Raw genomic sequence first — 72089 nt, forward strand, 5'->3', positions numbered from 1 at the left:
ATTTTAGATAATTCACGTTCCTGTTGTAAAGGAGTAAAATCCCTCAGGCGTTGGCGTATTGCCACTGCTGCTGCATTCATTTTGATATTAGCTATATTAGCTCAAACCTGGGTAAAACTCCTTAGTAATTTCATCCCTAAGTTCAGAGCAGGTTCTGCTCTGTACTCAGTTTGTATTTGTCTTAATACATCTGGTACTACTGCTAATGACGGGATACCATGTGTTCTGGTATATATGGCAGTGAAAATTGTGCCCCAAGTGGTACAATCCTCTATCTAGTGAGCTCTCCCCATTAGCAAGCAGATTGTTAGCATTCTGTGTTTTTCTTGAGGGCTTGTGTGTATGGAAATATTGCCTCTAGCTGTGTTATTTGCTGAGCTATCCAGAATGGCATTTGTTCACATTTAATGGGCATTCTACCCATAATTGCATATATAGCGTTTGTGGTCTAATTCTAGTTTCAGAACTCTGAATTTGATTTGTTTGTGTAGCTCTTGTTGACTTAAGTGTAGGTGTTCCCATCACAAATTGTGTCATGTTCCTGTAGAGTTTTAATATTTCCTTGTGAAGTGTATGTAGGTCTGCTACCGGCATTGTGTCAATGTCTGGCTGCGGTGTGTAAGCCTCAAGAACAGGCCAATTTCCGAGCAGACCTTGTCTTGCTTTATTTTTGTATGAGGAAGGGCACCTTTATCCCAGTTTATGTGCTCCTAGTAGGTGACGGGAATTTCAATGTCCTCATATGGACTGTATTCCTCTGGTATTTTATCTTCAGTTTAAGAATGAAATGTATTTGATTGTGCATCTGCTTGTGGGAATTTACCCATGAATAGAATGCCTCTGTTGTATATGACTTGTGAGCCTCAATCATGAAAGTTACTGTCCTACCCCTAGCTGTGACTTCGTACTCTATAAGCTTTTGAGTAAGGGCATTGCTGACATTTTCTGAAATGTTAATTTCCTCTTCTTCCTTTATAAAACACGCCATGCTGGCACAGCGCCTTCTCTCATTGTTAAAAAAGAATCTCAAGGAAGAGTTTCATGGAAACTGAGATATCGTTTTATGCATACTAGGAACTGTTTGTCCTTCAAGCTCGATAAACCTACAATCAATACACAGGATGTTTTTTCCTACTCCGCTGTGGTCGATAATTCCCTTCCCACTCCAGACGTCTCTTGGAAAATATGAGTGGGGGTCTCTCAGAATAGCACGACTGAACTACTCAGATTTGACTGTTAAATATGTACCAAACCAACGTTGGGCGCCATGTTGTGTAGTTCCTATAAACCTATATAGTTTATACAACATATAATGTAGGATTGGAGTCACAATGATTCTGGACACTCCTACCGAATTTGTCAGCCTGTATACCAGCTAGCTCACAGTGCCACTAGAAACCCCTCTTAGCAAGGAGAAAACAGTTCTTGGCAACTATCAAACATGACAACCCTGATCCCTCAGAATCGTGGAAAAAGTGCCACTTTTTGCTCAGTCACTCATGCTCACTTTGTCTCAGAGAGATACGCAGAATAAACCGGGGCGTCTTTCAATAGGCATTTATTGAACCAGCGTCATTCTAGTGTTAAATAGGTGTGCTGAAACAACCATTAGACAGTAACAGATATAAATGATAATAAGCACTAACAAAGTAAAGGGATGGTAGATTTCTACCATTGTGCTAAATAATGAATACAGGCAAGTATATAAAATACATGACAGTAAAGTGCATACTCCTACGATGCGTCCCTAACTAGATGTACCTAAGTGTACCTAGCATGTATGTGGGTGTAAAGCCAGGAATCCCATTAGGATAAAATCAACTCCATTACCTGAAGTGAGAGACTATAGAATCCCCGAGTTGAACACACCAAAAGGGATGTTAGACCACTGCGAGCCGGAGTGTCTGCGTGCAGGAGCTTCAGCGGCTTGCGTCAGTGTGTCGACATTGGAAGTCCTTCTCTCCTCTGACTTACTTAGCAAGAGATGGTGTATGTATACCCAAGTGTATACCCCCTGGGGATATACCTCGCTGTGTCATGTCAGACTGGGTTGATGGAAGGAGTGTCCCTTGTACATAGTTTTTATGCATGAGATGGTAGGCCTGCTGTCCTACTGTGATTACAAGAATCCTTATGCATAAAGAATGAGGCTTAGGCTTTTCGGAGAAAACCCCATGTCGTCTTTGGACATTACCTTAACTAGGTAAAAGGTCAGTACTAAGAATTGTTATACAGTGTAATGGTAGGTGAGAATATAGGTGAAGGGTTAGGTGACTACCTGAACCTATATTAGAGTACCTATATGGAACATAACACTGAACCTGCATGTTAAATATGCAGGCTCGCTTGCCAAGCTTTTAAACACTGTGCATTGCCGCGTGTTTCCCACTAAAGATGCTGGGTGCCGGTAGTCTAGACTGCACACCCAGTAAAATGGCGGGCGTTAATGGAACCACCAACAAAAAAGTTTACTTCAACGGAAATGTTGAGGAGAGGAATCTTCTGTATTATTCAGTATTGCGGGCATATTTATTAGAAAAAACAGTTAAAAAGGATTGGTGAATGCAATCCAAATAGGATGAAAAAGTATGGTCATAATGGGAGGGTTTGCAAAAAATAGGTCTGCACATCCCTCATTAAAATATGTATGTATATATATATATATATATATATATATATATATATATATATATATTACCTACTGGCGGTCGCCAGTAGGTATATATAGTTAGGATTTTTTCTCTATGGGATTTCTGAAAATTCTATGTCTAATAACTTTGGCGTTTGTGGATGGAATTGGCTGAAATTTTCAGGAAAATGGAACATATTGTTTCTGAGCAGCCCCTGGAAATTTGGGGGGGATTCGTCAAGGGGGGGCTGAGAAAAAAGGGGGGTCCCAAAACACGGTTTTCCCATGTTAATTTCCATAGGGCGGTTGGCCTCACTTTTAGCCCGAACGGCTGAATGGATTTGCACGAAACTTGGCAAAATTGTAGGGACTGTTAGCCCGATGTGCCTTTGCTAGGTCTCAATATATGTGCTCCTGTGGATTTTGAGAAATTAACGGTCAAAAAAATATATATATCTGTAAGCGCGCCCCGGTTAGCGCCCCGGTTCGCGTACCTGACGCGTAACGGAACTTCGCGAAGCGAAGCTGATTGGCTCTCCGGTGTCTGTCAACATTCTAAACAGTCCGGAGCGGCCGCCATCTTGTCTCTCGGTAGGATCGAGAGACAGGAGGAGGCCAAAACAAAGGGGGGAATGACCATAAGGGGGCATAGTAGATCCTCCCTGACCCCCTAGGTTTGATGTGGAGGCTTTAAAAGGGCCCCGCGGGGCAAAAAAAAATAATTTTTTTTTTGTTTTTTTTGCGTGGGGAGCGCCCGGTACGCGCACCGGGAAGCGGTGCGGGGAGCGTAATATGAGGAAAAAAGAATGATAGACTATGATAGACTTTTGAAATATTGTATGTTTATTGATTGTTCTTTTTGTTGTTTTTTTATTTTTTTATTTAAGTAGCAGTATTTATGATTATTAAATATAAATGTATTTTTTTGATTGTGCACAGTATACTATAAGTCTGACTTTACATTATAATCAATTTGGTACTAGTTTATGAATTACATATAAAAATGATTAAAGACTCAAACAATTTTTAAATATTAAATATAATTTTATTTTTCTGATTCTTTTTCAAAATTTAATAGAACGTCTAACATTTGACTGTCCGATATGTCTTCTTTTTGACTGAACATAACTTCCCACATTTGACCGTCCTCATATTGAAGTAAGAAATCCACAGATTCTACACATTGTAGAAGTTCATGGTCTCGTGATTCATCCATGAATTCCAAGTCAATGGGTTCAATGATTTCCTCATTGTTCATGTCTAGGACAATTTCAAAGGAAACGTTCTGTTCTCCTTCCATTTTTGTGCTGAAATTTGCATACAAAATAAATATATCAGTAGAGATAGGGCACTGTTGGGTTTAAGTTCAGACAGGTACTTTTGAGGCGTGAAGTAGTACTATTAAAAAGTGCCTGTGAAAAAGCCTAAGTAAATTCATAATTATACCACAGAAACCTAAATCAATCCATAATTATAATATTATAAGTGTTTCGGTAGAATTGAGATACAAGATGGAGGGCAAAAAATGTTCAGAATGGGTAGAAGGGGGCACGGTTAGCGTTCGGTGCGCGTACCGGGTAGCGCTCCAGAAAGCGTAAATTGTGAAAATTAGTAAAAAAAAAATGTATATTTAAAATTTGTTTATGGTGATCATAGTTAGGGTAGCTCTGAGAAGAGCTTTTGGGTTTATGGTAGATTTAGGTACTTATAAGTAGGTACCAATGCACAGTCTTAAATTCAGAATGAAAATTCTGTTCCCCTCATCTGAGAAGTGAACTCCATCTCCTCTGTAGATATCTTGCATGTAGTAACGCAAGTTATTGTTGTACATGGAGCCCATTCCATGGTCTCTCATGTAAGCTGAAACAGACTTATTTACATTCTTCCTCGATTTCTCAATTTGTGGACAAAATTGGTTCGACCACCTCCATTTCTGTCTTTGGCATATATTTGAATATACCAAGGCAGTTTGAGGAAAAAGTGCCATAAATTGGTCAAAGGTGTCCTTTAAAAGCATTTCCAGACCTACCCCAGTCAAAGTGCCCAAGTAATTTCCTCCACAGTGCACAATTAACAGGTCAGGTTTTGGCAAATGCAAAAAGGTTTTCACCAATGGTATCAATTGGTGACATTTTAATCCTCTGTGGCCAATCCACTTAATTTCCACATTTTGTAAATTGAGGTTAGGTAAATTTCTGTTATCAGCATACCTTTGAGCCCAGTAGATGTAACTATGTCCAACAATCCAGACAGAAAACATGGTGAGAGAAGGTTCTGCAGCAGTCAGATGAAGTGTGGCAATGAAATGACAGTTGAAAAAATAAGAGTTTAAAATGAAAAAAACTGTGGAGTTTCTGTGTTAATGAAGCAGTAGCAGTGATTGGTGGATTTTGATTGCTGAAAACAGAAAGTTAGGGTGCATGGATGAGTTCTTTGAAAGATGTAATTTGAATGGTCAAGAAAAAATCATTTTATGAAAGATTGCACTGGATATGCAGGTGTACTGAGAGTTCAGAGTTCAATTGAAACATTGTTGTGTGAACTTGCAAACATCAGAGGTCTTTCAGGAGGTGGTTGCTATGGAAAAAAAGGCAGAAAGGGCAGAGGGGGGAAGGGTGTTGATTTGAAAAAAGTGAGGGAAGAGTTTTGATTGGGTGACATGAGAGATATGTGTGATGAATTACAGCATTTCTGTGGCATTGTTGCTTGCAGACTCTGGAGTGCATACCTTTTGCTCTGCTAAAGACGAATTGGTGTGTGTCTGAGACTGTTTTGAAACTCATAAAGTATTTGCTAAGGTGAGAAAAGATTCATTTAATTTAGATAGAGAATAGTATGCTTTAGGGAGAAAATTATGAAGAAAGTTGTGTATTTAAAATGTTGCTTTGTGTCAAGTGTTTTACAAATAGATTTTGTTTCTTTGAGTTACATAGCCATGTTAAAAGTGACGCAAAAATAGTGCAAGGGTCTTACAAAAATGCTTTCATGTGTCTTAGGGCATTTTAACTCACTTCCCCATGAATGTAGGAATATAATTGCTTTACAAGATGTGTTTAAAAACGTTTTTTGAAATCAATTAGGTTTCTTGATATGTACTGCTAGAGTTTCATAGGTTGCTTGGGGCATATTTACAAGGATTTTGAGTTCCTTTGATGTAATTTTTCCCATTTTATTTTAAGACATTTCCTTGTGGTGCAAGGTCCTTGTAAATACGCCCCCATGTGTGCTTGGCAAATTTAGATTTTGATTCTTTGAGTTACATAGCCATGTTAAAAGTAACGCAAAAATGATGCAAGGGCCTTAAAAAAACTATTTCATGTGTCTTAGGGCATTTTAAGTCACTTCCCGATGAATGTAGGTATATAATTACTTTACATGATGTGTTTAAAAACGTTTTTTGAAATCAATTAGATTTCTAGATATGTACTGCTAGAGTTTCATAGGTTGCTTGGAGCATATTTATAAGGCCTTTGAGTCTCCCTGATGTTATTTTTCCCATTTTAATTTAAGACCTTTCCCCGTGGTGCAAGGTCTTTGTAAATACTCCCCCATCTGTGCTTGGCAAATTTAGATTTTGATTCTTTGAGTTACATAGCCATGTTAAAAGTGACCCAAAAATGGTGCAAGGGCCTTAAAAAACGCTTTCATGTGTCTTAGGGCATTTTAAGTCATTTCCCCTTGAATGTAGGTATATAATTGATTTATATGATGTGTTTAAAAACGTTTTTTGAAATCAATTAGGTTTCTTGATATGTAGTGCTAGAGTTTCATAGGTTGCTTGGGGTATATTTAAAAGGCATTTGAGTCCCTTTGATGTTATTTTTCCCATTTTAATTAAAGACATTTCCCCGTGGTGGAAGGTCCTTGTAAATACACCCCCATGTGTGCTTGGCAAATTTAGATCTTGATTCTTTGAGTTACATAGCCATGTTCCATACAGTGCTCACCTTCTGCGTAGTCTTTGATATGCTAGACTCCATCTGCACAATGAGATACCTAAGCAAAGGAAACACAGGTGATGTGATTGTGAAATGAGGAAAAGAAATTCCACATTTTTCATTTACATCACCTGTGTTTCCTAACTTTACGAATCACATTGTGCAGATGAGGTTTAGGCCTGTTCACGGACACAGAAGAGGTCTGACCTTTGTTCAAGAGTGCAGTGGACATGACTCACTTCATTGGTAGCCTGCACATGTATTATCTCCTCTGTACTCTTCAACAAGCCTAAATTTCATCTGCAACCCTGAGTAGGCCTCACCTCAAACAAACCTCTGGATAGACCACACCTTATCGTCATCCTGAATCAATCATTTAAAATGTTAGGGACAGATTTATGATAGCCGTGTGTCTCTTTTGCGCCGCTGTGCGTCACTTTTGTGACGCAGCGGCGGTGCAAAAGATGCGCTATGTTGCGACATATTTACAACATGATGCATCTAGGCAGATGTGTCATGCTGTAAAATCCTGTGCCACATGAAACCAATGCAGCAGTGATGCAAAAGATGCACCATGTTGCAAGACAGGTTTCACTTCATCTCCAACAAGATACCGTCAGTTTAAAATGTAAACATTTAGGAGTGTGTAGGGGGCATGGAGAAGCTGAATCTTCTATAAATGTCAAAATTGTTGTATACAGTGCTCAACCTCTGTGTACTCTTTGATATGCTAGACTCCATCTGCACAATGAGATACCTAAGCAAAGGAAACACAGGTGATGTGATTGTGAAATGAGGAAAAGAAATTCCACATTTTTCATTTACATCACCTGTGTTTCCTAACTTTACGAATCACATTGTGCAGATGATGTTTAGGCCTGTTCACGTACACAGAAGAGGTCTGACCTTTGTTCAAGAGTGCAGTGGACATGACTCACTTCATTGGTAGGCCTGCACATGTACTATCTCCTCTGTACTCTTCAACAAGCCTAAATTTCATCTGCAACCCTGAGTAGGCCTCACCTGAAACAAACCTCTGGATAGGCCACACCTTATCGTCATCCTGAATCAATCATTTAAAATGTTAGGGACAGATTTATAATAGCCGTGTGCCTCTTTTGCGCTGCTGTGCGTCACTTTTGTGACGCAGCAGCGGCGCAAAAGATGCGCTATGTTGCGACATATTTACAACTTTATGCATCTAGGAAGATGTGTCGTGCTGTAAAATCCTGTGCCACATGAAACCAATGCAGCAGTGATGCAAAAGATGCACCATGTTGCAAGACAGGCCTCACTTCATCTCCAACAAGATACCGTCCGTTTAAACTGGAAACATTTAGGACTGTATGTTGCGACATATTTACAACATGATGCATCTAGGCAGATATGTCATGCTGTAAAATCCTGTGCCACATGAAACCAATGCAGCAGTGATGCAAAAGATGCACCATGTTGCAAGACAGGCCTCACTTCATCTCCAACAAGATACCGTCCGTTTAAACTGTAAACATTTAGGACTGTGTAAGGGGCATGGAGAAGCTGAATCTTCTGTAAATGTCAAAATTGTTGTATACAGTGCTCAACTTCTGTGTACTCTTTGATATGCTAGAATCCATCTGCACAATGAGATACCTAAGCAAAGGAAACACAGGTGATGTGATTGTGAAATGAGGAAAAGAAATTCCACATTTTTCATTTACATCACCTGTGTTTCCTAACTTTACGAATCACATTGTGCAGATGAGGTTTAGGCCTGTTCACGGACCCAGAAAAGGTCTGACCTTTGTTCAAGAGTGCAGTGGACATGACTCACTTCATTGGTAGGCCTGCACATGTATTAAAACCTCTGTACTCTTCAACAAGCCTAAATTTAATCTGCAACCCTGAGTAGGCCTCACCTCAAACAAACCTCTGGATAGGCCACACCTTATCGTCATCAAGAATCAATCATTTAAAATGTTAGGGACAGATTTATGATAGCCGTGTGCCTCTTTTGCGCCGCTGTGCGTCACTTTTGTGACGCAGCGGTGGCGCAAAAGATGTGCTATGTTGCGACATATTTACAACTTGATGCATCTAGGCAGATGTGTCATTGTGTAAAGTCGTGTGCCACATGAAACCTGCGTCAGGTTTCATATAGGCGTTTTGTTGCAGGGTGGGCATTCATTTGCATGAAAGCCCTGTAAAACTAACACAGTGAAATTTAGAAGATTTCACTGAGTCAGCTTTATGGCATTGCTGAATCAAATCCTTACGCCTGTTTGAAACAGGCATAACGAGTGATGCACCATGCAATGTGTGGCTTGCCCCTGTGCATCGCAGTAGACATGTCGCGCTTACGACGTGATTCCTGCAATGTGATGCTTTTGCGGCACAGATGCGTGACGCATCTGTGCTGTTTTTGCTCAATGGCGCTCCGCATTGTAAATGCGGCACATCATGGGTGGCAGAACAGCAGCGCACGTTAACTGGTGCATCCCTGGGGATGCGCCAGTTAACATAAATCTGCCACTTTACATTTAAGTATTGAGGAAAATGATATTTTGCCTGACCAAATATGACCAAATATGTCCTCTACATATACCCTATGTTACATGTCATGTGCATGTCACCCATGCATATTTCCCGTAGTGGCCTGAATCACTAGGCCTCTGCAAACATGTCCTGCAAGTCAAGTCATCAAGTCTCCCAAACGTTAAGCTAAAATGAAGGCCCATGTATTTGCATTTTGCATTGTGCTCTTTTAAATAAATATCGTACTGGTTGAGCCTGAAACCAGTCCCTGAATTAATGTTTTCATGACTCCTGACACACTGGAGCTGCAGTTACGTCCCTCTGACCTCGCATACTTCTAGCTCAGCCGCAAGAAGCCCAGTAAGGGTTGCCAAGACAGTATATTTTGCTTAACAGTTATCTGCCTGCCCGGTGAGGAAAAGTAAACAGAACCCGTCCGAGGGAGATAGGCCTAGCCATTCTGTCTCCATATAAGTAAATGACAGTGCTTGCACCCATAGAAAGCTCATGCAACGAATAAATATGCCCTCTCTGTCTTTTAGTGACGAACAACCCTTGCTTCAGATAATACATCCCCTGACTCTAGATATCAGTTGTACTAGATGTGCTGGTCGCCTTGACATAAGAGATCTCTCCACTAGGTTGTAAGTCAGCCTCCACCCAGTTACACGTCAATTGCACGTCATGCTCAAAGTTGCACAATTAGGGCACAGTTCGAGCTGGTCATGCAAACTCCTCCTCTGTGTACCACCCACCCATGACACCTACCTATCACCTACCTATGACTCATCAAAGTACACACCCTCATGCACACCCACATGTTCTTATCTCATTTTCTGTCTTGCGCCTGCTCCTATGTACAAGGAGTAAAAAGTATATAATATAATGTTTTGTTATTAAATGTTAGAAGACTCTTCCTGAACCTCTGTGGTGATGGAACATATTCTCCCTTTGACTCGAGTTATTGGAATAAAGCCCATTTTAACTCAGATACCACGGACTCTGCTTCTCACTTGATGCATGCTAATTGTTAATGCCTAGAAATTCAGCCAGGGTAATATTTTATTTACCACATAATTTGGTGCCCGAATAGGGACATATCCCTTTCCCCACTCGCCGGAGTTGTGGGTCTAGTCTTTGCCCCCTTCTACAGCCGTGACGGACTTCAAAGCGCACCAGCAGGTCTTCCTGCCACTCCCTCAGGCCCACGGAGGAGGACGGACTGCGACCTGGCATCCATGTGAGGCGGTGTGGAACGCGGGTCGTCTCAACCAGAGGCCCAGCCCGTGAGAGAGCAAGGTCCGAGGTCTCCAGAGGTCCACCTGTTCCAAGGCGCAAGCGTAGTCAAGTCAAGTTTCCGAGGCCTTCAAGTTTCAAGTTCTGCTTTCCCGGTGAGTACCACTATGGGAAATGTATCAAGTTTCAAGACGGGCCCACGGTAAAAGGTGGGCCCGGTAAAGACGTGTCTCATTCCTGAGACCGGTATGGTTGTACTGTATTTTCAGTGCACAAACTGTTTTTCAAGTACATGTTTAACTCTCTGTATCAGTTTAGGTTGTATCTGTATCTGTTTCAGTGTTTAAATTGTTTAGTGTGAATGATTGTTGATTGTTACAGTCTATTTTTGTGTATTGTGTTTCCATTGTATTGGTTTCTGTTTTCAAAAGTACGTCAGATAGGGACCAGAAGAGGTTTACTAGAATAGACAGTTAAAACCCGGCCTAGAGACACACCTGATCATTTTATGTATAATAAGCATGGGCTAAACGCCATTTGGAAAAAGAAGTCAAGACCCTCTCAGAAAGATGCCATTGAGTTATGGCGCAAAGAGTGACATAGGAGAACAAAGAATGAATTCAATAAAGCAGAGAGAACTAAACAAGCCAAGAAATGCCGTTTTTAACTGGTATTTATCCCGTTCTGTCAGAAAAACTAGCTCAAGTGACCACCTCAGAAAGACCCAGTAGGTAGAGAACGCCACCACCTGTACCCTTTAGAGTATGTAGAATTAAAGCCAACAGCATCTGAAGAGTTCATTTCCTTGTATCTAGACAAGTCCCTTCTGGACTGCGAAAGTGCCTTGTGAGTAACTAGTTGGTTTATTTGTGAATTGCGCTTTGTGCTTAAGACTTGTGAATAGTTTGTTACATCCATGTGTGTAACGCTTTGTGAATGGCTTGTAGTTGCTTGCGAATTGCGACTTGAGATTAAGACTTGTGAGTAGTTTGTTGAATTTTCTTAAGTATAGCTCCTTGTAAATATGCCTTGTGAATAGCGTGTCATTTTTGTGACTTGTTGAGTTTCTTGTAAATATGGCTTGTGAATAGCGCCATGTGGTTATGGCTTGTGCAGAGCATGTTATCATCAGGTCCCTAGCCGTTACGTTAGGCAGGAGAGAGCTGGATCTCTTTCAAGTGCTTAGAGAAAATGTTTTAAAGATGTGCGTATGTGTTATGTGATAACGTGGAGAGATGAGTTCATGACTTTCCCATGTACTGCAGTCATTGGGGAATGATTGTGCTTCGGCTGCCAAAGAGTTAATATCTTTTATTGAGAAGGCAGTATTTGTTTTAACAAGGTGTTGAGGAATTTTGGCGGTTTTTTTTGGGTGTTTGCGGGGGGGGCGTGTTTTTGAGCGGAAATTCGTACCCGTTCCTGTGGAGGGATGTGGTTGATTTTTGGTGAGGATTTAGGGAATAGCTTGGACTACTGTGATGCCAAATTTGAAAAGGATCTGAGCTGTGGAAGTGGTGGAAAAAGCATGTTTTGTGTGGAGGTGCGATTTGCCATGTTATCCAATGGGCGTATTCGGTTTGCAGATTGAATGGTAAAATATTGCATGGAGGGTAAAGAAGTGTATTTGTAAGGGTTTTGCCTTAAGGGTGTTTGGCTCAGAGGTCGGTATAGTTGTAAATAGACCAGTCGAATTGAGATAAAGGTTTGCACAAAGAGTGCTTAGATGTTTTCAGGGTTGACAAGAAAATATAAATCAGATCCTTCATAGAATGCGTTTTTATTAGTGTAATAGAACAGTGTGTTTTTTAAATAGGAATGTTTCTACAGAATATTTTTCCCAATGCAAGCTGCCCTTTAGAATAGCGTGTGAATGTTAGCCCACTCAATTAGGTAAGTGGCTATTTGTGAAATTAATGAACATGGCCCTTTTCGATAGCTATAATACACTACCATCATGCATGAGAACAAGTACAGGAGACTTAGTAGCAGCGTATGCCGTGACCACTGAAGTCATAGAGACACAGAAAATAGACACACTGTCAGCACAAGCAGCAGAGCTCATTGCTCTGACACAAGCCTGCATAAGAGCAAAGCACTTGAAAGTAAACATTTATACGGATTCACAATATGCCTTTGGCGTAGTCTTGACCTCTCATGGTGCCAAGATTCAGCATGAGCCAGCTTATTCAAGCCCTGTTAGAAGCCATACATTTACCTACAGCCGTTTCTATCCTGAAATATAAAGCTCATACCAAAGTTACAGACACCATTACCCAGGGTAATGACCTGGCAGACCGAACAGCTCAGACAGCACAGACACCAACATACACGACAAGGACAGAGGTACCATTACTGACATAAAGTATGACAGTCAGGGATCCCACTCAAGATGTACTCGACATACAGACACATGCCACCACAGATGAGATAAAGAAATGGACTTTACAAGGAGGGATCCAGACTAACCAAGGTTAGATGACTAAGGGAAAAAGCACATGGTTTCTTTCAGGTTCTATGGTACAAGTAATCATATGCCCAACACATAGTCCCGCACACTTAGGAGAGAAGGCAATGCTAGACTGTTTACAGTATATTTGGTTTATCAAGCACCTATGTGCAACAGAAAGTGCGAACATGTATGATCTGTTGTCAGTTCAATCCAGAAAAAGGCATTCCGGTGGAACAAGGCGGATTTCATCCTCCTGGCCACCCTTTTGAGGTTCTCCAGATGGATTATATCCAAATGGACAGATGTAGAGGATCAAGGAATCAACAAATATGTCTTAGTAGTTGTGCACTGTCTAGATGGACAGAAGCACATCCAGTTCCAGATTATACTGCTGTTACAACAGCCAGACAATTAGTGCGCAGTACTTCCCCAGCTATGAATCACCTCATGTGATCTACCTCATGTGATCTATTCAGATAACGATCAGCCATTCTCCTCTGAATTAATGAAACAAGTGTCACTTCTGTTAGGAAAGAAGTTCCATTGTGTCAGACACCCAGAAGCAGTAGGCCTTGTAGAAATAAGACATAATCAGACCCTCAAGACAAAACATTGCTAAGATCTGTACAGAAATAGGCGTGGATTGGATGGTTGCCTTGCCGGTCACCCTCTTTTACATGCGTATGGTAGCTCGTTCCAGAACAGGCCTATCTCCTTATGAACTGTATATGTGAGGTACGCCTATGCCTAGAAAGAAAATAACTGATGTTGACAGTAACATGCTGACAGATTACCTGGCTTCCTTGATTTCTGCACTACTCTCTTTTCATTCACAGGTTGCTGCCGCCTTCCCTGACAAACACCCAGGTCGAGGAACATGCCATAGCACCAGGAGAATTTGAACTCCTCAGGATCTTTGATCGTTCAAGTCCCCTTGAGCCACGTTGGAAGACGCCGAAGCTGGTGGAAGGACGTAAAGGCCGAACTCACCTTCATCACTACAAAAGACACTTTAGAAAAAAGGACACTGACCTTTGCTAGGAAATACCCCTCAGCAAGAGTATAGGTCTAGATTAGCAAGATAGCAAGTCAGACGTAGTTTAATTGTTTAAGCCCACCCGGTGGTGAATCGGTTAGACTCGATTCTGACATGCATAAGATCACATATGAGAATAGCAAGAAGAGAGATAAGAAGGAAAAATACTGCAAGAGATTACGCAGTAGATGTATAGTTACTTTAATCATCCTTTTTATTCTGTGCATTGTTATAATTGGTGTCAGTTTATTGCTACATGTTTTCTTTCCCATTCCCTCACATATACACTCTTCCAGTAACAGCACCGCAGAGCACACATTTAGTGACCTGCCTCCCCATGAATTGTCATATCGACTTGCACTACGTAACAATACCTTTATTCGAATGTTACACCATTCTCACCAGACCAGCAATGCGACTAATTGCTGGGTATGTGGCCAACTGCCCCCTTATCAAGAGACGAAGGGAGTATTGCCCTTCTACCCTTTACCGTTCTCACACAATGGTTCGTGTGGAGCATGGTTTGCTCTAATGACCTCAATAGATAGAAGGTACATAGCTTATTCAGGTGGCTGGATATATGGAAACCTGAATAAAGTAATGAATGAAGCATGCTTCCCAGACAAAGACGGATTCCCCCTAAGAAAGGGATCCGATTTAGAGAATGAAGAGTACGAACAGGGAAATGCATCTGTTAATTTTATAATGTTAAATGTTCAGCCCAAGCAAAACACAGGTCCACCGTTTATATCAGTCCTGCCAGCAAAAGGTGATTTATGTGTTAGTAAGAAAGGCTCAGTACATATGGGACACAGCAAGTGTAACACTGTAGTAGAGTTTGATGATAACGGACTTTCTTCTTTCAAAACATCACGCCATACCTATTTCATTTGTGGTCAGACAGCCTATGTACATCTGCCCTTAGACTGGGGTGGGACTTGTTATATAGCATTCTTATTGCCATCCGTTTTTCTAGTCCCATCAAATTATCATAGAGATTCACAACTAGAACATGTTAGACAAAAGAGAGAGACAGATTCTGCAGGTATCGATCAGACTGAAACAGCATGGGAGCAATATACAGATTTCAACAGAGGATTCTTTTTCTTCATAGGTCCCATCCAAAACAGTAAACTGATACGCAGGTTAACAAGGACTCTTGAAACAGTTGTAAATATAACTGCATCTGCCCTGGCGAACTTAACCCAGGAACAGTCTGCTATTAGACTTGTCGTTCTTCAAAACCGCCTCGTTCTAGACGTCATCTTGGCGGATAGGGGCGGAGCTTGTAGAGTCATCCGATCTAGTTGTTGCGTTTTCATCCCAGATAATGCACCATCTGTGTACGAAGCAATAACAAGACTCCACAAGATTGCTAATGCCATACATCAAGATCCAGGCACATGGACTTGGTCCAGTTGGTTCTGGGGTGTAATATCTGCATGGGGATGGAAAGTTATGTCCTTCCTAGGAATGGCCCTACTTATGGTATTTGGTTGCTGTCTCTGTTTGCAGTGTGGCCCGGCGATTTGCGGGCTGTGTGCTACTGCCTGTATTCCACATCCACGTAAACAAAGGATAAAAGATGAAGAAATGATGCTGTATGATCAACTATACGGTCTCATGAATATAGATGTATCCTGAAGGGTTATGTAGGTGACAAGGAGGGAATGAGGAAAATGATATTTTGCCTGACCAAATATGACCAAATATGTCCTCTACATATACCCTATGTTACATGTCATGTGCATGTCACCCATGCATATTTCCCGTAGTGGCCTGAATCACTAGGCCTCTGCAAACATGTCCTGCAAGTCAAGTCATCAAGTCTCCCAAACGTTAAGCTAAAATGAAGGCCCATGTATTTGCATTTTGCATTGTGCTCTTTTAAATAAATATCGTACTGGTTGAGCCTGAAACCAGTCCCTGAATTAATGTTTTCATGACTCCTGACACACTGGAGCTGCAGTTACGTCCCTCTGACCTCGCATACTTCTAGCTCAGCCGCAAGAAGCCCAGTAAGGGTTGCCAAGACAGTATATTTTGCTTAACAGTTATCTGCCTGCCCGGTGAGGAAAAGTAAACAGAACCCGTCCGAGGGAGATAGGCCTAGCCATTCTGTCTCCATATAATTAAATGACAGTGCTTGCACCCATAGAAATCTCATGCAACGAATAAATATGCCCTCTCTGTCTTTTAGTGACGAACAACCCTTGCTTCAGATAATACATCCCCTGACTCTAGATATCAGTTGTACTAGATGTGCTGGTCGCCTTGACATAAGAGATCTCTCCACTAGGTTGTAAGTCAGCCTCCACCCAGTTACACGTCAATTGCACGTCATGCTCAAAGTTGCACAATTAGGGCACAGTTCGAGCTGGTCATGCAAACTCCTCCTCTGTGTACCACCCACCCATGACACCTACCTATCACCTACCTATGACTCATCAAAGTACACACCCTCATGCACACCCACATGTTCTTATCTCATTTTCTATCTTGCGCCTGCTCCTATGTACAAGGAGTAAAAAGTATATAATATAATGTTTTGTTATTAAATGTTAGAAGACTCTTCCTGAACCTCTGTGGTGATGGAACATATTCTCCCTTTGACTCGAGTTATTGGAATAAAGCCCATTTTAACTCAGATACCACGGACTCTGCTTCTCACTTGATGCATGCTAATTGTTAATGCCTAGAAATTCAGCCAGGGTAATATTTTATTTACCACAGTATGAGCAGGGGACACAGAGTTGGTGAGGCTTATCCAAGGTTAAGAAGAAATGAGTCCTGTTCACTGAAAAATTGGACATAGGCCTCACCTCCGCAGCATCGCTGGACATGGTTAAATAATATCTGCAAAATGTTACTCTTGTTAAAAAATGTTACAATTATAGTCTCTGAGATTTGTCTCTTACTCTGCAACATCTCATTGTTGTTCTCTTTCTTTAAAGATAACGACAACATCAAGCATGAGTGATAATGAGCAATCTGTTGATCTCGATATTATCATTGAAATTGTGATTGAAACATCAGTGGAAGTAGATCCCTTGGATGATTTAAATCCTGAGGATAATGAAGAACATGATGAGGATGCCGATTTGTCAGAATTGTATGACATAGGGTGGGAAGCTGACCTGCTTGAGCCTATGGAACTATAAACATTTATTTGTAAACATTACTGGAAATGAAAAGTAAACATGTAAACCAGCAGGTCTTCCTGCCACTCCCTCAGGCCCACGGAGGAGGACGGACTGCGACCTGGCATCCATGTGAGGCTGTGTGGAACGCGGGTCGTCTCAACCAGAGGCCCAGCCCGTGAGAGAGCAAGGTCCGAGGTCTCCAGAGGTCCACCTGTTCCAAGGCGCAAGCGTAGTCAAGTCAAGTTTCCGAGGCCTTCAAGTTTCAAGTTCTGCTTTCCCGGTGAGTACCACTATGGGAAATGTATCAAGTTTCAAGACGGGCCCACGGTAAAAGGTGGGCCCGGTAAAGACGTGTCTCATTCCTGAGACCGGTATGGTTGTACTGTATTTTCAGTGCACAAACTGTTTTTCAAGTACATGTTTAACTCTCTGTATCAGTTTAGGTTGTATCTGTATCTGTTTCAGTGTTTAAATTGTTTAGTGTGAATGATTGTTGATTGTTACAGTCTATTTTTGTGTATTGTGTTTCCATTGTATTGGTTTCTGTTTTCAAAATTACGTCAGATAGGGACCAGAAGAGGTTTACTAGAATAGACAGTTAAAACCCGGCCTAGAGACACACCTGATCATTTTATGTATAATAAGCATGGGCTAAACGCCATTTGGAAAAAGAAGTCAAGACCCTCTCAGAAAGATGCCATTGAGTTATGGCGCAAAGAGTGACATAGGAGAACAAAGAATGAATTCAATAAAGCAGAGAGAACTAAACAAGCCAAGAAATGCCGTTTTTAACTGGTATTTATCCCGTTCTGTCAGAAAAACTAGCTCAAGTGACCACCTCAGAAAGACCCAGTAGGTAGAGAACGCCACCACCTGTACCCTTTAGAGTATGTAGAATTAAAGCCAACAGCATCTGAAGAGTTCATTTCCTTGTATCTAGACAAGTCCCTTCTGGACTGCGAAAGTGCCTTGTGAGTAACTAGTTGGTTTATTTGTGAATTGCGCTTTGTGCTTAAGACTTGTGAATAGTTTGTTACATCCATGTGTGTAACGCTTTGTGAATGGCTTGTAGTTGCTTGTGAATAGCGACTTGAGATTAAGACTTGTGAGTAGTTTGTTGAATTTTCTTAAGTATAGCTCCTTGTAAATATGCCTTGTGAATAGCGTGTCATTTTTGTGACTTGTTGAGTTTCTTGTAAATATGGCTTGTGAATAGCGCCATGTGGTTATGGCTTGTGCAGAGCATGTTATCATCAGGTCCCTAGCCGTTACGTTAGGCAGGAGAGAGCTGGATCTCTTTCAAGTGCTTAGAGAAAATGTTTTAAAGATGTGCGTATGTGTTATGTGATAACGTGGAGAGATGAGTTCATGACTTTCCCATGTACTGCAGTCATTGGGGAATGATTGTGCTTCGGCTGCCAAAGAGTTAATATCTTTTATTGAGAAGGCAGTATTTGTTTTAACAAGGTGTTGAGGAATTTTGGCGGTTTTTTTTTGGTGTTTGCGGGGGGGGCGTGTTTTTGAGCGGAAATTCGTACCCGTTCCTGTGGAGGGATGTGGTTGCTTTTTGGTGAGGATTTAGGGAATAGCTTGGACTACTGTGATGCCAAATTTGAAAAGGATCTGAGCTGTGGAAGTGGTGGAAAAAGCATGTTTTGTGTGGAGGTGCGATTTGCCATGTTATCCAATGGGCGTATTCGGTTTGCAGATTGAATGGTAAAATGTTGCATGGAGGGTAAAGAAGTGTATTTGTAAGGGTTTTGCCTTAAGGGTGTTTGGCTCAGAGGTCGGTATAGTTGTAAATAGACCAGTCGAATTGAGATAAAGGTTTGCACAAAGAGTGCTTAGATGTTTTCAGGGTTGACAAGAAAATATAAATCAGATCCTTCATAGAATGCGTTTTTATTAGTGTAATAGAACAGTGTGTTTTTTAAATAGGAATGTTTCTACAGAATATTTTTCCCAATGCAAGCTGCCCTTTAGATTAGCGTGTGAATGTTAGCCCACTCAATTAGGTAAGTGGCTATTTGTGAAATTAATGAACATGGCCCTTTTTGATAGCTATAATACACTACCATCATGCATGAGAACAAGTACAGGAGACTTAGTAGCAGCGTATGCCGTGACCACTGAAGTCATAGAGACACAGAAAATAGACACACTGTCAGCACAAGCAGCAGAGCTCATTGCTCTGACACAAGCCTGCATAAGAGCAAAGCACTTGAAAGTAAACATTTATACGGATTCACAATATGCCTTTGGCGTAGTCTTGACCTCTCATGGTGCCAAGATTCAGCATGAGCCAGCTTATTCAAGCCCTGTTAGAAGCCATACATTTACCTACAGCCGTTTCTATCCTGAAATATAAAGCTCATACCAAAGTTACAGACACCATTACCCAGGGTAATGACCTGGCAGACCGAACAGCTCAGACAGCACAGACACCAACATTAAGCATGAGCGCAAAATCCGCTCCGATCGCGGATTTTGCGGATTTTCGGCAAATCCGCGATCCGCGAACTCTCGCGGATTTGCCGAAAATCCGCAATCCGCGATCGGAGCGGATTTTGCGGTCAAAAGTTCAAGCGCGCGCGCCTAATTAACGATGGCGCCGGCAAGCTGCCAGCGCCCATCCTGCAATAGTTACTTAATTAGCTTCAACAGGAAGCTCTAACAGATAAGATACAGCAGGGGCTCGAGCGCCTGCTTTATTTTAGCAGTTGGAGCTTCCTGTTGAAGCTAATTAAGTAACTTTTGCAGGATGGCGCTGGCAGCTTGCCGGCGCCATCGTAAATTACTTCAACAGTGGTGTCTTCTTGAATAAATATGAAGGGCAGGGTTCATTCGGGCACGACGGTCCTGGCACAATTAAATAATTAATCTGCTGCTCTGATCGGTCTCTGACCTTTTATACACACAAGAGGCATGCTCGCATGGACGCCCCGTCCGTTTGGCCCCGCCCACACACTCGAGGTGTGCACCGTCTTCCCGCCATTTACCCACTATGATGGACATTTCACTCAAGGGACCCCTGCGCACTTCGGCGCGATTGCATAGTGACACACACTTGGTCGCTGGAACTAGTTGAAGCGCAAATGCAGTGACTCATTCAGCAGCCCAAAAAAAAACGTGAGCGTTGGGAGGCTGGGCATCTTTGACTTTTACGAGCGCAACCCCCGTGCTGTTCCTGTGACCAGGGGCTTCTGTCTCTTAATCTGCTGCTCTGATCGGTCTCTGACCTTTTAGACACACAAGAGGCATGTGCGCTCGCGTGGAAGCCCCGTCCGTTTGGCCCCGCCCACACGCTCGAGGAAGCCCCGCCCCCAAATCCGCAAATCCGCAGAATCCGCGGATTTTGCGGATCCACGATCCGTGAATCCGCTGAATCCGCGAATCGTGGATCCGCAAAATCCGCCCATGCTTAACCAACATACACGACAAGGACAGAGGTACCATTACTGACATAAAGTATGACAGTCAGGGATCCCACTCAAGATGTACTCGACATACAGACACATGCCACCACAGATGAGATAAAGAAATGGACTTTACAAGGAGGGATCCAGACTAACCAAGGTTAGATGACTAAGGGAAAAGGACATGGTTTCTTTCAGGTTCTATGGTACAAGTAATCATATGCCCAACACATAGTCCCGCACACTTAGGAGAGAAGGCAATGCTAGACTGTTTACAGTATATTTGGTTTATCAAGCACCTATGTGCAACAGAAAGTGCGAACATGTATGATCTGTTGTCAGTTCAATCCAGAAAAAGGCATTCCGGTGGAACAAGGCGGATTTCATCCTCCTGGCCACCCTTTTGAGGTTCTCCAGATGGATTATATCCAAATGGACAGATGTAGAGGATCAAGGAATCAACAAATATGTCTTAGTAGTTGTGCACTGTCTAGATGGACAGAAGCATATCCAGTTCCAGATTATACTGCTGTTACAACAGCCAGACAATTAGTGCGCAGTACTTCCCCAGCTATGAATCACCTCATGTGATCTACCTCATGTGATCTATTCAGATAACGATCAGCCATTCTCCTCTGAATTAATGAAACAAGTGTCACTTCTGTTAGGAAAGAAGTTCCATTGTGTCAGACACCCAGAAGCAGTAGGCCTTGTAGAAATAAGACATAATCAGACCCTCAAGACAAAACATTGCTAAGATCTGTACAGAAATAGGCGTGGATTGGATGGTTGCCTTGCCGGTCACCCTCTTTTACATGCGTATGGTAGCTCGTTCCAGAACAGGCCTATCTCCTTATGAACTGTATATGTGAGGTACGCCTATGCCTAGAAAGAAAATAACTGATGTTGACAGTAACATGCTGACAGATTACCTGGCATCCTTGATTTCTGCACTACTCTCTTTTCATTCACAGGTTGCTGCCGCCTTCCCTGACAAACACCCAGGTCGAGGAACATGCCATAGCACCAGGAGAATTTGGACTCCTCAGGATCTTTGATCGTTCAAGTCCCCTTGAGCCACGTTGGAAGACGCCGAAGCTGGTGGAAGGACTTAAAGGCCGAACTCACCTTCATCACTACAAAAGACACTTTAGAAAAAAGGACACTGACCTTTGCTAGGAAATACCCCTCAGCAAGAGTATAGGTCTAGATTAGCAAGATAGCAAGTCAGACGTAGTTTAATTGTTTAAGCCCACCCGGTGGTGAATCGGTTAGACTCGATTCTGACATGCATAAGATCACATATGAGAATAGCAAGAAGAGAGATAAGAAGGAAAAATACTGCAAGAGATTACGCAGTAGATGTATAGTTACTTTAATCATCCTTTTTATTCTGTGCATTGTTATAATTGGTGTCAGTTTATTGCTACATGTTTTCTTTCCCATTCCCTCACATATACACTCTTCCAGTAACAGCACCGCAGAGCACACATTTAGTGACCTGCCTCCCCATGAATTGTCATATCGACTTGCACTACGTAACAATACCTTTATTCGAATGTTACACCATTCTCACCAGACCAGCAATGCGACTAATTGCTGGGTATGTGGCCAACTGCCCCCTTATCAAGAGACGAAGGGAGTATTGCCCTTCTACCCTTTACCGTTCTCACACAATGGTTCGTGTGGAGCATGGTTTGCTCTAAGGACCTCAATAGATAGAAGGTACATAGCTTATTCAGGTGGCTGGATATATGGAAACCTGAATAAAGTAATGAATGAAGCATGCTTCCCAGACAAAGACGGATTCCCCCAAAGAAAGGGATCCGATTTAGAGAATGAAGAGTACGAACAGGGAAATGCATCTGTTAATTTTATAATGTTAAATGTTCAGCCCAAGCAAAACACAGGTCCACCGTTTATATCAGTCCTGCCAGCAAAAGGTGATTTATGTGTTAGTAAGAAAGGCTCAGTACATATGGGACACAGCAAGTGTAACACTGTAGTAGAGTTTGATGATAACGGACTTTCTTCTTTCAAAACATCACGCCATACCTATTTCATTTGTGGTCAGACAGCCTATGTACATCTGCCCTTAGACTGGGGTGGGACTTGTTATATAGCATTCTTATTGCCACCCGTTTTTCTAGCCCCATCAAATTATCATAGAGATTCACAACTAGAACATGTTAGACAAAAGAGAGAGACAGATTCTGCAGGTATCGATCAGACTGAAACAGCATGGGAGCAATATACAGATTTCAACAGAGGATTCTTTTTCTTCATAGGTCCCATCCAAAACAGTAAACTGATACGCAGGTTAACAAGGACTCTTGAAACAGTTGTAAATATAACTGCATCTGCCCTGGCGAACTTAACCCAGGAACAGTCTGCTATTAGACTTGTCGTTCTTCAAAACCGCCTCGTTCTAGACGTCATCTTGGCGGATAGGGGCGGAGCTTGTAGAGTCATTCGATCTAGTTGTTGCGTTTTCATCCCAGATAATGCACCATCTGTGTACGAAGCAATAACAAGACTCCACAAGATTGCTAATGCCATACATCAAGATCCAGGCACATGGACTTGGTCCAGTTGGTTCTGGGGTGTAATATCTGCATGGGGATGGAAAGTTATGTCCTTCCTAGGAATGGCCCTACTTATGGTATTTGGTTGCTGTCTCTGTTTGCAGTGTGGCCCGGCGATTTGCGGGCTGTGTGCTACTGCCTGTATTCCACATCCACGTAAACAAAGGATAAAAGATGAAGAAATGATGCTGTATGATCAACTATACGGTCTCATGAATATAGATGTATCCTGAAGGGTTATGTAGGTGACAAGGAGGGAATGAGGAAAATGATATTTTGCCTGACCAAATATGACCAAATATGTCCTCTACATATACCCTATGTTACATGTCATGTGCATGTCACCCATGCATATTTCCCGTAGTGGCCTGAATCACTAGGCCTCTGCAAACATGTCCTGCAAGTCAAGTCATCAAGTCTCCCAAACGTTAAGCTAAAATGAAGGCCCATGTATTTGCATTTTGCATTGTGCTCTTTTAAATAAATATCGTACTGGTTGAGCCTGAAACCAGTCCCTGAATTAATGTTTTCATGACTCCTGACACACTGGAGCTGCAGTTACGTCCCTCTGACCTCGCATACTTCTAGCTCAGCCGCAAGAAGCCCAGTAAGGGTTGCCAAGACAGTATATTTTGCTTAACAGTTATCTGCCTGCCCGGTAAGGAAAAGTAAACAGAACCCGTCCGAGGGAGATAGGCCTAGCCATTCTGTCTCCATATAAGTAAATGACAGTGCTTGCACCCATAGAAAGCTCATGCAACGAATAAATATGCCCTCTCTGTCTTTTAGTGACGAACAACCCGTGCTTCAGATAATACATCCCCTGACTCTAGATATCAGTTGTACTAGATGTGCTGGTCGCCTTGACATAAGAGATCTCTCCACTAGGTTGTAAGTCAGCCTCCACCCAGTTACACGTCAATTGCACGTCATGCTCAAAGTTGCACAATTAGGGCACAGTTCGAGCTGGTCATGCAAACTCCTCCTCTGTGTACCACCCACCCATGACACCTACCTATCACCTACCTATGACTCATCAAAGTACACACCCTCATGCACACCCACATGTTCTTATCTCATTTTCTGTCTTGCGCCTGCTCCTATGTACAAGGAGTAAAAAGTATATAATATAATGTTTTGTTATTAAATGTTAGAAGACTCTTCCTGAACCTCTGTGGTGATGGAACATATTCTCCCTTTGACTCGAGTTATTGGAATAAAGCCCATTTTAACTCAGATACCACGGACTCTGCTTCTCACTTGATGCATGCTAATTGTTAATGCCTAGAAATTCAGCCAGGGTAATATTTTATTTACCACAGTATGAGCAGGGGACACAGAGTTGGTGAGGCTTATCCAAGGTTAAGAAGAAATGAGTCCTGTTCACTGAAAAATTGGACATAGGCCTCACATCCGCAGCATCGCTGGACATGGTTAAATAATATCTGCAAAATGTTACTCTTGTTAAAAAATGTTACAATTATAGTCTCTGAGATTTGTCTCTTACTCTGCAACATCTCATTGTTGTTCTCTTTCTTTAAAGATAACGACAACATCAAGCATGAGTGATAATGAGCAATCTGTTGATCTCGATATTATCATTGAAATTGTGATTGAAACATCAGTGGAAGTAGATCCCTTGGATGATTTAAATCCTGAGGATAATGAAGAACATGATGAGGATGCCGATTTGTCAGAATTGTATGACATAGGGTGGGAAGCTGACCTGCTTGAGCCTATGGAACTATAAACATTTATTTGTAAACATTACTGGAAATGAAAAGTAAACATGTAAACCGTTTCATTTAAAATTAAACACAACTTCAAAAACAGGTTGTGTGTAGTGTCTTTAATAAAATAGACAAATATGCTAATAAAATTAGTTCAGATGCACATATAAAACAGCACAGGTGAAATGTAGAAGTATTCCATTTCTTTGCTACTATTTGTGACTACTAAATTTGCCAATGCACTAAAAATTATTATATATGAAAAAATGACAAGTAGTGTGTTAAATTTTTGACGACTGTTATTGATTTACTGATGGCTAATAGTGGTTAATAACATTTTTAATTATATTTTACCACAGATTCAACTGCAGATCATTTCAAAAGTACATAATGCCATCTAAACAACGAAACCGAAAGGCTACAAAACGTCAAAGACAGCAGCTTACAAAATTTTTGCAGCAGTCCTCTACAATAAAAACTCGTCAAGTCACCAAGAAAGCTCCGGGTAAGACAACGAAATCATTCATAAGAAACATTTGTAGAAAAAAAAGTAGTACTACAGAAAATGTTTTAGTCCAGAAAAAGAGAACGAATTTAAACGGAAAGGAAAGGCCAATCAAAAATGTTACTGCTAGAGCAGGAGATAACTCTGTGCATGGTAGTAGAAGGAAAAATCAGTTTAGGGACATTCGTAGACGAATGTTCCGCAACAGGATAATTGGCAATTTGTTAAACAATATTAAGAAAGGTCAACAGAAAGTGGTTTTTTATAAGAGAAAAAAAAAGTTGAGAAAATTATTGATCAGGCATTTGAAATTAAGCGAAAGTTATTTATTTTGATAATCAATAGAATTAGGAAGCTAAACAAGGCAATTTATGATTTCAAAAGAAATAGTAGATGGAAGAGAACAGTTAATCGTAGTAATTTTTGTGAAGTTTTTTCAGGAGAATGGATGCATAGTTCAAGTTGTGAGGCATTTTTTAATGAGGAGAGTTATTTCCAGGATAATGATTTAGTGCATGCAGTTGACACCAGTGGTCGAGCTTATGAGGTGAAAGATGGTTGTCCAGTTGAAAAATAAAAACTTGTGACAACAGAGGCAGAAGAGGTGTTAGGTAATGAGGTTTTAGGAAGACGTCCTAAGGGACCAGTGTATATCTGGAAGTGTAGTAGTATTTGCAGTGTGCGACAGGATTCCATCAATTTGCTTTGTGATTTTGTACGGACATTTAATAAAAAAAGTTTAAAGCAGAAAATGAAGTTGTTGCAAGAATTAGATCCTTGCAGAGTGAGAGAAGTGACAGGTTTGCATGGCCATTCACTGGCTTGTCTTTCCAGGAGAGTATGCCAGAGTGTTTTTCATCATTTCAGGATGCTAGCAGTGCATCATAATAAAGTGAGGAAATTAGTTAGAATGTTGTATTATGCTAAGAGTCCAGCAATTATGCTTAAACAATTATGCACTGCTCTTTTGCATGGTTCTGAAATAGATGTGAAGAATATTTGTGAAGAAATTGAGTTTTGTTACTTTGCAAGTAAAGAGGAGAATGTTGAAATTGACCCATAAGAAGAGGGTAATGTGGAAGATAGTGTACAGGTTTCCACTACAGATAATTTTCAGAAGGAAATTGCCACGTTTCAGGTGAAATCAAGAGAGAGGCCTAATTTCACGTGTGTGTTGTCGACGCACTTATTATAAGAATCAGACTAAGTTAGTGGATTTATATGCGAAAAGTGAAATGGAAAATAATAGTGAATGGAAGGATTTTGCAACATACTTGATGGTAGAAAATTGTTTTGATTTGGGATTGGATCAACGTGTGTGTACTTATTGTTGTAACAAATTAAATCAAAACCGGATGCCTGCTAGAGCGGTTCATAATAATCTGGAATTGGTTGAGATTCCTTCTGAATTGAAGGATTTAAATACTTATGAATCTATTTTGATTCAAAGTATCCATCCCTTTCAGGCTATTGTAAGAATGGAGCCAAAGACAGGGAAATTGCCTCCATCAGATTTACAGAGAGGATTAAAGGGAAGAGTTGTTTATTTGCCTCTAGATTTGAAGAAAAACATTAATACAATTGGAGTAGAAAAAGTGGAAGAGGAACCTCTGGTTATCTAAGTTAATGGGGTTCCGACAAAGAGTAAGAAAATATGGCAAGATTTAGTGGATGTTAGGAAAGTCAAAAAGGCAACATTGTATTTGAAGAAAAACAATAAGTACTACAAGAATGTATATGTTGCAGAAGAGGAAGTAAGTGAAGAAGAGGATAGCAATTTGTGTGGTGGTCAAATTGAGAAAGTAGAACCCTCTAAAAATGAAGAAATATATGAACATTATAGTGTTCATCCTTTGCATTCCAAGGAAGTCATGGGGAATGCTATTGAGTTGTTTCAAATGAAACAAGCCAAAGGGAGTCCCATTAGTGTTTGGGAGGAAAGTTTGGAAGCTCGGTGTTTCCCACAGCTATTTCCAACAGGTCAAGGAGGAAGATATGATGAGCGACCTCATCAAATTCCTGCTTCTGAATACCGGACTTTACGATTGTATGCAGAAGATCCTAGGTTTCGTCAATGCATTCCCTATTTATTTCATCTCCTGTTTAAAAGCGATCTGTCTGGACTGTCATATGCAGTGAACCACATCTTGAAAAGTGGTGTACAGATGCAAAACATCTCGGCAAGTGACTTTATGGATAAAGTCAATGTGCAAGACAGTATTTTGGATTTTCACCTGATTAATCTCATGGCGTGTCAGCGTGGTACTAATGAGTACGGGTACCGTCGGCATGGTGATTTAAAATGTATGCTGAGGAACTTAGGAACTCCCACATGGTTCCTCACTCTCAGCTGTGCCGAGTATGGCTGGGAAGACTTACTTGAATTTCTACGAGAGGCAAATGGAAACATTGAAAATATCGAATTCAAGACACCCGGAGAACTGTGCTCTTTGGATCCAGTGAATGTATGCAGGTACTTCAATCATAGATTTGAAGCTATGATGTCTTTCATCATGAACAAGAAAAATCCACCTCTTGGAGAGGTGTTGGATTTCTTCTGGAGAAAGGAGTACCAAGCAAGAGGTGCTCCTCATATACATATGCTGCTGTGGATCAAAGATGCACCCAAATTTGGAACAGATCCGGATGACTTAGTGATGAGTTTCATAGAACAGTATTCTACATGTGCTGTTCCAAAGGCAAAGGAAGACAAAAGCCTAAGAGAACAAGTTTTACGCTTCCAAAGCCATCGTTGCGGAAAGTACTGTCGTCGTAAATTCAGAAACAAGGACAAGTTCTACACAAAATGTCGTTTTGCCTTTCCACGACCGGTGATTTCTAAAGGAAGAGTGAACAGTTTGATGTCTTCGCTGCGACATAATGTGATGAAGAAATCACCTAAAAACACAGACAATTTGAAAAGAAACGAAGAGTCCAAGTACATCAACGACTACAACCCAGTGATTTTGTCCATGTGGAATGCTAACATGGATATACAGTTTGTGGCTGATAACTGTATGGCTGTGGCTCGGTATGTGACATCTTACATCACCAAAAAGGAAAAGACAGAATTGAAGGATATGTAGGAGGACATTTCCCATGAAAAGAGCCTCAGTAAGAAGTTGTACAGTTTCAGTCTGAAGATATTGTCGCATCGAGAAATCGGAGCTTACGAATGTTCTGACCGGTTGCCTTCAGCAAGTCTCTATGCCAAATCCAGGAGTATCATTTGGGCGAGTCTTGGTCTTGCTGCAACGCGTAATCGAGTTCTGAAACCTGTGCGGGAAATTGAGTATTTGGCGGAAAAGGAGCCAAACAGTACCGATATTTTGAAGACAAACATGTTGGATACATATTATCCAAATAGAAGCAGTCACCTCGAGAATGTTTGTCTGTATGAGGTTCTACAAAATTACATACACAAGAGGAACATCAAAGAAGATATTGATAAAGGAGTGTATGCTGTAATTGGAAGTGAGGGATGTCTGGTCAAGCAAAGAAAATGCCACTTGGTAAACCATCGAAAATTGAGTGGCGAATCTCCTGAAAAAAAAGAGGTTTTTTATTTAGCACTTTTGCAACTTTTCAAGCCTTGGCGTGCAGAAGAGGAACTGCTTGGAGATTTCCTCAGTTACGAAGACTCTTTCAATGCCGCCAAGGAGACCATAGAATGTCCTGTTTTTCCCAAATATCTAGAAATGTTGAATGCGGAAATCGAGCAGGAAGCAACGATTGCAGCTGAGATTGCTAGAGACAGTTCTCAGGACAGTCAGAGTTCTGTTTCATTGACTCAGGATCCACTAGGAGGACCAGTTATCGAAAACGAAGTTGCTACTGCCATGATTGAAGTGGAAAGAGCCATGGCACATGCTCAGGAGGATGCGGTTAACTTAGAAGACTTGGAAAGACAACTCAACGTTGAGCAGAGGAAAATATATGACGAAGTTACCAACCAAATTGATCATGGATTAAGTCATGAGAAGAAAGAGTGCTCATGTACGTCGTTGAAGGCTGTCCGACTGTACGTGAGTGGAGAAGCGGGAACTGGAAAAAGTTTCCTCATTAAAGCAATTTCATGTTATTTGCAGAAAAGGACTGAGTCATCGCTGTCTTGTGTTGTCACCGCTCCAACTGGACTGGCAGCACATAACATTAAAGGTATTACTTTGCATCGTCTACTGATGCTGCCAGTGGAGCATGATAACAAATTACAATACCACAAGTAATCTGGAGATGCTTGTTGTGAAGTTTCAAGAGTCTTGAGGAAAATGAAACTTCTTATCATTGACGAAGTAAGCATGGTTTCCAATGTCATGCTTGCCTTTGTGCATTTGAGAATGCAAGAAGTTCTTAAAACAGAGTATGATGTGTTATTTGGTGGCAAACACATCATTGTTTTCGGTGATCTTCTGCAGCTGACACCAGTGAAAGGACAACCTGTGTTCAAAATGCTCACGCATGAAGATACCAGGAAGTGCCTAGAGAGCATTGGCAACGTCAATATATGGTTAAACTTCAATTATGCTGAACTGCGTGAAAATATGCGTCAGGCGAAGGATGAAGATTACAAGAATATTCTACAAGATGTTAGAATCGGAAAACTGACCCAGCATGGGAAAGAAGCTTTACATGCACGATTACTGTCAAATTTGTATCCAGAACAAGACGTTGTGCCTGAGAATATTTTTCAGAAAATTACTGAGAAGAAATCTGGAATATGTTTGATGCCAACTCTTGCAGAATGTGCCATCTTCAACAACAAAATGTTGCATTTAGAAAACCAAGAGATTGTGAAACTGGAAGCTATTGACAGAGTAGAGCATATGGGATCAACAATTATTTTGTCTGAGAATTTGAAATCAAAATTGGATTCATTAGAGAAGACTATATCTAAAACTGCAGGTTTTGAAAAGACTCTGAATGTGTGCTTAAATTGCCGTATAATTTTAAGAAGGAATTTACATGTTGAAAGAGGTCTGGTAAATGGATCAATGGGTAATGTTGTTGATTTTGTGAAATACAGAAATAGAGATGGAATTGAATTTTTAAAAATTAAATTTGATGGCATTGAGGAAGTACAGCTAATTGGTCGTTGCTCTGCTAGGTTTTTGCTTGTAAAAGACTTATATGTTCGCCGTAAGCAGTTTCCTGTTTGCTTGGCATATGCGGTGACAATCCATAAATCGCAAGGTTTAAGTGTAGACAGTGCATTGGTGAATATTGGCAGTTCGGTGTTCAAGGAGGGTATGGCATATGTGGCATTGTCACGAGTCAGAACTTTATCGGGATTGTACTTGATTGAGTGTGATGTCACAAACATTTGTGCGGATATAGATTGTGTTAAGGAATACAATAGGTTAAGAAGAGAGTATGCGCCACATTTGCCCAATATCCATTGTTTGAGAAACGTGTGGTAGGCCGGAAACGAGGAAATGTGACCAATAGTAGAGAGGTTGTAGCAAAAAGACGAAAAGTCGATGAACCAGAAATTATAAGCAGAAAGAAAAAGGATTTTGTTGAAGATGTTGTTGGTTTTCAATTTGAAAACAGTTCTGGTGTCAACTGCTATGCTAATGTAGTGGTTAATGTTTTGTTTTCTCTAGAAAATTTAAATGAAGAGATTGTGGTCAATTCGGATCAAAGATTTTGCAGTTTGTTGAATTCTGTGTTAGAGAAATGTAGCACTGATAGAACAAAAATAGAAAGTGTATCTGAAATTCGAAATCTGTTAGACAAATGTTCAGGTCAAACACAATTCTCTCAAAATATTCAGCAAGATTCAGGAGTTTTTAATGTATATGCTTGATGTATTGCAAGATGAAGGTGTAGATGTAGATCACCTGTTTGGGCTTTCTTATCAATGGCAGCATGACTGCGAGAACTGTAGGGTATCAAGTACTACTAGTGTTGACTCAGAAAAATTTATATATTTAACTTTGCCAGACAGTAAATCAGTGTCTTTTAATAAGCTAGTAAAAGCAGCTGATCACAACATGGAGTGTAGCCAATGTAAGTCTGAAATGTTGTCCACATTATTTATACGAACATATGGCCAGTATGTCATTTTAATGTTCCAACGATGTAGGCCTGATGGAACAAAATTGACAACTTTAATTAAAAATGTTGCGGCTTCGCAGTTGTCAATATCAGGAAGGACTTTTCTAACTGCAGCAATTATATATCATGACGGTCCTTCAACAACATCAGGACATTACACAGCTTATTTGAAGTCTAGAAACGGCTGGTCATTCTGCAATGATTCTGTTTTAACTTTAAAAAAAAAATTGCCTTTTGACCTTAAAAATTCTTACCTGTTGTTTTTACAACCAAAATTTTAGGGAAAGAATCTCAGGATTTGCTCTGAGGAATTTCAAGAGGTTCTAATTGCTCCTACACTATTTGGCCTTGAGGATAAGTGTAGTACAGAGTCAAAAGTTATTTTTCAGTTTTAACTATTTCCTGAAAAAAAAGAAGGTTTTTTTACAGAAAGTGGTGGGCACGGATTAGTTAAAGGACAACAGAGTATTTCCCAAAGCAAACGGTGTTCTTACCATAACACTTGACGTCATGGAAAAATAACTGCACTTTGAATGAGTTCAGAAAAACTGTTTCTTTTAATAAGCTAATTCAAGCAGACAATCAAAACATGGAGTAGAGGTAATGTAAGTCTGCAATGCTGTCGACATATTTTGAACAAACTTTTGGTTATAATGTCATTTAAAAATTCCAACTATATAAACCTGATGAAAATAAGTTTTCAACTTTAATTACAAATGTTATGGCTACACAGTCGTTGATTTTAGGAAGACCATTTCTAACTGCAGCTATTATATGACATGATGGACCTTTGACAACATCCACTTATTACACATCTTATTAAAAATATTCTTACTTTCTGTTTTCAGAAGAAAGAATTTAGGGTAGGTAACTGGCCTATAATGATTCTAGGGTTTGATATAATTTTATGTACTGTTTTAAATTGCTTTGTGATTAATAGTGATGTAAAGAATTAAATAATTGTAGTAGTCATAGAGGTAGTGTAAGTCTGCTTCATAGTAAGCAGTATCAGTGTCATAGGAAATGTGAAACATGAGTGAGCATGAAGGGTAAGATATTACTAGTACAGGATTGTGAAAGTGATCTTGAACGTTTTCTTTCTGAAAGTTGCGGAAATACAAAATGACGGGATTTTCTTAGAAGAATTCCAAGAGTTATAAATGGCTCTTACACGATTTGGCCTTGTGGAAAAGTGTGGTAGAGAGCGAGAAGTTATTTATTGTATGTAACATATTTGTCAAAACGATGGAGCTTTTCTTTCAGAAAGTGGCGGGCTGAAAATAATAACAGCACAACAGAGTGTAAGCTGTTCATAGGATATCCTTCGACGTCATGGAAAGTAAGTTAATTTTTACGAGTTCTGATTTCTGATTGGTTATGTTATATGGGTTTTTTAAACACAAACATTTTGATTGTGTTTTTTTTTCCCCGCTGTTATATGATGAATACCTTCAAGTCACTGTTTTTAGTGAAATTTGATAAATTCTGAGAACAGCAAAAATAAACCATTTAACATATATAATTAATTCTGTACTTTTTGTATTTATGTTATACATTTAGAGCTGTGTAGTAGGCATGGAGAAGCTAAGGCTTCTTTAAGTGTCAAAGTTGTTGCATGCAGTGCTCACATTCTACGTAGTCTTTCATATGATAGACTACATCTGCACAATGAGATACCTAAGCAAAGGAAACACAGGTGATGTGATTGTGGAATGAGCAAAAAAAATTGCACGTTTTTCAATTACATTACCTGTGTTTCCTAACAATACACATCACATTGTGTAGATGAGGTTTAGGCCTGTTCCAGGAGACAGAGGAGGTCTGACATTTGTTCAAGAGTGCAGTGGACATGACTCACTTCGTTGGTAGGCCTGCACATGTATTATCTCCTCTGTACTGTTCAACAAGGCTAAATTTCATCTGCAACCCTGAGTAGGACTCACCTGAAACAAATCTGTGGATAGGCCACACCTTATCAGCATCTAGAAACAATCATTTAAAATGTTAAGGGCAGATTTATGATGGCCGTGTGCCTCTTTTGCGCCGCTGTTCCGTCACTTTTGTGACGCAGCAGCAGTGTAAAAGATGCACCATGTTGCAAGATAGGCCTCAGTTCATCTCCAGCAAGATACCGTCAGTTTAAAATGTATATAATTAGGACTGTGTAGGGGGCATGCAGAAGCTGAGGCTTCAGTAAGTGTCAAAGTTGTTGCATGCAGTGCTGCACTTCTGCGTACTCTTTCATATGCTGGACTACATCTGCACAATTAGATACCTAAGCAAAGGAAACACAAGTGATGTGATTGTGAAATGAGCAAAAGAAATTGCACGTTTTTCAATTACATCACCTGTGTTTCCTAACATTACGAATCACATTGTGCAGATCAACTTTAGGCCTGTCCAGGGAAACAGAGGAGGTGTGGCCTTTGTTCAAGAGTGAAGTGGACATGACTCACTTCATTGGTAGGCATGGACATGTATTATCTCCTCTGTACTCTTCAACAACTCTAAATTTCATCTGCAACCCTGAGTAGGCCTCACCTCAAACAAACTCTGGATAGGACACACCTTATTGGCATCCTGAAACAATCATTTATAATGTATGGGACAGTTTTATGATGGTTGTGCACCTCTTCTGCGCTGCCATTGCGTCACTTTTGTGAGACAGCAGCAGTGCAAAAGATGCACCATGTTGCAAGATAGGCCTCACTTCATCTGCATCAAGATACTGTTAGTTTAAAATGTATATTTTTAGGACTGTGTAGGGGGTATGGAGAAGCAGAGGCTTCTGTAAGTGTCAAAGTTGTTGAAAAACTGTTTGTCCTTCAATCTTTTCCCTTGTCTCTTCTAATTTTTAAATACATGTTTTAATATTTTTCAAATGTTTCTTCTCTCTTTCACAGATTGAAAGTATAAAAATAACAAGTGACTAAGTTAACGACAATTATAAGGTAAATGTTTTGTACTCTTTTCGTTACATTTGTATCACATTTAACTTCTATTAATTCCACTGCTTCATTTCTTTAACCCTCACTTTCCTGCCTTTGCTACTTCCCTCATTCCTTTCTCTATTACTTACTTACTCTACTCTTTCCACTCTTTTTCTCAGTCCCTCTCTTCTCATAGTTCCTCACTCTTGTTCACTCACTCCGTCTCTATTACTCTCACTGTCTCTGACTGATCACTCTTTCACTACTTGTTCATTATGCTTTCTCTCTGTAGTTCAAGCACACTAAGGGGCATATTATCAACACAGGCAATATAATTATCGCTGCTTTTATCGGCAGAAAACTGCCGCAAAAGCGGCTTTAGCGGCAGTTTTCTGCCGCAAAAGCGGCTTTAGCAGCAGATTTCTGCCGATAAAAGCAGCGAAACTTTTATCGCCTATGTTGATAATATGGCCCTATGTTATTTACATTTCTTTGCTGTTTCAATCATTCCTTTTCTGTTACTTCTTCTTTTCTGCATTCTGTTTTTTCTCTCTGTTATTCCAATGTTTTAATCTTAATTTGATCATTCAGTCACATTCTCTAAGAAACTCTTGTTTGTTATTCTTCTACTCTCCTTTTTTTCTTTCACTTCCTTATCTATTTTGTTTTTCACAATTATACCCTCTTCCATCTTTTCTTCGGTAAATAGATCTATTAAACAGTATCTCTGGTTTAGTCCCTATAGCTGTCTTTCTTTTAACATTACTCTCTGTTTCCTTCCCTTATACTTACTCTTCTTTTTTTAAAAAATTTTTTTTTTTGGTTCGCTCCCGGTTCGCGTACCGGCAAGCGAACCGGGAAGCGAACCAAAAGAAATAGAGGTTGCCAGAGTGCTAAACATTCTAGCAATTTTTTTATAAAGGGGAGGTAGTTCTGAAAAGAACTTTTTTTTAATTATTTTTGTTGTTTTATATTTTTTTTATTATTTTTCTGAACATGTTTTTACTTTTTTTGTATTTTTTGAACGGTATTATATATTTTTTGGTTTTTTTGGGGGGGGAAACGAAAACGATTCATTGTAAAGGGCTCAACAGGAGCAACAAAAAAAAAGATAATTTATTTTCTGAATCGGTTTGTACAAACATGATTATCAATTGCTAAGTTGATTAAAGTGATGCTACTTTCTCTGGAGCAAATCAACTGACCGCAACGCACGCACACTTGTTTGACTCCCCCAAACCTCATCTGTATATTTGGGACCATCTCCCTCGCCTCTGGTCCCGTCACTTCCTCTACAACTGATCTTCTGGCCACTGAAGGGGGATTATCTTGCAGGTCACGTACCTGCGCAGCACTGTAGTTGTTAGGGTGCCACCTCTCCATATGGCGATGCATTGTATAATTGCCATAACTATATTTTTTATCTATCCCTCTGGACAAATCTTTCTTACAGATAAGGCAAGTTACATACCGGGCATTCACTTTTTTTTGGCCCCGGGGATATTTAAAAAATTGCCAAATATAATTTTCTTTGACATAAGACCTCCTGGGCTCCTCAGGCAAAAAATGCCTCTCTTGCTGCTGTTCCTCTTCTTCCTCTTCTTCCTCCTCTTGCTGATTGATAACTTCAGCAGGTGGTCCTCTCTTCCTAGGAGGTGGTGGTGGTGGTGGGGATGCACCAGCTGAAGCTACAACACTTGCCATTGCTCAGTGATGCAAAAAGGTCTTCCTCTCACAAAGATGAAAGTCAGAGTGAGGAAACAAGGAGGGGTTTTCATCATTTGGGAAAAACAATAGTTCTAAACCAATGAAAAGTGTTACTTTTAGGTCACATGACCTAGCCTTAGGAAACCAAAAGTGAAATGAACCAATGAAAACTGTTATTAACAAGTCACATGACCTGTTGTGTTTAAGTTACGCGCTTCGCGCCGCGTCCCGGATCGCTTCTGGGAAGCTGCGCTTCGCGCCTCGCTTTGCGTACCGGTTCACTTCCGGGTACGCTAACGCGGCGCGTCATATGACGTATCATGCGACAACGCGATACGTCACGCTGACGCGACGCGTCACGATGTTGTCTAACGCGACAGTTGCGCAAACGGAACGTTTACTGGTTCGCGGACCGGATCGCGGCATTAAATTGAGCTAACGGAAAGCTAACCGGTTCGCGGACCGGGAGCGAAACAAAAAAAATATATATATATTTTTTTATTAATAAACATATAAAATATATTTTTTGGATTTAAAGAAGAATACATTTTAAAGCTTTTGATATTTGCTATTAAAAAACCATTGAAATTCACTGAAAAAACCATAGGATATAGACCATATATAGTTAGGAATTAGCATTTAAGAAACCTATTTTTACTCACACAAAACCATTGAAATTCCATATATAGTTAGTTGTACTAACTATATATCGCGCACCCGCAATCCACTGCTGATCATGTCACATATTACATCATTCATGACATGGTCAGTGACATCACTGATGACATCACTGATGACATCTCAAATGACATCACAGATGACATCACTGATGACATCACTGATGACATCTCAAATGACATCACTGATGACATCACTGATGACATCTCATTTGACATTACTGATCACATCACTGATGACATCATTCATATGATAATACGATGAACCTCTTCAGACTCTAATATAACCTTAGATACACTCAGTGTAAACAGACATTCACAGACTGTCACTCATCCATGGAGTTACTCACACACCTAGTCAGTCATGCAAAGAATCAATCACACCTCCATTTCCTCAACTATACAGTTATACACACCTTACTTATTCAAACATATACTAACACATATTTACTCTCTTATACAATCCCTGATACAAGTTCACAATGATCCATACAGCCACTCACACATTCACTGGCTCTTATGCACAGTTATTTATATATGTCAACTGTCACATGTACTGTGTTTTACATATGTACTTACTTTGACATGTAGTACTGAGATATCCATTCACTCACCAATACACTCATGCACACAGTCAACCGCCCATACAGTTGTTTCTATATCCACTTTTGAACCCATACATCTAGTGAATCAACTGCTCACACATGTATGCACATAGTCATACACCTCCCAGCCACCCACACACACACTCAGTCTCCCATACAAATACCTGGGCAAACAATCAATAATCCATATAGTTACTCATATAGCTAATGATCAACACATGCAGCAGATTACAGAACAACAGACACAATGATGCACAAATTAAGACAGTTTAGTCACTAACCCATGCACTCAGTTAGACACATTTAATCACTCACTCATACAGTCAGTCATGCACCTACTAAATCCTTCATCCAGACACTTATTAATCCACTCATTATTCAATTTGTAAGACATATTTTAACTTTACAGAATTATACAGTCACTGGATGTAGTCATCAGTGATGTCATCAGTGATGTCATTTGAGATGTCATCAGTGATGTCATTTGAGATGTCATCAGTGATGTCATCAGTGATGTCACTGACCATGTCATGAATGATGTAATATGTGACATGATCAGCAGTGGATTGCGGGTGCGCGATATATAGTTAGTACAACTAACTATATATGGAATTTCAATGGTTTTGTGTGAGTAAAAAAAGGTTTCTTAAATGCTAATTCCTAACTATATATGGTCTATAACCTATGGTTTTTTCAGTGAATATATATATATATATATACATATATTCACTGAAAAAACCATAGGTTATAGACCATATATAGTTAGGAATTAGCATTTACAAAACCTTATTTTACTCACACAAAACCATTGAAATTCCATATATAGTTAGTTGCACTAACTATATATCGCGCACCCGCAATCCACTGCTGATGATGTCACATATTACATCATTCATGACATGGTCAGTGACATCACTGATGACATCACTGATGACATCTCAAATGACATCACTGATGACATCATCTAGTGTCTGTGTGTTTTTGTAAAGTTTAAATACGTTTTACATATTGAAGAATGACTGGATGTATGGAAGACTGAGTGTGTGTGTGGCTGGCTGGGAGGTGTGTGACTCTGTGCATATCAATGTGTACTTGTATCAGTGATTGTATAAGAGAGTAAGTATGTGTTAGTATATGTGTGAAAAGTATGGTGTTCTGTGTTTAACTATAGATGAGGAAATCGAAGTGTGATTGATTCTTCACAGGACTGACTAGGTGTATGAGTGCATATGATAGTGTTCTAATAATAACTGACTGTATGTATGAGTAATTGTATGGGTGAATGAGTGAATGTGTGTGTAGACGTACGAATCAGTGAGTGCGTATGTAGTAACTGGTATTGGTGTGTCATGATGTCATCAGTGATGTCATTTGAGATGTCATTTCAGATGTCATTAGTGATGTCATCAGTGATGTCACTGAAGTATGGTATTCTGTGTTTAACTGTATAGATGAAGAAATGGAAGTGTGATTGATTCTTTACAGGACTGACTTGGTGTGTGAGTAACTCCATGGATGAGTGGCAGTGTGTGACTGTCTGCATAGGTGTATGAGTGCATATGATAGTGTTGTAATAATAAGTGACTGTATGTATGAGTCATTGTATGGGTGAATGAGTGAATGTGTGTGTAGACGTAGGAATCAGTGAGTGCGTATGTAGTAACTGGTATTGGTGTGTCATGATGTCATCAGTGATGTCATTTGAGATGTCATCAGTGATGTCATCAGTGATGTCATTTGAGATGTCATCAGTGATGTCATCAGTGATGTCACTGACCATGTCATGAATGATGTAATATGTGACATCATCAGCAGTGGATTGCGGGTGCGCGATATATAGTTAGTGCAACTAACTATATATGGAATTTCAATGGTTTTGTGTGAGTAAAATAAGGTTTTGTAAATGCTAATTCCTAACTATATATGGTCTATAACCTATGGTTTTTTCAGTGAATTTTCAAGGTTTTGTAAATGCTAATTCCTAACTATATATGGTCTATAACCTATGGTTTTTTCAGTGAATTTCATTGGTTTTTTAACAGCTAATATCTGTAGCTGTAAAATGTATTCTTCTTTAAATCCCAAAATATATTTTATATGTTTATGAATAATTTTTTTTAAAATATTTTTTTTTCTTCGTTCCCGCTTCGCGAATCGGGAAGCTTCCCGTTAGCTGACCTTGATGCCGCGAAATAGACCGCGAGCCGGTAAACGTTTCTTTACCGCAAGTGCCGCGTTAGAAAACAACATCGTGACGCCTCCCGTCCGCATGACGTTTCACGTTGTCGCGTGATACGTCATATGACGTGCTACGTTAGCGAACTGGTACGCGAAGCGAGTCGCAAAGCGCAGGTTTCTGGAAGCAAACCGGGAGGCCCTGCAAAGCGCTTAACGTAAACACAGCAAGTCATGTGACTTGGTAATAACACTTTTCATTGGTTCATTTCACTTTTGGTTTCCTAATGATGTAAGACTAGGTCATATAATCTAAAATGAACACTTTTGATTGGTTGAGAACTCTTGTTTTTCCCAAATGATGAAAATCCCTCCTTCTTTCCTCACTCTGACTTTCATCATTGTGAGAGAAAGACCCTTTGTGATCACTGAGCAATGGCTTCTTTAGTAGCTTCAGCTGGTGCTTCCCCACCACCTCCACCACATCCAAGGAAGAGTGGACCACCTGCTCAAGTTATAATTCAGCAAGAAGAGGAAGAAGAGGAACAGGAGGAAGAGCACGAAGAGAGGCAGTTTTTGCCTGAGGAACCCAAGACGTCTCACCGGAAAGAAAACTTCATTTGGCAATTTTTTTAAATTCCCAAAGGTCAGAAAAAAGTAAATGCAAGATACGTAACTTGCCTTATATGTCAAGATAGACTGTCCAGAGGAACCGAGAAAAAATACAGTTTCGGAAACTACACAATGCATCGCCATATGACTAGGTGGCATCCTAACAACTACAGTGCTGCACAGTTTCGGACGACCTAGATAATCTCCCTATTATGGCCAGAAGATCTGTTGTACCGGAAGTAACGGGACCAGAGGGCAGGGAGATGGTGCCAAATATACAAATGAGATTTGGTGAAGTAAAACACATCTGCGTATTTTGCGATGGATTCATTTGCTACGGAGAAAGAAGCATCACTCTGATCAACAGAGCTATTGACTATCATATGCAAGTTTGTACGAAACGCCCAAAATAATAAATACTTTTTTTTTGTTTTGTTGCTCCTGTTGAGCCCTTTACAATGAATCGTTTTCATTGCCCCCTCCAAGAAAAACCCCAAAAAATATAAAACTGTTCAGAAAAATTCAAAAAAAGTACAAAAATGTTCTGAAAAATAATAAAAAAAATATAAAACAACAAAAACAATAAAAAAAAAAGTTCTTTTCAGAACTACCTCCCCGTTATTAAAAAATTGGTACAATATTTGGAACTGTGCCAACCTCTATTTCTCTTAGTTCGCTTCCCAGTTCGCTCGCTGGTACGCGAACCGGAAGCGAACCAAAAACAGTAAGTATAAGGGAAGGAAACAGAGACTTATGTTAAAAGAAAGACAGCTATAGGGGAGTAAACTAGAGATACTATTACCCGTAATCCACTGCTGATGATGTCACATATTACATCATTCATGACATGCTCAGTGACATCATCAGCAGAGGATTGCGGGTTTTTTGACAACGTGCCTTATCCACGGTTTAATAACGCTGCCTTTTGCTTTATATAAGTTTTCAAATTGTATGAAATATATACCAATAGGTCGTTATGAACCTTTAGGTAGTGCTTTTCTTCATGAGGTCTGGTCGCTTCCATACACATACAGATGTTTCAAAGATGATCAAGAAGTTTATCTGAATGGAGAGGAATGCACTGAGACGCCAGATCATTCACTAATGTGTAGGCACATACAGTTACACGGTTCATGCAACAAACACCGACCAAATATGGCTTGCGTGTTGCAAGGCACGCCAGTTCCTGCTATCATCCCCACGTTCAAGTTGTTGGAAAATGGTAGTTATTTGATGCTCAATAATGAAGATTGTTCTGAGTTAATTAAAAGTATTCCTTTTATGGTAACAGTAAGTGAACGGGTTATTTGCTGCAGAAATGTTCTATTTCCTCCCACACATGAACATAGGGAGTTTTCAATCTGGCCACAAATACCAACCTTGGGAGAGATTTCAACGGCATGGCAAGAATAAGAGCTCTTTTGTCTCAGAGAGAGGTGGTCTTGAGTTCGGCCCGTGAAACTTTCGTGCTTCACATAGCGAACACCCGTACAGAGGTGCAGACCCTTCTCAATTCAGATTTGCCTTTCAATTTCAGCAAGATGGTTCGGACTATCTTTAACGCATCCTCCACAAAGGCCCTGGCGCACTTTTTTAAAGTTGTTACCAGTGGTCTCGTGACTTCATTTGAGAAAATCTTTGGAGTCATCCCTGCTTTCTTTCATTCTATTTTCTCCACTCTGCTTCGTGGATTGGCATTTTTACTTGCATTACCAGCGGACGCTCTTGTGCTTTTTTACATTTTTAAATATGGATGTCCCTCCTATGCAACCTCCCACCCTGCAGCTGCTGACACTGTTCCGCAATCGCATGCTAGAATATTATGGCACAATGCCGTTGGCGATATTAAGCACGGCATATGGATTATCTTTTCGATTCTCCTACTTCACCTGTGTCCAGCCTGTATTTCACTGCCTGACCTGTGATTTCGATTGGGCCATTGATTTGTGTCTCTGCGGACCGGTTTCTCCTGACGTCGACTTTAATCAGCTGATAACTCCTATCATTACTCACGAGTTGGTTTGTCCTGGCGAAAGGATTATGGCTGTGGCATTGATGCATGGACTACTTGGTCCCTGGAATTTACTGGCGGCAGCACAGTCTTTCTTGGAACAGAGCTTTCTTGAAAACCCACCGAGCTGTCCTCTGATGGTGATAGAGGATCCGGTGCTGGGAGAGCACGTATGTTCTTTTCCGCTTTTAAATTGGATGGCTGAACTGTTTTCGGATGAAGACGGTGACTTCCTATTGGAGGCTGTTGCAGCTTATTTTGCATACACAGTTATGTCATAGACCTTTTTCATGTTTGATATGCTGAGTACTAGCATTTCATTGACAATTCATTGACTTATTTGTCAAGTTTTTATTATTTACCTTGCCTATTGGCTTAAGACTCGATAAAGTACTTGGCTGTTTTATTTTTCTTTAGCATTAAATTTTCCTAGTTTTTAATGCTTTACCTTGCGGACCGTCCACATATAAACTTGCAATCTGCTCTCATGAGATGGCACTTCTATTATCTTATTCAGTTCGTTTCCGGATCATGGGGAGGTGTCATCTAGGTCCTGGATATCTTTACACCGTGTTAAGTTAGCATGGGCTCATTACCGGTTTAAACGCCATTTTTCCTTTTTTGCAACTTCTGCACACGACACTTAGTTGTTGCTTTAGCTTTCCACCTAGTAGTTCATCGTGGTTTACATGAGAATAATATGTTATTGCTCTACTATCTGCTTTGCTTGTTAAACTATATCTGTACAGCGAGTGCTAAAGTTTCAAGAACAACACGATACAGAATTGTTATGAGGTCTGATCTCCACGACTTCATACTCATAACATAAGTGCAACTTCTGCCAATTCTGGGCATGAGGCGGGTTTTATATTGCTTTGCCGAACACACATACACAACAGTTGATGCGGGTCACATGAAGAGAGAGCTGGTGTATGCTGATGTGATTCCTTCAAATCTAAGACACTAAAGTATGGGCACGCCCTAAACCAACACAAAGAGACCTTCTTAGCAAATAATATAATATGTGCATTAGGGAGGGTGAGATATAAGCAGCCGCGGGCCGTGGAGGGAGTTACGGTGAGGCAGGGAGGCGGGGAGGGGGAGAAGCAGGGTGGAGCCCTCTCTACCCTGCCCCTCCCCCTCCCCGCCTCCCTGCCCCACCGTAACTCCCTCCATGGCCCGCGGCTGCTTATAAGTGTTGCTAACTCTTATTCATTTACAGCATGTTAACATACTGTCACCATTCGCTTTTTATGTACTAGTAACTATGCTGGTAATTTTGCTACTGATAATATGTGTACTTGTATTCTCCACCCTGCTTCTCCCCCTCCCCGCCTCCCTGCCTCACCGTAACTCCCTCCACGGCCCGCGGCTGCTTATAAGTGTTGCTAACTCTTATTCATTTACAGCATGTTAACATACTATCACCATTCGCTTTTTATGTACTAGTAACTATGCTGGTAATTTTGCTACTGATAATATGTGTACTTGTATTATCTAAGATACTACGCCTGAGAAGACGGCATTAGTAAATAAACATTTCAAATACACATGTGTTCTTCTTAACTCCATGTTCTGGTTTCTAAGAAATATATAACGACCGACTGTTCATGAGTTCCACGTATCCTGAGGTACTATAAGTTCATATTCTGGATTGTCTAAACATTGAGAGTTTGTTATATCCAATGTGACACTGTACCTAGCTTGCTAAGGGGTTTTTGATTACTAACGTGAGTTTTGGGACACCCTAATTCGCCGAGGTTCCAATCCTCTGTCCACAGTTCTGTGTGAGCTTGGGTAACAAGGGTACTCCCAGTAATACTTTCAGGTCTAGAGGAGGGAGTGGCAAACCAGCAGCAAACTAGAAAACCTCTATATTGACCTATATTCATTTACAACTAGGCATTACTGCTCATTTACAATTTACAAAGGATGCAAACATAATACTGAAATCATTCACTTAGATTTGATGTTCAGTTTCTTCATTACTTTTATTTTATATCATTCTTATTTCATTTTTGTTTTTCTCATTTTTTAGTGACAATCTTTTCAAGATTATATTTTATACAGTGACATGAAGACATATATACAGATAAATGTAAAAATACAAAGTTAATACTTTTCTTATCCGGAACCCCAAAGCATTGTTTCTATCTTTCACACCATCAGTCATACATACTCAATCTCTCATACTCACTATCCTGACAAAACTATCATAACAAACACAGTGAAAAAGGCGAATACATATGTTGTGTCCTTTTGTAGACTCCTCAAGATATTAATTTAGTACTAGGGATAAATAGTCTTTTCGCACTATATTTCTTTCTTTCTCCAAAATTATAGTTGTGGTTTGTGTGAGGGTCTCTGGTGCGTACGGCCTACGTACGTTTCGGTGGTATCATTGCTTTACATCACCTTCCTCAGGGCCAACATGTAAACTGGACAACATACTATTAAAAACAGGGGGTTCACATTTGTCTGAAATGAGAACATAAATTCAATCATTAGTGTCTGTGCATCCTTAATATACATTTCTGATTCGATAAACTGTACATGCCATGTGCTTGTATGTGATGAAATCGCAGACATAGACGGGTGATCAGGTGCCTAAAGCAAATGGTACCTTATATCCCAAAGTTTAAAGAAAACCTTATTTAACGAAAAATAGGGTGATCCCAGAGTTTTAAAAGGAAAAAAGAGAAAAGGTTTATGTCCCTTCTCTTTTACTGACTTATATGAGCTTGACTTTCATGCAACATGCTGTCATAGAGCGGTTTAGAAACAGATGTAAAACTACCTGTGACTTGTTTTATATTTTCAGTATGGCCAAGCAGAAAATCTCCACTGGTTTCAAAAATAATGACAAAGGTGGCAGATTCGTTTTCCTGCAGAGGAAATATATATATGTATATACCCCAATACGGTATGCGACTTGATAATTAACCATACAAAAGTATCCGGGTTTATCATTATAGCAGTTTTACCGGTTTGTGTCTGGATCCTGTGCAGACTGACTGTTTATTTAGCTATTTTGTTCACTTCAAGGGGCTTTTACCCAACTCGACGCTGGTAATTTGTGGTCCTGAAATAAATAAAGACACGCGGGAAATGGGTCTGGTATCTTGAACAAAGCCTTTCCATCTGTCTACGTGAAATAGATAAGTTAGATTGGCATAATTGCCTGCAGACTGTCAAACTGCAAGGATATATATGCAATGAAGTTTCTTTTGCTGTAATATTATTTTTAGCTTAGTGTTATGAGACGATAGGCCCCAGTTGGCTTTCTTATTATTAGAGCAACTAATTGCTCGTGTTGTTTAATAGATCTGCATTCCCCCTGAGGCTCCCTTTTGGTCCGTCAGACCTACTAGGATGTTACTGGCTACCACATGTCTGTATTAATTAGGTTTAGGGAGCTCTGTGTCGTAAAACGACAACATTTCTTTTTCTTACCTATATGTTAACTTTCCAAGCCCATTATTGTGAAGCTGTTCATATTCCTTTCCGGCAATGTTTATCTAAAACGCAGGAGACAGGGCGATTACTCAGGACGGAGTTCTACTTTAAAATGGGTTGAAAAAACGGCATCACATAACATGAGGGAGCAGCGCTGGGGTGTAATGCTTACCTGTGGACCTATGGAATCACGTCTTCCGAGGGGCGCCTCCGGCCGATGTCACTGCCACTGACATCGATCACTGGTGCGCTGTTCGTTTTTATGGCGGTAACTCAAGCTTAATTGTTTACAGCCGGATCGGTTCCTAAAGCATAGACATAGCTGTAGGACTATGCGCACGTGTGTTTTCAGGAAACCTGATCGACACAAAGAGGGGACTCATAGTAAGTGTGGAAGTAGAGTTTTTAACATGGCGCTGGACAATGGAGAATACCTCTATTGATTTAAATATCCATGCCTTATGTTATAAATTGTAGTTTGTTTTTAGGAGTTTAATTGAGCTGAATGCCCAATCTGATCGGTTTAACCACTGATTTGATTATTATATTGAATTCGATGTCTTTTCATCGTTTTAGGTTATTGTTGATGTAGGCAGTTAGTGCCTAGCCAGGCAAAAAGCCTTACATCAAGCAACTACAAAGTTGTAGTATAATACAGTCAACTGGTTGTCTGTGGACCATCTACATGGAAATATGCAGACCCTAGGCATGTATCTATATGGCATAGTTTCGATGATGTAAGAAATTGGACTCATCACAGCATATTTTTAATCTACATCCAAAAAATCTATGCATATTGGCATTGCCCACTGATATTTTAAAAGGGTCGGGCTGGAATTGATGCGCCTACTCTGTGATAATCCAGCAGATTTCTTCATTATGCCCATGGCGTACCGTGTCTAGATGGAATATCCAGAAGGTTTCCCGCTGTTTCCTTAGTTTGGTCATGTCTTTCCCAGGGTGGTACTGAACCCGTTCCCGCGTGTCTTTATTTATTTCAGGACCACAAATTACCAGCGTCGAGTTGGGTAAAAGCCCCTTGAAGTGAACAAAATAGCTAAATAAACAGTCAGTCTGCACAGGATCCAGACACAAAAACCGGTAAAACTGCTATAATGATAAACCCGGATACTTTTGTATGGTTAATTATCAAGTCGCATACCGTATTGGGGTATATACATATATATATTTCCTCTGCAGGAAAACGAATCTGCCACCTTTGTCATTATTTTTGAAACCAGTGGAGATTTTCTGCTTGGCCATACTGAAAATATAAAACAAGTCACAGGTAGTTTTACATCTGTTTCTAAACCGCTCTATGACAGCATGTTGCATGAAAGTCAAGCTCATATAAGTCAGTAAAAGAGAAGGGACATAAACCTTTTCTCTTTTTTCCTTTTAAAACTCTGGGATCACCCTATTCTTCGTTAAATAAGGTTTTCTTTAAACTTTGGGATATAAGGTACCATTTGCTTTAGGCACCTGATCACCCGTCTATGTCTGCGATTTCATCACATACAAGCACATGGCATGTACAGTTTATCGAATCAGAAATGTATATTAAGGATGCACAGACACTAATGATTGAATTTATGTTCTCATTTCAGACAAATGTGAACCCCCTGTTTTTAATAGTATGTTGTCCAGTTTACATGTTGGCCCTGAGGAAGGTGATGTAAAGCAATGATACCACCGAAACGTACGTAGGCCGTACGCACCAGAGACCCTCACACAAACCACAACTATAATTTTGGAGAAAGAAAGAAATATAGTGCGAAAAGACTATTTATCCCTAGTACTAAATTAATATCTTGAGGAGTCTACAAAAGGACACAACATATGTATTCGCCTTTTTCACTGTGTTTGTTATGATAGTTTTGTCAGGATAGTGAGTATGAGAGATTGAGTATGTATGACTGATGGTGTGAAAGATAGAAACAATGCTTTGGGGTTCCGGATAAGAAAAGTATTAACTTTGTATTTTTACATTTATCTGTATATATGTCTTCATGTCACTGTATAAAATATAATCTTGAAAAGATTGTCACTAAAAAATGAGAAAAACAAAAATGAAATAAGAATGATATAAAATAAAAGTAATGAAGAAACTGAACATCAAATCTAAGTGAATGATTTCAGTATTATGTTTGCATCCTTTGTAAATTGTAAATGAGCAGTAATGCCTAGTTGTAAATGAATATAGGTCAATATAGAGGTTTTCTAGTTTGCTGCACAGTTCTGTGTGAGAACAGAAACCCTGCGACAGGGGCACCCCTGACCCTTGCTGGAGCTTCATCACACTTGCGATACAACTCCAGCAATGCGCCACCTTTACGGCACAGATACATCACGCATCTGTGCTGTTTTTGCCCCATGATGCGCCGCATTGTAAATGCAGCACACCATAGATGACGGAACAGCGGCACAGAATGACTAACACATCCCTGGTGATGCGCCAGTCATCATAAATGTATCCCTATGCTTCTTATCTTGTTAGAGATGAACCGCCATATGTATCATCAAAGTTTTTTGCATTTCCTAAATAGCGAACTTTAAGGAATAAATAGCGATTCTTTACCATTCCTAGTTTGCGATTAGCTATTTGCTAATTACAAATTACCCATTCATTTCCTTCATTTCCATAGGGCGGTTGGACTCACTTTTAGCTCGAACGGCTGAATGGATTTCCACGAAACTTGGCAAAATTGTAGGGACTGGTAGCCCGATGTGCCTTTGCTATGTCTCAAGATATATGCTCCAGTGGTTTTTACGAAAATTAACTTTGAAAAATATATATTGGGCTACATTGGCCTATATATATGTTGGAGCCCAAATGTAGCCCAATGTAGCCCAATGAAGCCCAATGTAGCCAATGTAGCCCAAAGATGGCCGCCAGACACACAAAAAAACAAATGTAGCCCAAATATCAGCCAGATGTAGCCCAACTATAGCCCAGTGACAGAATGACCAATCAGCTTCGCAAACCTCCGTTACGCGAAGCGGAGCGCTGTTACAGATATATATCTTTTTTTGAACGTTAATTTCTCAAAATCCACTGGAGCACATATATTGAGACCTAGCAAAGGCACATCGGGCTACCAGTCCCTAATATTTTGCCAAGTTTCGTGCAAATCCATTCAGCCGTTCGATTATTATTATTATTATTTTTTTTGCCCCGCGGGGCCCTTTTAAAACCTCCACATCAAACCTAGGGGGTCAGCGAGGATCTACTATGCCCCCTTATGGTCATTTCCCCCTTCGTTTTGGCCTCCTCTTGTCTCTCGATCCTACCGAGAGACAAGATGGCGGCCGCTACGGACTTTTTGGAATGTTGACAGACGCCAGAGAACCAATCAGCTTCGCTTCACAAAGCTCCGTTGCGCGCAAAGTACGCGTCCTGGGACGCTGCCCGGTCCGCTGTTACAGATATATATCTTTTTTTAAACGTTAATTTCTCAAAATCCACTGGAGCACATATATTGAGACCTACAAAAGGCACATCGGGCTACCAGTCCCTACAATTTTGCCAAGTTTCGTGCAAATCCATTCAGCCGTTCGGGCTAAAAGTGAGGCCAACCGCCCTATGGAAAACTCAAAGTTAAAAACACGTTTTGGGACCCCCTTTTTTCTCGGCCCCCCCTTGACGAACCCCCCCCAAATTTTCAAGGGCTGCTCAGAAACAAAATGTGCCATTTTCCTGAACATTTCAGCCAATTCCGTCCACAAACGCCAAAGTTATTAGACATAGAATTTTCAAAAATCCCATAGAGAAAAAATCCTAACTATATATACCTACTGGCGACCGCCAGTAGGTAATATATATATATATATATATATACATCCATATATATATATATATATATATATATATATATATATATATATATATATATATATATATATATATATATATATGATTAATGATACCTTATGATCAGATAAAACTTTATTTATATGTGCATGTAGAAAATTCATAAAAAGGGGGGAAACACAGAAAACTATCAAATTAATGCTGGAATTAGTAAAAAAACTAACAGAAAGGAAAAGGGACAGAAATTGATAAAAATTGATTAATGAGGGGGTTCAGATAACTTCCAAACATCACAAATAATGCGTATGTGGAAAACGGGATATATAAGTCGGAAAAAACAAATTTGAGCCACATATGTCACGCTCCAATAGCTATCTTATTCGCAATAAAAACCATTGCTTTAGAAGGTGTATGAACAGTTGTTTTGTGTGTCCCATGAAAGGAATCATGAGCTGATTATGTTGTAAATTGGCCCAAGGGATGTTGTCATTCAGGCCATCAGTATTTGTGTTCAGCGTTTACAGTGTGTAAAGCACAGGACTTAGAAATGCTGTTTTTATTTAGGTTCCTCTTATGTGTAGGCCTGGTAGTCAGATGACTACATCCTGAAGAGACCCTAACAATCACACAGCGTCGAAACATCGACAAACCCTCCTCTTGGTTATTACGCATAATTTAACTTCAAGGGATTCCACACTGACATATGCAAACCATATTATGAATTTAATCAATCAATGCATACAGCCATTGGGAATTGTCCAGGGTCTTTTATCTATGTTCTTTGTGTATGTAATCACAATTGGAGCACTGTGTCCTCTGCACTATAATCACTTCTTTTGTTGTTTGCTACTCTTGATTGAAGTCAAAACATTATGAGATGCAAACTATATCAGTCCTCTGTTTTTTGTCTTCTTTGTAATTAAGTTTGACTTGATGAATCATTCTGACTAACTCAGGGTTCCTCCTAAGACACATAAGACACTTAATAATGTATCACCTTTGAATGAGTCCAATGGGACAATGGTTATATTAATACATACCTACCCTTGTCCACATGGGCAGATAGGGTTGTCTTTGTTATTTAAACACAGCTTTCTAAAAGTGGCATTTTCAAGATTGTAATAACAAACCTAACTTTACCATTTAATCGACTTTTTCATTATATTTCTAATGATATCAAACATGACCTAGCCACTAGCTCCCAATTTTAAATTACCTCTTAATAAATGTAATAATGAATCTCCAATGTTATCCTATGGGAGGGGTAAGCCTCACAGTAGTTAAAATCAAATGTAGGAGTTTTTCACTACCAGTACATGTAAAACTAAAATGTATATGTCCAACATTTCAATTACAAGGCCCCCTTTCCCATGGGCTACGTAGTGCCCACCTTAGAGGTGACATATGTAATAAAAGGGCAGTTATGGGATTGGTAAGGGGTTGGTATTACCAAGTCGACATGGCAGTTTAAAACTGCAGAAATGAGCCCAGCTTCTGGGTTCGGAGACCTGTCTCGTGTGGTGGCTAACTACAAAATGATGCGGTCCGAGGGGAAGCAGCTAGGTAATACTGCGCGGCGTTGCTGTATAGGAACATTGTTTCCACCGAGGCGACACCGCCCCCCTCAGAGACCATGATGTGCTATTAAGCACCTACAAATGTTCTTCAGTGAGCAATACATCCGCCCTGAAGGTTTCGCGTATGTATTCTGAACCACGCATGTATCTGAGTAGAACAGCGTCATTCACTGTAAATACTTTTTTCACTAATAATCCCTTAACCCTAATTTAGGTTTCTAGGAGTGGCATAATACAGGGCTGGCCCCTGTATGGTCCTGACGAAATGCTAGGGGTAGCGTGAAACATGTTGACCATATACTTAACCTACCTACACTATTGGTCGGTGTACAGTATAACCCCATTTTTAATATACCAGTCTAGGAGCAGAATAAAACATTGAGGCCCACTAGCACGGTATTTTTAACTCACACATTCACCCACTCCAATTTTTTCTGCACCACACATAGTCCTTCACAACTACAGTGCTCCTACGTAATTCGCAAGTCGCAGCACGCCCCTTTTCGTAGAGAACTGGGATGGCCCCGATGATGAAGCATGTCACCGTGAGGAAACTCCGGTGAGTGAGGGGACTAAAGAAAGACATTTTTTCTTTCTTTTTTGGCTACACTTAGATTTTATTTTGTAGTTAGCCACCACACGAGACAGGTCTCCGAACCCAGAAGCTGGGCTCATTTTTTCATATGTCTCCTTAGGAGGACGACCTGGTCTTTAGTACCTCCTTTTGCCTCTGGTTATACAGTTTAAAACTGCATTCAGGCTGTAGTTGTAGGCCTAGGACATATTTTAAGGTGCTACTTAAGTGGGTGGCACAATAAGTGCTGCAGGATGGTATACCACTCTACAAGGGACTTATAAGTAAATTACTATGCCAATTAGCTGTACCATGTTTTAGGGGAGTGAGCCCAAATACTTTAGCATTGGGTAGCAGTGGTAATGTGCACAGAGTCCCAAGGCCAACAAAAATAAGTTCAGTAAAATGGAGGAGGAGAGGCAAAAGGTTTGGGGAAACACTATCCTAAGGCTGACAGGTCTAACAGCACACAAACATTCATTTGTGGAAAATGTGTTTCAGCGAATATTTATTATTTGTGCATCGCCAAGTAAAGTGTCTTGATTTGTTTTGATCCCATTAAAATCTTTGTTTCCTTCACACTCCAGAATGACCAAATTGTTGTGCTTCCTCTGTGCTTGCTCAATTGCTGATATATTTTCAAATGTGGACAGTGAATTTACAGACATTTAAATGTTGTGTGCAAGAAAAACACTGATGTCCTACAACCTTTCCTTTCACTTCTTGTACCCCAGCAAAATTGTCACCTGGTTCACATTTACAAAATCCTCTCACTTTGCAGTCAGAGAAATAAAAGTAAACACCTATTTCTAAATAAGCACCAATTTGTCAGAAGCCATACCCTGACATTTTACCTTTGTCTTTGAACCAGCAGCAAATGTGATAAGATAAAAAAAGTTAAAGGCATCTTTATTGCTCATTCACCTTCTGAACTCCAGAATGCCTATTTTGGGGGTGCTGCAGCACCCCCACACCACTACTTCCAGCACTCACAACTCTGGCCTAAAAGCAACCTGAGCAAGTGAGGTAGATAAAATACTGCAAAGTACACAGTAAGATATATAAATAATCTAAAGTACTTCATAAAACAATGTTCTGCTGGCTTTCTCAGTTATGGGACACATTTAGCACATAGATCGTTTATTTCACATCATCAAGGCACCGTCCTCTTGAAAACTACCTCTCAACTCTAGCTGATGAGGCGACCTGAGGCAGCTTCTTGAGCACGGTGGAGGTGTCTGGGTTTTAGAATAAAAGCATGACCCCTCTCCAAAGATTGCAGGTAATTGCGGAGGCCTTTTTCGGCCTCAAGTTAAACCACAGGATCAGAGGCTGAAATTGGTAGGTGGCATGCTGCTAAAAATATGGTAGCATACCGCCTAATATTTGCCAAATATGTCTCTACCTAACTCTTCCTCTTTGTAACTATTTGTTCATTTCTTTCTCGTTACCTCCCCTTTCCCTCTTTTCCTCATGGCTCTCCGTACCTCACTTATCTCTTTACCTTTTCTCTTTCACTACACCCCAACTTCCTCAAATTCACATCTCGTGAAATGCCTTTCTCAACTGTCTCCTAGAGAAGTATACATAGGAAGAGGGAAATAGGGGCAAGGTTGGAGAAGAAATCTAAGGAGAAAAGTATCAGGTTTTACCCCATAGAATGGTGAAAATGAAAAGAATAGTGCTTAGATTTTCACTGTAGCTAGAATGCCGGTAGTGAAGGGGATTTATTTCCAATTACAAATACTTGGCAGGTGAAGGTACAAGCATTATATGCATATATTTTATTTTAGAATTAAGACCTAGTTCACTAAACATTTCCAAATTCAACACTCATTTCACCCTGAGGACGTGAATTAGCTGAACATGTGGATACATTTAAAGGTGTTCCAAATAAGGTGATCCAAAATATATTTTGCCCAAGGCACGAAAAATCCTAACGATGGCACTGCAGAGTTACACTCCTCATTAATTCTTAGCAGAATAGAAAGAATCCTTCCTAGATTAAACAACTCTTACATTACTAATGGTCAAACCCGCTAAGCCTAATAATAGCTATTGTTGAAAGAAGAGCCTGTCTCAGCATTTCCTATAAAAAGCAGAAATCAGACTTGGCAGCTCTGACCTTTGAACCACGCCTTGCACTCTTGCTAAAGGAAAGACAATGCAGAATGACCTCTGAGCCGCACATCTTTGTAATGAAATGAAGTTCAGCCCTCTGCACGAGGCTCTGTTCGAGGAAACGGCTGTGTTTGTATGGCCTGATTAATAAGCCTTCGGGGAATCAGTAAGCACATTTAAGTTTTTTTTTAATATCAGGCGTGCTTATTGTCTGTATGAAGCCTAATAAACCAATTTTCGGTGGACGCTCTGTACGACTGTCCAAATACTTTCCCTTTATGCTCCATGGGTTGTTTGCGCAGCACGGGCAGGCAGAGGGGTCATGGGTTTAATAAACCGTTTATTCAGGAAGGAAGACGGAAGGGATAGCCCGGGGCGGCAGTGGCATCGTCTTCCATTCTGAAACCAACGAAACAAAAGACACAATTATAAACTCCTGATTTGTGAGTAAGAAAAGACCAGTATGAGGCCCTGATCCAATTTCCATTTTGAAATTTAAGGACACTTGCCAAACCCTTATCGAGTTGAGATCGGCTATGATAAAGTGTATATATGTTATGCCGATGATGAAATAACATTTGATTGTTACATATTTGTATATCACAGAGTACTAAAAGAACACTCTATGGAAATGTATGAGATTATGTTTACACGGCTTGGCTGGACGTGGATATAGGCAGTTAGGCGAATTGTGTTGAAAAATGGCCCTCTCTGAAGGGTCACCCAAATATTTCGCGTTCCTCTTTTTCTGACATCGTTTTTTTTTGGGCCTTAGGACTCTGAGCACTTTACCACGGCTGACCAGTGCTAAAGGGCATGTGTTTTGCCCCCAAAGATGGTGTATACACAATTGGCATATTTAGTTTACTTGTAAGTACCTTGTAAAGTGGTATACACATACCCAGGGCCTGCAACCTAAATGCTATTAGTGGGCCTACAGCACTGATTGTGCCACCCATACAAGTAGCCTTTATAACCTGTCTCAGACCTGCCACTGCAGGGCCTGTGTGTGCAGTTTACTGCCAGTTCGACTTAGCATTTTAAAACTTTTGGCAAGGCTAAAAGTCCCCTTTTATTACACATAAGTCACCCCTAAGATTGGCTGTAGGTAGCCCATAGGGCAGGCTGCTGTGTAAGTAAAAGGTAGGACATGTAGTTTTAAGTTTTGCATTTCCTGGTAGTGAAAAACATCTAAATTCGTTTTTCACTACTGTAAGGCCTACTCCTCTCAGGTTAACATTAGGAATTCCTAAATACACTTTTAAGTTGTAATTTCTGATTACAAAGGACTTAACCATAAAATACTGGTTGACTGTCTAAAATTGGATAATTCCAAAAAAATAGCTTGGCTATCATACATTCAGAAGTGCTCTTTGGAGCTGGGACGTTCCGATATTTTTGCGGTCCCTCAAAATTTAAAGAAATCTGATTTAGATTGGGTTAAGCTAAATTTTGTTAAAATTAAAAATGTGGAGAGAGAGGAACGACAACTGACTAAAACTACGGTCAGAGCTCATTATTTGACCATTACCTGCCTCACTATACAACCATACCTTACTATTGTTAACATTCCCTTTCATAGGTGGCTTCTGGTTAAACTTCGGTTTAATCAGATTTACACGGTTCTCTGTGATAGTCAAGGCTGGTATAAGGAGGAGGACGCCCCTGTTTGCAATTGCGACAACTTTTCAATACAAGATAATATGCACCTTATGTTGTTCTGTAATTTTTTTACTGTGCCCAGACAGAAATACCTGGTTCCACTACTGAAGGATAAAGCCTTCACTCAGTCAAAACCTGCCCTCCTGTATCTCCAATTATTGGATTCTGCTTTGGCTATGTTTAGCGTGGCCAATTATCTTGTTGCTGCAGTTAGGATCAGGAGAAGAAGACTTAAAATGTAATATATGGGACTTTTGTATGGAAGGTGAAAATGGAAAATGTTTTGTGTATTTGTAAATTTTTAGCGAAATAGTTCCTCCTTTTTAGCTGTATTTTTAAATTGTAAATATATTATATTATATTGATTATATTGATGCTTTGCATCATTTTTAATATTGTGAATATGTAAATATTATTGTCATATTGACCTTGTAACTTCTCATGAATTTGTATCGCCCCTTCTCTGTGAATGTAGAATGCTTTTATGATTTTTAACTAAATCGAATAAAGTGGTTTTTGACTTTGACTTTGACTTTTGATTACAAAGGAGCAGGTGTTTCATGTTTTATATATTTGCAATGGTATTACTAAATCCTCCTTACTGGTGAAGTTGGATTTAACAATACTGTTTTAGAAATTCTAATTTTAAACAGTGGACATTTCTCCGCACCTATAGCTCTGTGTGCATTGCAGCCTGTCCCCCATAAATGTCTGGGGTCGTTGACAGCTAAACTTTGTGCATTACCTCTACACAGCCACAAACAGAGGAAGGCTAGGTGTGTCTCAGTTCCCTTCTACAAAGACTTGCATTCTGATGCCTCTTCCTGGGCAGGACCGGAGGAAGGGGCTGACACTTCAATAGGTAGGGGCCTGACCACACAAAGAGCTGATTACCCCCTCCCCAGGTAGTCTGGGTCAGAGCTGAGTTGAAAGGATACTTGTGCACTTGAGAGGCTCTTCTTTGAAGTCGCCCACACTTCAAAGGCACATTGGGTATAACTACTGGGTCTCTGACCCCACCAAAACAGACACTCGTGGATTTAAAATTGAAATTCCATCAAAAGAACTGCTGTGCTGCTTAAAGGACTCCTTGTTGGACTGCTGACTGGAAATCCAGATTTTGTATTGTGCTGCCCTGCTGCCTGTTTCTCTCTGACTCTGTTGAAGGACAGGTTGACTCTGCCTTCCCATCCAAGTGTGCTGCAAGGGCTTGTTGGCTTGCCTCCTGTTATTGAGCCTCAGGGAACTCAAAATCTCTACCCCTGCTCCTGTGCCTGATTCACTGGGCGGGGACCCAGATGCTTGCACCAGTGAAATTGGTGCATCTCCTGTGTGCTGGAAGCAGAATCTGCGCATCAACCCTATTGTGGGAACAATACTGCCACATCAACTGACGCATCACTGCCACCACTGAAGGACAAATGATGCATCCCTTTGACAAACGAGGAGAAACCTGGCGCATCAGCTTCTAAATCAATGCATCGTTGCTCCTAGGCTTGCCTTCAGAAACCAATGCATCTCCATCAATGTGTGACTGAAATCAACGCACCCTTTTAACTGTGGGAGTGACATTAATGCCATCATCCCACATGTAGTGTTTGCGACCAGGATCAAGGTACTTTGGTGCCAGGGCTGAGTTGAAAGAATACTTGTGCACATCAGAGACACTTCTTTGAAGTCAATTTAACAAAAACAGAACAGGCAGTAGGGGAAATCTGCATGGAGAGGTGATTAAAGTAACTCTAGTAGATATCCTGTCTTGTACTGATGCTCAAGGGTCACCATACAACGACCACCCTGCGTTGTAAACTGTAGGCAAAAGCCCACATAAGATGCAAGTTAAAGAGTTGGCTACCCGAGCACGCAGCACACAAATCGAAGAAACAAAATAAAGTCAGAATTTCAATCCTGAGTATACTCTTCTTGTTTTATTCCAAGTTTGCAAGGTATCTTTCCATGATATCCATCTTCCTAACAGAGTAAGTTCAACCAACACCATGCCAACACGTGGTTCATCCATCCGGCTATAAGCCACAGACTTCATCAGGGCTAGAACAGAAAAATTTAACCTAATTACATTACTTCAGATAGTTATATACACATAGGGTAATTAGCATCCATTACCCATGTGGAGTATACCGCTAGTGCAACAAGCAGATGGATAGTTGGTGAGAACAGGAATAACCAAAGTGCAAACAAAAAAGAGAAACAACTACCTAATTCCCTTAGAATCCTGGGAAGTGACAAATTGTAAGTGAGATAGAGGCCGCAAACTAACTCAAGGATACAGTCAAAGTGTGCTCACTTCAAAGGCCTTTTGGGGTATAAGTACTGGGTCTTTGATCTCACTAAAACAGACACTTCTCGATCTACAACTGAAACAAAATCAGAAGAACTGCTGTGCTGCTTTAAGGACTCCTTGTTGGGCTGATGACCTGGAAGGCTTGCTTTTGTATTGTGCTGCCCTTCTGCCAGCTGCTCTCTGACTCTGCTGAAGGCAAGCAGGACTCTTCCTTCCCATCCAGCTATGCTGCATGGGCTTGTTGGCTTGCCTCCTGTTATTGAAACTCAGGGAGATTAAAATCTCTACCCCTGCTCCTGTGCCTGATTCACTTGACGTGGACCCAAGTACTTGCACCAGTGAAATTGATGCTTCTCCTGTGAATGAATGAATGAATATAAATTTTGTAAAGCGTGAACTTAGCCCAGGGGCATCAAGGCGCTGCCGAGAGGGATCAGAGTCAGAGATGTCCATAGTTTTCAGGGCTTACAGGTTAGGATAGGCCATGAGCCAGGTCTTCAAGGCCTTACGAAATAAGGAGTGAGTTACCAGAGTGGAAATTGGGGAAGGAAGAAGTTCCACAGATTAGCTCCGATCAGCGAAAAGGCCCTACCCCTCCTGACTTTCCTAATCCTAGGAACTGTTATCCAGTTCTTGCTTGCAGATCTCAAATCCTTGCCGGGGAGGTATCTTTGAAATGTTTTATTGATGCCTTCAGGCCCCATATTGTGGACGGCTTTGTGAACCAGGCATAAGGCTTTGAACACAATTCACCTCCCCAAAGGGAGCCAGTGCAGGCTTCTGATGGCGGCTGAAGCTGAATGAAATTTAGGGAGGCCCATAACCAGCCTAGCAGCGGCATTCTGCACCAGTTGAAGTCGATGTAGAAGCCCCTTGTTTATCCCTACATAAGGGGCATTGCAGTAGTCTAATCTAGATACCACAAGGGCCACCACTACCTGTTTCGGTGAGGGTAGGGAGAGAAAACTAAAGATCTTCCTGAGAATCCGTACCATCCCAAAATAGGTAGAGACAGTTTTATTTATTTGTAAGCTCAGGGAAAGGGAGGAATCAACAATGATGCCTAGATTATTAATATAAACTTTACTAAAAGATGTATTTTATTATTCTGAGTTCAGGCATACTAAATTCGAATTTCTACCATGTTCCCTGAGGCAGTTAGGATTATAAGAATGTAATAATCTTCACTGCCCATTCTGGCCTACGATAGCAGGTAGCCTTCAATAGTGAAAAACGAAAATGGCTGTAATTCACTATTAGAACATGCTACACACATCCGAGCATGTCCTACCTTATACTTACAATGCACGTGCAAGGGCGGGATCCAAGCATGTCAGGCCACCAAGCCTCCGACCAAATGTCCTTCTTGTCTCCAAAAATTAGGACCTCTGTTTTATCACCATTGAGACTTAGGTAGTTCTCCACCATCTATGAAGCCACCGCCCGCATGCAGTTTTTAAAATTTACTGCTGAAGCTGAGACACTCTCAGTAATGGAGATCATGATCTGAGTGTCATCACCGTAGGATAGCACTTCTAGGCCAAAGGACCTTACCATGCTGCCGAGCGGGGCTACATAAATATTAAAAAGAGTAGGACTCAATGAGGATCCCTGGGGGACTCCACAATACGATTGATTAGGGGCAGAAAGAAATTGGTCCATCTTGACTCTTTGTGAGCGGTTCAAGAGGAAAGATGAAAGCAGATTGAGTGCGGAACCCTCTATCCCTATTTCCCGGATCCTCCCAACCAATCTATGGGGAGAAATCGTATCGAAGGCTGCCGTCAGGTCCAGAAGGATCAGTAGGGTGGTATGACCAGCATCAACCTTTTGTCGAATATTGTCAAAAACAACAGTTAACGCTGTCCCCGTACTGTGTTCAGTCCTGAACCCATGCTGCAAGCCATTGAGCAGTTGGTATTCCTCCAAACAAGAAGTAAAAGTCCACATTTGTAAAGCGCACAATCACCCGTAAGGGTCTCTAGGCGCTGGGGGCCGTTGGGAAGATTAAGCAAGCTATTGCCCAGAGTCACATGGTGCTGGGCTAACCTGCCGCCGGAGCCGGGGATCGAACCGTGGTCCCCAGATTCCAGCGTCAGTCGCCCTGGCCGCGGCTCCACACCTCTTCCCTAACTGAGATGGCGGTTGCTAGATCTGGGGGTCTCTAGTTGGCAATGGTATTCACCTTTGTCCAAATAGAGGCACTTACTTCTAAGTCAGGATAAGGGGATTACACTCCTTAATCACCCCTGCTCACCCCCTTGGTAGCTTGGCACAAGCAGACAGGCTTATCTTAGAGGCAGTGTGTTAAGCATTTGTGAATATAAACAGTAATACAGTGAGAACACTACAGATGGACACAACACAGGTTTTATAAAAATAAGTATTCTTTAGATAGACTTAAACACAAGACCATAAAGACAAAAATCCACAATACTACACTTAAGATTACTTAAAAGATGACTAAAGTCTCTTAGTTCAAGTTGATGGTAGGTGCGACAAAGTTCTCAACAAACTACCTGGATGCGTAACGCAACGTAGATAAAATGACTCGCAGAAAGGGAGATGCGTCGGTTCTGTGACCCGGGGGAATTGTTGCGTCCTTCCTAAATGCTTGCGCAGAGGAGGGGACTCGTCGTGAGCCTTACCGGTGCAGAGGTGATGTGTAGATTCTCGGCCTGCGGGCCTGTTGCATTACGCAAGATGGCGCCTTGATGCCATGCGATGATCCAGTTGCGATGCGAGAAGATGGCGCCCTTGATGCGGCGATGCGATGATGATGCGATGATGCCTTGGCAGCCTTGCGACAGGCCCTGCGACGCGCTTCTCCGGAGATGCAATGGGGACTCTCTCGATGGCGTCACACTTCTCCGGCAATGCGACAGCAGGCAGCTTCGATGAACACACACTTCCAGGGAGATGCGACGAAGGCTAGCTTCTCTGGCGTTGCGATGATTTCAGCTGCGGCGGCAACACGCTTCTCTCAATGCGTCGCACTTCCAGCTCCCAGCGGCACGCAAGTGACTGGAGTCAGAATTTCCAGCAAGGAAATTCAGGAGGGAGCTGGAGGTGAAGTCTTTTGGCCCTGAGACTTCAGCAGGAGGCAAGCACAGTTCAAGCCCTTGGATAATATTCTGTAGATGAAAGTCCTTACAAAGTTCCTTCTCCTTTCCCTTGGCAATGAAGCAACCACTGCAGGCCAACCCAGCAAACAGCACCCTGGTAGAGGGGCAGTCCAACTCCTGCAGCTTCCTTGGTTCTTCTCATTGGCAGAAAGTTTCTTGTTCCAGAAGTGATCTAAAGTCTGTGGGACTGAGTCCCTATATTTATACCCCAAAATCCTTTGTTCTCTGAAGGCAGAGAGGCCTCTGCCTAGTTCAAACCAGTTCCTGAGCACTTTGTTGACATGACTCCTCTTCTCCTTTAACTGTGCAGGGCAGAGACATCAGCCGCCTCACAGGAGGTGGAGCCAGCACAGGGGAGGGAAGATACAGCTCTGGAGCACTCTGTTGACAGAATTCCTCTTCTCCTTTCACTGTGCAGGGCAGAGACATCAGACAAGCCACAGGGGCTGGAGCCAGCATTGTAGAGGGAAGGCTCAGCCCTATTCAGGTCCCAGGTGCACTCCTCCCTCCCATCTGGATGTAAATCTCTCTATTCACCACTGGGCTGTGCTAGACTGTCTCCTGGAATTTCCCCAGCCCTGTCACACACAAACCCAGACAAGGAATACACAAAACAGCAGGGGCAGGCTCAAATGGTTAGGCAAGCAAATACCTACTTTCTAAAAGTGGTACTTGCAAACACAGAATATTAAAATAAACTTTACTAAAAGATGTATTTTATTATTCTGAGTTCAGGCATACTAAATTCGAATTTTTACCATGTTCCCTGAGGCAGTTAGGATTATAAGAATGTAATAATCTTCACTGCCCATTCTGGCCTACGATAACAGGTAGCCTTCAATAGTGGAAAACGGAAATGGCTGTAATTCACTATTAGAACATGCTACACACATCAGAGCATGTCCTACCTTATACTTACAATGCACCCTGCCCTTGGGCCTACCATAGGGGTGTCTAATATGAAGCAAAGGGAAGGTTTAGGGACTGGCAAGTGGGTGCACTTGGCCAAGTCGACATGGCAGTGGTAGACTGCACACAGGCCTTGCAATGGCAGGCCTGAGACACACTTTACTGGCTGCTTCTGTGGGTGGCACAACCAGTGCTGCAAGCCCACCAGCAGCATTTGATTTACAAGCCCTGGGCACACATGGTGCACTGTACTAGGGGCTGACAGATAATAACCCAATAATGGAATCCAATCAGTATCAATTTAACATAGGGAGCACTTGCACTGTGGCACTGATTAGCAGTGGCACAGTGTCCAAAGCATAAATCCAGCAAAAACATATCAAAACAGAGGAGGCAATCTGTCAAAAATGGAAGGGAGACTCACGCCAATGATGTTAGGTCTAACAGCGGTTAAGATGTTTTTCCAGGATTTTGGCAAGGACAGGTAACAGGGAAAAAGGCCGATAGTTTTTTTATTCTATCGGGTCCAGAGAGGTCTTATTTAGAAGTGGTTTAACCACTGCAGTTTTCCATGCGGTAGGAAATTGGCCAGAGGAGATGATGGTATTAAGAATGGCGGTCAGAGGTGGTGCAATGGCCTCTTTTCCCAATTTCAAGATCTTAAGAGTACAGGGTTCGAGGGGAGAGCCAGATCTAATTCCACCTAACATCAACTCAGTAAGCTCTTGAAGAATAAGAGGAAAGGAGCGCAGGCGGCAGTCCTTCAGAGGTACTACCAGCGGATCCGATAGGGGATTTAACTTAGCTCCCGCAGAATTGGACTTCTCCAAACAGGAGTATATGTCCTTGATTTTGGCATAGAAGAAACCTGCCATTTTATCACAGAGGTCCTGAGAAACCTCAGTGTTAACATTGTTAACACTGTGCTGGAAGCAAAATCTGTGCACCGACCCTGTTGTGGGAGAGGAACTTGGCACATCACATTTATTTATTTATTTATTTATTTGCGAGTTTATATAGCGCTGGAATCGACTCCATCTGGAGTATCTCTGCGCTTTTGGGCCGGTTTACAGACACAGGGAAGTAAGTGAGGCTGGAGTTATATCTCATTTTTAAACAGTGAGGTTTTAAGAAGTTTCCTAAATTTGAGATGTACCGTACACTGTCTAAGAGTGAGGGGGAGTCGGTTCCACAATGTGGGTCCTACTACAGATAGTGCCTTACCTCCGTGCCTAGCTTTATTGGCATGAGGCACTACCAGTAGATGGCTTGTGCTAGATCTAAGCAGTCTGGAAGGGATGTAGGGAGTGAATTTCTGCCTCAAGTAAGTAGGGCCCTGTCCATTTATACTTTTGTGAATAATACAGCATATTTTGAATTTTGCCCTTTGTCGTACGGAGAGCCAATGAAGTTGGTTTAAGAGTGGTCTGGATGCTGTTCTTGGAGGGGCATTCATAACTAAGTGAGCCACCGTGTTCTGGACTACCTGGAGTCCAGCCAACACGCCCTCGTTAGCAGAGAGAAGCAGCCCATTGCAGTAATCAATACGGCTCAAAACAAGGGCTTGCACTAGGGTCTTCCTAAAGGAGTCTGGCAATAGAGGAAAAACTTTCCGCAACATGCTGATGACATAAAAGCATGCACCTGCAACGAAGTTGCAGTGTTGTTTTAGTGACAGATCCTGATCAAGGCGGATCCCCAGGTTTTTCACGACCTGTTTGGGTACTGGGACCATACCAAGATCAGAGGGCCACCAATCCGGGGTCCACAGAAGTTTGGCCTCACCGAATAGCATAATTTCAGTCTTACTGACGTTGCACTGTAGATAGTTGGTAGACATCCACTGTGCAATGGCCTTCATGCCTGCAGAGAAGGAGTTCTTAAGTTCAGCGGTGAGAGTTTTAAAAGGGAAGAGGAGCTGCGTGTCATCCGCGTATGACACGGGGATGAAACCAAATTTGCGCATCACTCTTGCCAGGGGTGCCACATAGATGTTAAAAAGTGTTGGGCTCAGACAAGAGCCCTGTGGCACCCCTTTAGAAATCTCAACCTCCGCTGATCGATAAGCACCCATGGTGACAGTCTGGGTGCGATCTGTTAAAAAACTCCTTAACCACATTAAGGGCCTGAGCAGCTTCACCAGAACTGCCACATCGACTGAAGAATTGCCACCACATAAAGGACTTAGGGTGCATCCCTTCGACAAGCGTAGAGAAAACTGGCACATCAGCTTTGGAATCAACAAATCCCTGCCTCTACCCTTGCTTTCAGAAACCAATGTATCTTCATCAATGTGTGAGTGAAATCAACGCCCCCCTTCGTCTGCAGGAGTGACATCAAAGCATCCATCCCACATCTCCTGTTTGCAACCAGGATCAAGACACTATATTCCGGGAGCAGCGTGGCTCCTCCACTTGGCCTGCACTCCATTGTCGTCGCCTTGAATTGTTGACTTTGCCCCTGTCCAGCACGAATTCAAATAACCCCTAAAGTGCTATTGCCTCTAAGCACTATTTATACACTAATTCTTTTAAAATTCATATCTCGAATTATACTTCTTGGTTTTTATTCGTTTTAGTCTTGATTTATTTATAGAATTATTATCTATCAGGGACATGCATCAGCACCTTTTGCAAGCACAAATGGTGCAATTCACAAAAATCGGCCATTTGCGCCCGCAAAAAGGGCATTTGCGATGCATCAAAGTATTTTGCGATTTCTTAAATTGCGATTGCATTTAAGGAATCGCAATTTGCAATTCCTTAAATGCAATGCGATAACCACTTTTAAATAGTGATTTCACTATTTGGGGCAGCAAATTACCGAGCAATTGAACTGGTCGGTAATTTGCAAAAATTTTGACAAATGCACTGAAGTGCAATTTTCAAAGTTTCACACACATGCCCGTAGGGCATGTGTGTGCAAAATGGGTGCACATTACAATTCCAGGGGTGCAACAGGGTGTCTGATTGACACCCTTGCACCCTTGAAATTGCATGCACAATTTGCAAGTACCTATTGGTAATCGTAAATTGTGAATTCAATTTCCCATTAATTCCTATGGGCCTGTAGGCCCATGGGAATGAATGGGGACCCATTCCTTAATTGCGACTCACAATTTGCGGGTCGCAATTAAGGAATGTTTAGGAATCGCTATTTTTATAGCGATTTCTACATGCATAGGCTTTTGCGAGTCCTTAATTGCGATTCCTCAATAATCGCAATTAAGGACTCGCAAAATCATACCTTGATGCATGTGCCCCTTAATTTCTAAACCTGTGTGGAGTATTGTTGTGGTGTTTTTCCTTGTGTTAATGTGTTGCACAAATACTTTACACATTGCCTTCTTAGATATACCTGCGAGCGCTTTGCCAAGCTACCAATGAGTGAGCACAGGCGATTGTTTAGTGCGCATCTAGCTTTCCTTGACTAGGATTGTGGTACCTTCTTGGACAGGGTGCACAACTCTGCCAACCAGAAACCCCATTTCTAACAAATGGCATATACAAAAAGGAGAGCAACACTTTTTAATAGATTTTAAAGTGACAAAGTACAAAGACAAATTGACATCCTTTTGAATATGGTGTACAAATAGTCCCAGCGTTCCCAGATCTGCATTTTTTTTTTTTGTGATGGCCACTGTGCTACTTTGGTGGAACAAAAATGTGAGTTCTCTACCAACCCGAAGCCTAACTTCCCACTAATTTCTTTCTGTTTGGCACTAACCCTGGGCGAAGAACTACGCTCCGTTCGTGGAGCTTGCTGAGTTTCGGCAACTCCGCGTTCTACGGAGAACGCGAAGCTGTCGATTACTCCGCGATCCAGTGCGTAGCGTAGTTCTCGCGCGCTGAATAACATTATCGCGTGCGCGGCAATGTCTTACCTTGGTTCTGCGTTCGCTTTTTCTGCCACCATGTTTGTAAACACTCTCGCACAATCCCGTGCGACTGTGCGAACGCGATAACGTCATTCTGATGCGCGATAGTGTCATAAGGATGCGCGAGGAAGCTTGTTGGTAAGATCGAGTTGCCGAACACGCAGAAACTGCATTATTGCACAGAATATCTCGCGAGCATGTTAAAACCATAATAAATTACCATTTTTGGTTAGCAAAAAATTTTTAAAAAAACTTAAAGTTGTACCTTTGGCTGTATTTTTGGGGGGGAAGGAGCCCTCTTTTTGTTTCTACTCTTGTTTTGAAGAGTAAGGAGGAAGGAGGAAGGGCCCTTGAGTTTACAACTTCCTGTTCCTGTCCACCAGGCTCCTCCCAGTGCTTTGTCCATGTGGTGCTCACTTTCCTTTGGATTTTGAGCTGGAAGGATCACTTTCTGTGTGTGTTGGCTGCATTACTGATTTTTCTTGGATTTATTGAGGACTTTTGGATTTGGAATTCTCTTTTTCAAGTAAGTTTGTGTAATGTATGAGTGAGTATGATGTAGACTTGTTTTTGTTTGATTTTTAATTTTTTTTTAACTACAGTATTCAATCCTGGAATTAAATTATTGATGGAGGCCTGTACTTTTATGAGGTCCCAACTTGTATTTTTTTTTTAAATTTCATGCAGGCTACATAGAGAGGTACCCATGGGTCCAATCATGTTTCTGTAGTCTGTGTTAACATTTTTATTCCAGTTTGTAAACAAACATCATGGATGGCATTGGATTATGTTCATTATGCAATAGCAATGTCTGTTGTGGAATTTCTGTTTGTGGAATTTGAAATGTTTTTATTTTTTAAGCCAATAGCTGACCCTAGTACTCCATGTAGTTAGTGTGTAGGCATGCTTGAGTTCATTGTATTAACTTTCTGTGGTTGGCCTGGCCATGTGTTGGCGGCCATTTTATGTTTCCAGCCACTTTGCTCTTGCCATAGGCCTCCAACATTGTGGCCTACTCTGCCAGTAGGCCAGAGGTACTACTCATAGGGTCATGAAAGTTAATCAACTGTTTTTGTGGTGTACCCTTAATTTGAAAATCATGGATGGCTTGGATTGATGTAGAAAATCTTATTTTTATGTGTGGGGTATTTCAGGTTTTGGGTGTGTTTAAATACTCTGTCAATTTCTGACATTAGGTAACCCTAGGAATACAGCTTGGGTAGTTTTGGTAACTTCGCACAGTGTGAGAACGTGACCTTACATTTTTTGTCTTGTTCGCGCACTCAATGTACTTTCTCGGGAACGCGAAAACAACGTTTTCTTCCATTCGCGCTCCCGAACACGCCGAAAATGTTTAATGTGTTTCTTGTCATTTATGTTGTCATTTGGTTGTAGTTTTCTCTTTTTGGAGCATGGACCACTTCCATTTTCTGTCCTCTATGTAATGATTTCTTGTTTATGGGTGGGGTGACCAATTTGGGCGGTGGTGGTGTGTCCATTTTGTGAAGCAAAGCATTGTCCCTTTGCCATAGGCATTATTGTCTGTCTTCTCTTTCTTTTCATGTTGTTGTTGGTGGCCAGGCCATGTGGTGGCGGCCATTTTGTGTATGCTTCCTTTGTGATTTTGCCATGTTGTTGTTGGTTGGTGGCCAGGCCATGTGGTGGAGGCCATTTTGTGTATACATTAAAATTTTCCATGTTGTTGTTGGTGGCCAGGCCCTATGGTGGCGGCCATTTTGTGTATGCTTCCTTTGTGATTTTGCCATGTTGTTGTTGGTGACCAGGCCATGTGGTGGAGGCCATTTTGTGTATACATTAAAAATTTCCATGTTGTTGTTGGTGGCCAGGCCCTATGGTGGCGGCCATTTTGTGTATGCTTCCTTTGTAATTTTGCCATGTTGTTGTTGGTGGCCAGGCCATGTGGTGGAGGCCATTTTGTGTACTGTATACACATCCTTTGTGATTTTTCCATGTTGTTGTTGGTGGCCAGGCCCTATGGTGGCGGCCATTTTGAGTGTCCTTCCTTTGTGCTTTTGCCATAGGCATCCAAGGTTTTTGACTATTCTGGCAGTAGGGCAGAGTTACTACTACTCATAGCCATAGGTGCATTAAAGTTAATCAACTCTTGACACGCGACATTACATTTTTTGTCTTGTTCGCGCGCTCAATGTACTTGCTCGGGAACGCGAAAACGACGTTTTATTCCATTCGCGCTGCCGAACACGCCGATTTTGCATTCTCGCGAACAATATGTCCCGAGTTGCATAAAAGTTTCTCGAAAATGTTGCATGTGTTTCTTGTGCACCCAAAAATACTGAAGTTGTCATTTGGTTGTATTTTTTGGAGTCTGGAACAATTCCTGTGTCTGTCTTCTGGTTTGTGGGTGGGCTGACCACGTGGGCAGCGGTGCGGCTACTTTGTGAAGCAAAACAAAGCATTGTCCCTTTCCCATAGGCATTTATTGTCTGTCTTCTCTTTTCTCTTTCTTTTCATGTTGCTGGGGGTGGCCAGGCCATGTGGTGGCGGCCATTTAGTAGGTACTTCCTTTGTGCATTTATCATTGGTCTCCCAGCTTTTGGTCTCATCTGACAGTAGTCCCAGAGGTAGTAGTTAGCGGGGGTGCTGCCTTCATGTAGCTGTTTTAATTCGGTGTATGCAATTAACATCATTAGGGCATGTGACTGTGTATGGCATTGCATTCCAAAATGTGTTGTCTAGGCAGGGTTTTTTTTTAATGTGTTTTTGCGGTGTTAGGTTTACAACCTCTGTCTTAGCCATGGGGTATTTTTTATTCCTTGCATTAACCTGTCATGTGCAGCAGGCATCCTCCTTTTTCTGTCCATATTGGTATATACAGGCCTGCTTGACTTTATTGGTTCTTTCTGGACTTCATGTGGCTTGGAGCTGTGGTGCTGGACTGGTAGTATTAGTCTTCTGTTTTGTCTTTTATACATTGGCCTGTGTGTCTTTCAATTGTTCATGTTGCCTTACTGCTTGTTTGACTGATGTTGTTCTGCCTTCTTTACTTGTAGGTGCACAAAAAAAGACTGAGGAGGTGCTGGTTGTTTTTTCATCCATCGCCCGTTCTACTGCCAGACGGACGTCCTTCAGTTGTACGCCACGTGTGGTGTGTGACTCATCTGACCAGACATCTCTGCATTTTGTGCTGCTGTGAGGCTGAGCTGACATCAGAACAGAAGAAGATGGGCCCTAAGAAAGCTACCAGGTCCTCCACCACGAAGAAAGTTGCTGAGAAGAAGGAACAGAAGAAGGAAGTGTCACTTAAGTCTGGTATGGACCCCAAAACCTTTTTTGGGACCCCAAAAGGTACGCCTGCAGCAGCGGTGTCTGGGGTGCAAGCTGGGACCAGCACATCCGCATTAGTGGGGGCAAGCTACCAACCGAGGGCCAAGCACATGATGAGGGTCGAAGAGGTAGCCAGCCTAATGTTTGCGAGCAGTGATACTGAGCCTGAACTAAACTTATCGCTGTCTCAAAGTAGTACACAATCCACGCAAGATGGAAGTGCTCAACAACCACCGCCAGCAGTAGATGTTCAACAACCACAACCACCGCCCGCAATAGGAGTTGTTCACCCACAGCCACAACCACTTCCCGCAACAGTTGTTGAACAACCACAACCACCGCCCGCAAGAGTTGTTGAACAACCACAACCACCGCCCGCAATTGAAGTTGTTCAACAACAACAACCAAATCCCACAATATTAGTTGTTGAAGAACCACAGGCCGCAATAGTACTTCCTCAAGAACAACAACCACCATCTCCGCACGCAATAGTACTAGTTGTTCCTCCCGAAGTCGGGGCAGTTCAGGAAGTAGAGCCTCATTCCGAGCAAGAAGAAGAGGAAGCCACTTCTGGAGGTGATCTATTGTCTTTGAATTCACCAAGGGAAAGGAGGGTTAGTGCATCGAGTTCTTCGCCAAGCATCCCTTCCGATGACCTTGATACGGATTGGCAGCCACAACTATCTGAGCATTCAAAGGAGAGACATCCCAAGAAGACCAGGCTAGGAAAAAGGAAGTTTACAGCAAGGCTTGAACTTATGGAGGCCGATGTAGGTGAGCAGGATACTGCTGGTGATAAAGACGGGTCTGACACTGTCATCATCACGAGCGTTATTCCTGGTGCAGAGGATGTAGAGACCAACATTTTCACCCTATCCAGAAATGCTGCGATTAGTGATGAGCAGGTAGCACGCATAACTCCTACACACTCAACACCCAAAGTAACACCAGCTCCCATTTTTTCATCAGCGAAGGCCCGGCAGCATCCGACATCCAGCAGTGGCGCCACTTCAACAGAAGGAGGTAGTGGCAGTACTAGGACTGAGCTGTCACATAGTGAAAGTCAACAATCCTCCAGTCCATCCGGCATTGGGAGTGGGTCCTCCTCTTCCTATGGCAGGAGACAAAAGTTTACCTCCCCAGTGTGGGACTTCTTTACGGTTCACCCAGTTCAGGAGAACATTGCTGTATGCACCATTTGTCATGTCAATGTTAGTCGAGGTAAGATTGGTACAAACTATGGTACTGGAGGCCAAACGACCCATTTGAAAAAAACACACTTAATCAGGTGGGAGAACCACCTTGCAAGCTTAAAAAATGTGAGCACTGGTGTTGGTGGGGATACAGTGCTACAAGGTCCACTCATGGTTGACCAGGAGGTAGAAGAAGAGGGAGACGATGACCTTCTATCTAGGAGTGGTACACAAATGATCCCTGTCGCCAGCACTGGAGTGGTAAAGTCCACACCCTCCGCATCAGCAACTTCTCAGTGGCACCAGAGTCAGCTGGAGACACCAAGGAGTGCAAAGTCTGCGATGCAAGGTGGTCCGTCTAGCATAACTGAAAGAAATACAAAGCAGCGTACCATTCCTAGCATGTTTAGGCAGGAGGGAAAGTACGAGCGGAACCACCCAATAGCACGTTTGTACAATGCGAAACTTGCGAAAATGTTGGCACTGGACCTTCTCCCATTTTCATTTGTTGAGGCTTTTTAATTTCTGGAATTAGTGGCAACCCTCTGCCCAAAATGGAAAGTTCCCAGTCGATACTATTTTGCCCGAGTTGCTGTTCCAGCACTACACCACGACGTGCTGGAATTGATTGGGAAAGCCTTACAACAGAGTGTTGTCCATTGTATCCACCTGACAACAGACATGTGGAGCAGTTGCGATGCTACAGATTTCATGTGCATCACCGCACACTGGATCTCTTTTGCAGGTGTTAAAGACAAGTTAACTTCAGGCCTCCTTGACGTTGCTGGGATTTTTAATGATACGCGCAGACATGCAACTATAGCCATGTTTGCTATGGAGAAAAGTCATACTGCTGAAAACATTTTGTCAGAGTTTAACACCAAGGTCTTTGAATGGCTGAAACCAAGAGGCCTTAAGATTGGTTTTGTTGCCACCGACAATGGCAGTAATGTAGTGAAGGCAATGAGAGAAGGACATTATTTCAGGGTACCCTGTTTGGCACACTGCATCAACTTAGTCGTGCAAGACTTTCTGAAAACTGAAGCCAAAGTCAGCAACATACTGATCATCTGCAGAAGAATATGCACGCACTTTAACCATTCTTTTAAAGGACGGAAGCTGCTACGGGTCATTCAGCGTGAGCATAAATTGCCAGTCAAAGCACTGATCCAGGAGGTCCCAACACGTTGGAACTCAACTTATTTCATGCTTGAGCGTCTCTTTGAGCAGTACATACCACTGAATGCTTATGTCATGTCAAGAACATTAGGGGATCCTACTGTTAATCTTAAAGCCCTGACCATTGAGATGTGGCAGTGGGACCTCATTAAATGCATCACAGAGATGCTACTACCCTTTGAGGTCTTCACACGTGCAGTTAGCAGGGAGGACTGTACTATGGGCCAAGCCATCCCATTGTTGTACATGCTTGAGCAACAGGTGAAGGAGGTCTGTCAAACATACGAAGGTGACGAACAAAAAGTTGATGCATATACCTTGGCCAAGGGCTTAGCCAACCGCTTATCTCTAAACGCAAGGCTTCAAATGATTGTGTCAGGTGAACATTACATAACTGCAACAATGTTGGATCCACGGTACAAATTATTTGTCAGCAGTAGCGCAGTAATTCCTTTTTCAGCTGAGGATGTTGCCAAGTACCAAACTTCCATAGCTGTGAAGCTAATGATTTAGAAACTGAACGGCTGTTACTTAAAGGCCTGCCAGTGCCAGCCCAGGCCAGTCCAAGTACTCCTGACGCAAGTTCTTCACAGCATGAGAGCAGTGAGTCTGCTTTCCAGCAGGCACCAACAGTACCAAAAGCAGCACCTACACGATCTGATTCAGCAGACCCAACCAAAAGCATAACTGCTTTTTTTCTACAGAAAGGGATGGGTAAGTCCGTTGCTGTTGGAAAGGGGAAAGAGGACCAGCAAAGCCGAGCCCCAATGAACACTGAGCGGATGGTTCAGGCCTATCTGGATGACACAACAGAGGTGTTCATGGAGCAAAGCCCATTGGTCTATTGGTATGAAAGAAGGAGACAGTGGCCAGTGCTGAGCAGGCTGGCGATAAAGTATCTGGCTTGTCCTGTAGCCAGTGTCTCTTCTGAGCGGGTTTTCAGTGCTGCTGGTGCCATTGTGACATCGAAAAGGACTAGTCTCTCCCCCAAAAGCGTGGAGAGGCTGACAATGATAAAAATGAATCAACGCTTCATACCACC

Source organism: Lissotriton helveticus, chromosome 4_1 (genome assembly GCF_964261635.1).
Source record: "Lissotriton helveticus chromosome 4_1, aLisHel1.1, whole genome shotgun sequence".
NCBI classification, from domain to species: Eukaryota; Metazoa; Chordata; class Amphibia; order Caudata; family Salamandridae; genus Lissotriton; species Lissotriton helveticus.